Raw genomic sequence first — 70,151 nt, forward strand, 5'->3', positions numbered from 1 at the left:
CTCACCGAGCTACCAGACACAATGGAGTCGGCATTAGACACAAACTGTCTGCCCATGAGGGGCTTCAAGATCTTTTCGGGAATGATGGGCACGATTTTCTCAGCCAGGAGATCTTCAATGTTTCTTGTCATGGCGAAACTCTCATAACTGTTAAGGAAAAAAAGGGTGGTAATGGTCATCAGGTCATGTTTGGGTAATACACATGAAGACCTTGCAGAGGTGCAGGTGATGGAGTTGCGTGTGGCTCTCAGCACCCATACTATTGCACTATTCGGTTTATGTCTTCTGACAAACTCAGTGACACTAACAGTAATGAGCATTACTGCCCATTATTTGGAGCTACCTAGACTGAACCAACTTTTGTCTTTAATATTTGTCATATCATATCATAACCAAACAATTTCCTGTAGCAGCCCGTTCTAAATCAGCCTTCTTATATTTGTCTGAAGGAATGAGTTCTTCTCTGAGTGAAGGAGTAGAAGCCACAACCATAGGACTGGCGAATAGCTGGATTTTTTATGTGAGACAACATTTCTGTTGGTAGCTGCAATAAACACTGCACATGGTGCTATCTGGAGCCCAGCTATCTGGTCTGTTACACTCCTTCAAAGACTTCATTTTTGTTTAAAGTGCAAAGGTTTTCTTTACCGCACGGCTGCAAGATGTTCGGGAACAACCACGGGCAATGCCTGAATCCTGAAGTTGCCTTCAGTGATATCAAGGGTGGCTGCAATTTTGCCTGGCAGGACAGTGTTGACTTTGGCTCTGACGAGCACAGATGACTGGATGAGGTCAGTGTTTACGCCCATCACAGCGAATGACTGAACAGCGACACTAGAAGAAACAATGGATTTTATAGGTCATCATATTATCTTGGTTAAATATATATATAGGATTTTAGGACTAACAACCTGACTTACCTGGGCCTAATCTCAGTCTCCAGGTTAATGTTTGCCTTCAGCAGATGAGTCCAAAGGAAGTTCTGGGGCAGAGCAGGTGTGGTGCTTGCCTTGACTAACAAAACAAAGGGACAAATAATGCACATCCCACTTATTGGAAAGAATGTTTAAAATCCACATGGTGCAAGGCCTCTTCTCGCTCTTTCTTACCAACTAAAATAAATTCAAACGATTATCTAATTTATAGCATTAGAAAGTAGTGTTCATTATGTACCAATATCCTTACTACTTATTATGTTATTAAGAAACATGTTCTTCTGGGTGTCTTTACTTTAGACTGAAGTCACATACTTTGGATGGCGGCGTTAGCGACAGCAGCGGTGTACATGCTGAGCTCCATGGGGAAACCGGCGGCGGTGGGGAGGATGCGGCGAACCTCAGCAGCCAGCACTGGCTTGGTGAGGTGGGTGGTTATTCCGGACAGCAAACTCCTCAGAGCGTCCTTTCCCATTTCCTGAACTATGGGTCTACTGGCAAGCTAACAGGAGCGGCAAAGTGTTATTTAGCAGTGGTGGCTGGTAACGCAACCGTTGTGACTTAACATTAACACATTGTTTAAATGTTATAATTGTTATCAATGTTGACATTTGTTTCGCAGCTGAGGAATTGTAAGTTGAATCTTACTGCAATGGCCTGATCGATCAGAACTTTGTCGAGGTTGGCAAAGGCGATTTCCTGGCCCAGGAACTTGACGTACATAGAGGCCAGAGGCTGGCTGGTAGGCAGAGATCTCCAATGAGACAGCTATGGACAGAGCAAACAGTACATCGTCACATTGTGCATGGAGCACGTTTGTCCGTGTGTGATCTGGTCCATTTAATTGCTCACAGCCTTGATGACACGCCTCATCTTGGTGATCCTGTCAGCGTTCTCGTAATCGGGGTTCTTCAGAAGAGCCTCCTGGAGTCCCGCGGTCCTCACTCCAATCTAAGAAGAAGATGAGATAATTTAAAGTGTGCACCAGTGGCCTTTCTCAGTTTATTAAGTCAATAAGTAAGTTATTTTAGTAAGCTCAACCTGCTTTAGATAGCTAAAAGAAAGGGCTCGGTTAACACACCTCCAGAACATCAGCTGCGGCTCCGGCGAGGTAGCCACGGGTTCTGGCCATGAAAGCCCTGGGAAGGATGCTAGCAGCATCATTGATGTAGAAGGCACTGGCAGCAGCACCAAGCATCAAGGGCTCTGTCCAATAGTTCCAATAAAAACTTTTAGATAATCACCTGACAATGGTAACGATTCATAAATGTTCTTTCCCTTGTTGTCCTTACCGCTGTAGGCGTCCAATTGGATGGCTTTGCTGAAACGGTAGCTCAGACGTTCAAACTTGGGGCTCAGGATCCTGACAGCAACATTGCATGCGGCAGCACTGCAAGAAAAAGCAAACCATAAGTCTTGCACTATTGGTGCAAGGTGGTGGTCATGTGGACGTCATGAGATATCAAGAGGACTGCCTGCTCTTACACAGAGGCCTGGTGAGCGGCAGTGCTTCTGGTCAGGGACTTCATGTGGGAGTAGGTGAAGCTGGCCACCTGCAGGTTCTCTTCGGTCTTCAGAACGTTGGCGAGAGCAGTGACCAGACCAATGTGAGGCTTTGTCTCAAACAGCACAATGCACGCAAGCATTCGCAGCTCAGGCTGGAGGGCTTTGTCCATGAACAACTGCATGACCATGTCTTGGATCTGGGATAGAGAAACAAAGAAACTCAAACCTGGAATCTCCTGCAGATGTCGGCAGAGGTCTCACCAGTGACTTAGACTTATTACTGACCAATCTTGGCTCCTTCTTGGCGATGTTCCTCATGGCCAGAATGGCGTCAATGTGGACTATCGTGGGCAGGGTTGCAGCAGAAGAGCCAAACAAGGGCAGGACCTTTGTGATTGTCTTAAGACTGTGGGGGTTTCCGGCGTTACCCAGAACCTTCAGATACATAACGATGTCCTCAGTGTTTTCCTCGGCAACAGCTCTGGCAATTTTCTCGTTGATGGGCTGGCAAAGGGAAATTAAGAATCATTCACATGTCCTGACCGTTATTATGTTGAAAAGCGTGGTAAATTCCTATTTTCTACCTTGATGAGCTCGGAGGGGCAGGCGTTGTTTTCAGAGCAAAACTTTGCAACCATGGTACCATAGCCGAGCATGGTGATTTGACGCAGAGCAGGATTCTCCATAACCAAGTCGTTGTTGATCAGGGACTGGAAACATGGAATAAGTCAATTAAGTAGATAGTTTATGACAACTTCCATCCAATAAACTGCTTATTTAAAAAATGTTACCCACTTTCATAATCGTAATGGCCTCCTGATCAGCTGTCACCATATGTATAGAAGCTACAAGAGCCTGGGCTGCCTCATAAGTGCTGATATCTTTAGCCAGTAACTTCTCCTTGATGAATCTCAGAGTGGTCGAGGTTCCAATGGCGGGAAGGGTATCCAGGATCCACTGTCTAAGAGTCAAAAAGAAAGTGAAATGAGCTCAACTCAACAGTTTCGTGTCAATCTTTTCATTATTTATCATGATTGTATCATCTAAATCACCTGTAGACTGGTTTGCTCTTGAATTGATTCCAGATCTGGTCAATGTCCATGAAGTTGGATTTACGGAGCAACTGAATCAGTTCCAGGAACTTCATGGGGGCTTCTTCGTGGACCATATGCTTGTTGTTGATGACAAGATGGTTGAGGAGCTCCACGATCTAGTGATCAAGGGCAGAATAATTCAGGTTATAAAAACATATTCACATGAAAATGATCTATTTGATTGATACTTATATAACAACTTCAAGAAATACCTGAGCCTGGGCGTTTGTGACCTTAAAAAGCTGAATGGGTGTCTGCAGGAGCTCAGCGGCAAACTCATACTTGATGGATCCACGGTGGAGATACTGAGCGTTAACCGGTGCAATGGGGGTCTTCTGAATCTCAAGGAAAACCAAGGACTGCCTATAAAAAAACAACCACAGTTAACCACAGTTAAACAACAGTTAACTGTTTTTGTGTTCCTGATGTATGAAGCATCCTCATGTATGAGGATACATCCTCATGTATGAAGCATAACAGCCCCCACATTCTTTGGGGCTGTTAAACAGCCCCAAAGAATGTCAGTAATATTGACTTTGGTTGTGGTGGTTATTCCACGTACTTGGTGTTCATCTGGGCAGCGCCGTTCAGCTCGTTGAATGGAGAGAACTGGATGAGCTCATTGACAGTGGCCTGCAGGATCAGAACTCCAGTCGGGACTGGCTTCAGCACATAGTTGTACGCGGCAGCTCCCCTCAGGTGTTTGGCCCCCTGTAGCGATGAGGCATACATATACACATTCAGACATTGGCATTGTTGGCATTGTTTTTGGTATCTGTGGCACATTATTTTTTCTTTTAATTTAACTTGACAAATGTACATGAGATTGATGGTGGGCTTACTATCTCGTTATTATCGTTATTATTATTTTTTTTTTAGCTGTACCTCATGTATTACTGTTATTCATTGACATAGTGATTTTTTGTTTCCCTGCTTCTCTCGACTGTGTATACCATTGCAGATAACTCAAAAAGAGCTTAAGTTTACCTTCTGGCACTCTGTGCATTGCTCAGTGTAAGCCAGACCCAAATCCTTGACAACCTTCTCCTGGCAGTTATTGAGATCCCTGGACTTGGTCAACAGAATGCGATTGGCCTTCTCGTCTTCAGTGAGGGCGTAGAGCGTTTTGCACACGCCCTGAGTTCCAGCCTGCATGGTACAACACACGCACACATTCAGTACAACTCGGTACAGGGAATAAAAAAAAAAAAATCACCATGAATTTACATTTTGTAACAAACCTCCTGCAGCTCATAGACATTCTGTGTCTTCTTGATGTTGAGCTGCAAGATGTTCAGGACACCTCTGAAGATGTTCAGCACGGTGGTGGAGACGCCTTCTGGGGAGTGGACCTTCCCGACAACACCATTGGCGTACTCAAACTTGATGGGAGTCTCAAGCTGGGCGGCCAGGGCTTCCTTTAGCTTGTTGGCCGGGATGAATGGATCCTTGGGCAAGACGCCACTGTACTCAAAGAGCTCAGGATCGGCAAGCTAGGAGGGAGATCAAATCATCATTAAACGGGTCAATAGTCGATTGCTGTTTTGGTGCAATTGCATTTGGGTGGTTGCCTTAGTGGGATGCTTACCTTAAGCAGGTAAGTATTCTCAGCAATGTTACTGATGAGAACTTTACTGAGAACCTTCAACCCAGCGCTCGCCAGACCCTCCTCAGGAAGGCCCGCCATGAGCACCGCCTCATACTTGTACACATAGGCCTTGCTGCTGGCGAAGTCAGGAGCTGCAAGCACAGTTTCATTTAACATCCGAGTTATCATGGGACACCAATGGAGATACCCATGGAGTTATTCTCATGTAAAAGTTTCCCCCCTGAGTAGCACTGCACACTTACCAAAGTTGACGTGCTGTCCAGCTAAAATTAGAGAATAAAAAAACACAATTACAAATTTTCAAGAATTCAGAAATTCCGAATGGTAATGTTGTACTAGTAGTATAAACAATGGTTTATTATTTCAAGTCCATTTTCAAATAAAATGAATATAAGACATGGAGGTCTCCAAAATAAGACTTTATAATTATATTTCAAATAATAACAATGATCAAATAATAATAATAATTATTATTATATATATAAATATATAAAAATATATAAAAATAAGACTAGATGTTAAAAGCACATGAAAGACTCACCCACAACGGCCAGAGCCAGAGCAAACACAAACACCTTCATTGCTCATATGAATGTGGAATTCTGCAGTCCCAAGCAGCCTTATAAAGGGGGGCATTTTGCGGTTAACCTAAGGTCAAATCACAATGTCAGGCCAACCTGCACCCATGACATTGAATGGTGGCTATTTTGCAGCACATTTCAGTTTTATCTCATGAGCTTAAACAACCTCCCCTATTTGTTGGTTGTGGTAGCGTAGCGGCGTGAATCAATGAATGGGAGGTTAAGGCCACCTGACTTGCACTTGTTTGAATAGGCAGGGCTGCATTCATCAGAGATTCAAGGGTTACGAGACCAACCCATCATTATGACATTGAATCCAACTTGTATGGGTGGGGGTTAATTATTAGTTTATATTCAAATCGCCAGTCAACCATATCTAATGGCCATTAAAATCTGACTGAATTCCTTAATAAAAGTTCAAAGAATTCACACTTTGTGTGGCTCAGTGACCTGGGTTATTTACCTCCTTTATCTGTTTACTCATGCGTTCATATTTACTACCATGTTCTTTCACCATGCCTGCTGATGCTGGCCATCACACAAACATTCAGGGTCAAAAGCATTAACAAATGTAATAGGAATAATGAGATATTTATTGATAAGAATATAAGAATATGCACAGGTGTGATATGCAGTAAAAAAAAATCCACAATACTGTGAAATATTACTGTTACTATGTTACTCATCACTTGCAATTTTCACTTGATACGCCATCAAATTACAACATATTACATATCCAAATATTGTGGTTTGGAGAGTGAAGACAATAATGGTTGTCAAGTTAGACGTCAACCCAAAGAAACAAATGTGATTGGCCACCACCAAGTGACACCCAAATGACACCCAAACTAAATCTGTCAGTATTTCAAATATATAATGATAAGCAATATACATTTTCTATTCTATTGTCCTAGTTTGTGGACTGATTATCGGACACGATATTTGTCATATTGTGTTCTTGTTTTCTGAAATATTAAAGCTGTGATAGATTTGTATTATTCCCCACAGGTTCAGTGACATATTATGTCCCATAACTACTTTTAAACTGTTGTGGTTCATGTGTATGAATTTATGTATTTTTTCTCAAGCCCTTTCCTAAATACATACCCAACTGAATTACCAAAGTAAGAGCAACTATATGGTCTTAATTGTTGTTTTATTACTTGAATGATGGACATTAAAATAGGTTTGGACACAGGGGAAAGCTAGGATTCGTTTTGGTTTTAGAATTAGGGTCAAACTGTCAAGACATTGACCTTAATACATTTTCAACATGTCAGAACTGAATGGCATCAAGTGGAACAGACTTATCAGAAATGGAGTATGGTATTCATAAGTATGTTTTAATTAGGGCATAATCCAATGAAAATAAGAATTGTGTGTTGCCGTTGCCTGAGAATAAATCAATCAATCAAACTTTATTTGTATAGCACTTTTCATGCAAGCAAATGTAACACAAAGTGCTTATACAATGCAATACAACCCTTCCCACGACACACCCAGAGATATTCACACATGTAAAAACCATCCCCCCCTCCCCCTCCCACCCATCCACACCCAAAGCGATAACTTTGTGAAAGTAAATAAATAATTAAATAAATGGATAAACAAGTTGTTTAATTAAAAGTAGAATGAGCCCTTTAAATGTACATAGGGTGTGGGTCCTCCTCTTCCACAGAACCAGCCATGTTGCACTGCCATGTTTCTACAGGATCCCAGAATGGACAAACAGATCTAGAGAGAATGTGTTATGAATTTAATTAACTTTCTATTAAAATGCAAGTAAACCCCCTGATTCAGCATGAATTTGAACACTATGCCATCTTAAATGTTGGGTTTTGGGATAAGAGTTCTAGGAAGGAGGGGTGCGTGCTATACCCATGGCTGTGATCCATTTGTGAACGTGTTGTGAGTACTTAGTACTTTAGTACTGTTGTTGTGTTGTATATGTTGTATATGAATTAGGCAACAAACCGAGGGGTTACACTATGTCTGAGAAGCTTAACCCTCTCTCGGATGCAGACATCAAAATCAACCACTGGCCTGATGGAGCTCCACACAACCCTCTCACGGACATGGCAGGGGCTCAGGAGGTAGAGCGGCTTGGCTGGTAACCGCAAGGTTGCTTCATTTGATCCCTGGCTCCTCCTAGCTGTTCCTAGAGTGTTGGGGTGTGACCCTGAGCAAGGCACCTAATCCTAACCGCTCCCGACGAGCTAACTGTCGCCTTGCATAGTTGACTCCGCCATGAATGTGTGCACGACCGGGTGAATGTCAGGTAAAATTGTGAAGAGCTTTGGATAAAAGAGCTATATAAATGCAGTCCATTTACCATGTATGGCAGTAAACATCAACCGCTTCCCAGACGGAGCTCCCCTCACCCACACACACGTGGTGTTGTACTGTTGTCCGAGAAGCTCAACCCTCTCTGGATGTGGCTCATTTAGCCATGAAAAACAAGCTTATGCTACGTCCTTCCACCAAAATATCATATATTTAGAGGGTCTCAGTTGGTTGCAATCTGCAACTTCACCGCAAGTAGCTACTACATTCTACCCACTGTCCACACAAAAACCTTTTACCAAACTAAATAATTTGTTCTGTAATAAGTAAAGATGTTACAATTATTTGAAATTAGCTAAAAGTGATTGTTATTATTATTGAAAACAATTTATAAATATTGTGGAGTACTATGTGGCGAAAACGTGCACGTCACATAAAAAACTTCTAAACTAATAATGTACGGGCATATATGGGAATATCAATAACTTCATCATCAGCCTTGAAACCGTAATAGAGATATAGTGCATTATGTCATATTGAACAAGGACTTTGATTTGGACTTTTGAAAAATGTCAGGTTAACCTTACCTCTGTAATGAAATAAGTAATGTCATGCATTGGGACAACCTAGCATTGGGCAAATAAAGACCAGCGGTACTTGTGTATATTTTGAAATCCGCCCCAAAATGTTTTTCTTTAAAAGGGACCTCCCGACAACACCATTCACCATTCCAGCAGTCATGAAGGTACTGGTCGTGCTAGCTCTGTCACTGGTCCTTGTGGGTAGGTTGACCAAACATTACTAAACACAATTACTTATTGAGTTGATGGATTTTTATAATTGAGTAGGTGAATTTTAAATAATTGTTCAGAAAGCATGAATATTCTATAATTCTAACATTCAGATTTAAAAATGCTTTGTTTCATTGTGGCAGTATACAATAATAGAGTTGTTTTTGAATGGGTTGTTCCGTTGACATTGTAAGTAATGCCAAAGCAGTGTCTCCATTCCAATTTTGGAATAATAGGAATTTGTTTTGTTATGGTTGCATGCCTAATATACTCTTGATTTTTGTAATAATTATAGCAGGGGTTATAATAATGTTTTGTCATAATCATCCCCTTCCCCATGTTTTACATTTTCTGGCACATATTCCTTGTATCTTTTGGGTTTTCTTTGCTAACTATTCATTTTTACTATTTCATTTTGCAGCCAGCATAGAACTCAAATACGGTAAGCAGATGAGTCAATAACACATGCAGTTGCAACATTACATTGTTAAATATATTGTTTATTTTCTGGAAATGCGTCTGAAAAAGTGGGGTTGTCTTATATTCAGGGTCTAGACTGTAATAACACCTTTCATTTGACCAACTCCCTAATTCGGTAGTCTTATTTGGGTCAATATGGTATCTGCAAACATATTGCTAACACCTTCTTGGATGTTAAAAACATACGTACAAATAACTAAATGAGTACTATTTAAAAAAATTTAAAAAAGACAATCAATTGTTGCCCAGCTAACTAAACCTGACACACAATTTACTGTATGCTGATGACTGTTACTCCTGCTTCCAGCCCCAGAGTTTGCTGAAGGAAAGACCTACACGTACAAATATGAAGCAGTTATCCTGGGAGGTCTGCCTGAAGCTGATTTGGCCAGGGCTGGTGTCAAACTGAGCAGCAAAATCGTCATCAGTGCTGAGGCTCCTAACACCTTCTTACTGAAGGTAAATAGGCTACTTTAGCATTGTTAATATATCCGTCCACACAGAGCCGATTTTTTGGTGAAACCGCATAAGTCTTTGAGCGTTTTAAGCGTTCCGTCAAGATTGATCCGGCGCCCAAAAATGCACTTTTTGAAACCAGGTCCCAGGGTGGATAAAAGTGGTCGGATAAAAACTGACCTATGCGGTTTCGTGTTAACTGGCCATTTTACCGAGGATGCATCGGAGGTGACTTGTGTGGACTTGGGACCGTTAAATATCCCAGGATGCATTTTGCATTCCCATGTTTTAAAATATTAGTCTGTAAGCTATAATAATAAGCTATACAGGAACATTTTAAAAATCTAACAAAAATGTAGGCCTATTCATAAAAAATATTTACATACTATTTTAAAATGAAAGGCTTTTCTATATAATTTGTTTATATGTATAAGTCACTGATAGAGGAAACCCATCGCAACGGCAATTTCCAAACGGCTATATAGGCACGCGCATCTGTACCCTACATATAAAAAGTTGTGTGTATAGCTTATACACACGACACGCATATCTTTTCATTTATATTCATTCAAAATATTTACATACTATTTTAAAATGAAAGAGGCTGGGGTTTTGTTTTATATAATTTGTTTATATTGTTCAGTAGTATATGCCGCCTACATGAGGCCGTATAGAAGTTAACAGAGCTGAGGTGGTGACAACATTGAGTCCGCTGCTGTTCCAATTGCAAGTGCGTACTTCCGTCCTCGGAAGTTTGTACTTGGAAGTCCGGAAAAGCAGGAAGATGCAGGAAAAAGCCCGCTTTAAGCGGGGAGCGATTTGATTGGCGGCAGGCTGCGTCCACAAAGACTACTCCCCCATACATCAGACACACCCTCGCCCATCTGTCGACGGACGGAGGTAGTGTGCACGAGGCGTCAGGATTTGTGTGGACGCCTGAAACACAAACGATGACGTCATCGCCCCCACACCAGCTGGGGACGTTAGAGTTGCGTTGATATATATATTTTTGTATTATTTTTGTAGCTTTAAATACAGCCCCTTGGTAAATTGAATTACTAACTGTACATTAAAAAGTATTTCTGCTCAATCTAAAAGGTTTAACAACTGCTTTCTCCTCCTCGACTGTATGTTTATATACAGCGCACATGGGCTTGATGCGCCCAGGTTTGATGCTCTCCACTAATATGAATGAATATGTGCTACAGCGTTTCTACAGCTCGATGCGTTTTTCGCAATGAGTCTGTCTTTACAGAGATATTCCTGAAACGCATCAAAGGAAAACGGATCATTTTCGCCCATGTGGACTGGGCCTTAGTAACATAGAACCATACTGAGGATAGGATTAATAGGAATAAGAATAAAGAATGCTAATAACAAAATAGCGAATTGAAATGTGTGAATGTTAAGTTTCTAACTTAAGAAATGTTCCACTTGTCCTTGCAGCTTGACGACCCACAGCTCTATGAGTACAGTGGAATCTGGCCCACCGACCCCTTTGTTCCAGCAACTAAGCTTACCTCAGCGCTGGCAGCTCAGCTACTGACACCCATCAAGTTCGAGTATGCTAATGGGGTTGTGGGTACAATCTTTGCACCTACTGGTGTCTCTACCACAGTGCTGAATATCTTCAGGGGAGTCTTGAACCTCCTTGAGCTGAACATCAAGAAAACCCAGAATGTCTACGAGCTGCAAGAGGTTAGAGATTGTTGCATGTATTACAAATGTATGTTCTTTATTTTTCATCCATTAAATGCTTCAGTATTTCAGTGCCACAACTTTGTCATTGATTTGTGATCATTAGGCTGGAACTCAGGGCATCTGCAGGACCAACTATGTCATCAGAGAGGATGTTAAAACTGAACGTCTTCATCTGACCAAGACCAAGGATCTGAACCACTGCCAGGAGAGAATCTACAAGGACATCGGCTTGGCCTACACAGAGAAATGTGTTCAGTGTCAAGCTGTAAGTTTCCTTGCTTTTCTTTGAACCCATGCACCTTACCACTCACACGTGGGTGTCATAATTGTCTTGTGTCTTGTCTCAACAGCACGGTATGGCCCTGAAGGGAGCCGTTGCAGTCAATTACATCTTGAAGCCAGCAGCCACTGGTGCTCTGCTCTTGGAGGCAACTGCCACTGAACTCATCCAGTTCTCCCCCTTTAACATCCTGAATGGGGCTGCCCAGATGGAGGCCAAGTATGTATCAATGATCTTTAAAACAAAAGGTTGATTTGATTTCAATACTTGTGTTACGCCTGTACCAAAGGACCAGAGATTGATGTTGTTCTGTTATTTTCCACAGGCAACTTTTGACCTATGTTGGTATTTCAAAGACCCCAGTTCGACCCATTGCTGCAGCTTATATTCCCCGTGGATCCCTGCAGTATGAGTTTGCCACTGAGCTTCTCCAGACTCCCATCCAGCTCCTGAGAATCACAAACGCAGAGGCACAGGTGCGTAGCCGGCAAACAAAAATCACGCCCAACCAACACAACAATGCTCACTTGCGTAAAATAACCTTGGTCACATTGCCTGTCTTGACAGATCGTTGAAGTGCTGAACCACTTGGTGACTTACAATGTGGCCAAGGTCCATGAAGACGCTCCTCTCAAGTTTGTTGAGCTCATCCAGCTCCTGCGTGTGGTCAGCTACGAAAAGATCGATGCCCTCTGGTCTCAGTACAAGGTCAAGCCAGCCTACAGGTCGGTTGATAATAAGATCTTAGCCTGATATCATCATGAATTTCTACTTCCTTTTCCATCATTTAGTCTGAAGTTTCTTCCTTCAGAGCAGAATCCATAAAAAAATAACGCAAAGGCAGAATTCAAACCTTTTTGTGAGGGGAGTTTCTGTATTGCGTTCTGTTTCTCGCTATGGTCACACAGATTATGTCAGCATAGTCCTGCCTGCAAGACACTGATTGGCTATGGGAAAATTCATCAAGGGCAAATATCAACGTCCAAAAGGTCACAGAGAAATGTTGAACATTGTATGTTTGTGTTTTGCAGGCATTGGTTCCTGAACGCTGTACCTGGCATTGGAACTCACGTGTCTCTGAAGTTCATCAAGGAGAAGTTCCACAGCGATGACATCAGTGTCGTTGAGGCTGCTCAGGCTCTGATTGGCTCCATCCACATGGTGACAGCTGACCTGGAGTCCATAAAGTTGATCGAGGTAGGTCAACCTGCCAAATGGTCTCTGGGTTTGTTTGTTTTTACATTTTGGAAATGAAGAAACCTCAATGATACATTATTTTGATCACTCCACAGGCCATGATGTCCCACCACAAATTCCAGGCCAATCCTGTTCTTCGTGAAGTTGTTATGTTGGGCTTCGGCACCATGGTTAACAAATACTGCGTCGCAGCGCCAGTCTGCCCAGCTGACTTGGTGAAGGTACAAGTTTTATTCCTTCGATTTTGTGTGCTACATTAAGAGCAATGAAAGCCTTTCCAATCCCATCTCACCTTTCTTATGTCTTTAACAGCCCATCCACGACCTGCTTATCCAGTCTGTTGCCAAGGCTGATATTGACGAAGCTATTATCGCTCTCAAAGTTCTGGGTAATGCTGGCCACCCTGCCAGTCTTAAGCCAATCATGAAGATACTGCCTGGATTCTCCACTGCTGCTGCTGCCCTGCCCCTGAATGTTCACCTCGAGGCTATCCTTGCCCTGAGGAACATCGCAAAGAAGGAGCCCAAGCTGGTAGGACTTTATCACAATTCCTTACAGTTGTGCTTTGAACAAACTACTCTGCTTGTTTGATTCTAACCCTTCACCTCTGTTCATTAGATCCAGGATCTGGCCGTTCAGGTGTTTATGGACAAGGCTCTCAATGCTGAAGTCCGTATGGCTGCTGCTCTAGTGCTGTTTGAGACCAGACTCCCCATGGGTCTGGTGACTGCCATCGCCGACGCAACCCTGAAGGAAAGCAACCTGCAGGTTGCAAGCTTTGTCTACTCTTACATGAAGTCCATGACCAAGAACACCGCTCCTGATTATGCATCAGTGTAAGATGCAACCCCTATAATGATGATTCTATTCTCTAGTTTGGGCTGATATAAATGAAACCTAACAACGGATGACGTTGTTCTTCTAGTGCCACAGCATGTGCCGTTGCCGTGAGGATGCTGAGCCCCAAGTTCGACCGGCTCAGCCTTCGCTTCAGCAGGGCTCTCTACTTGGATGCCTACCATAGTGAGTGGATTATAATGACAAGGGTTTTCCTTTAGACATATAATCTTGATCACACTGGCAGCTTGACATGTGTCCTGTGTTGTCTGTAGACCCCATGATGCTTGGTGCTGCTGCCAGTGCTTTCTATATCAATGATGCTGCCACAGTGATGCCCAAGGCTGTTGTGGCAAAGGCCCGTACCTACTTCGCTGGAGCTTATGCTGATGTTCTTGAGGTCAGATTTCTTTATAAAAGTTGATGCATAATATCTAACAGTAGCTTGAACCTTCTGCATAACTTCATAGTGGTGATGAAAGAAGAAATATGTTCTGAATATGTTCATTAAAAAAATGATTTTTTTTAAAATTGTATTTTATTTCAGCTTGGTGTGAGAACCGAGGGAATCCAGGAAGCCATCATGAAGTTGCCCCAGGCTCCTGCGGACGCTGATAGGATCACAAAGATTAAGCACTTCATCCGGGCAGTAGGTTTCTGCCATCACTTCAACACCAGACTATTAGTCCCACATGTCAAGCACCACAGTTGAGTTGACAATGATCTCTTTTCCTCAGATTTCCAACTGGAGGGCCTCCGCTGTGAACCAGCCACTGGCCTCACTTTACGTGAAGTTCTTTGGACAGGAAATTGGTTTCGCCAACATAGACAAAGCCGTCGTTGATCAGCTTATCCAGGTAATGTGTAAAGTTACATAAACTATCATAAGTAAATGAATAAACACATTAAATTCGAAGCACCATTTAAAGCAAGGCTTGTTTTCCATACAGGTGGCCACCGGACCTAGCGTTGCCACTTACGGAAGAAAGGCCCTGGAGGCCCTTCTCTCCGGCTTCTCCTTCCACTATGCCAAACCCATGCTGGTTGCTGAGGTGCGTCGCATCATGCCCACCAATATTGGTCTGCCCATGGAGCTCAGCTTCTACACCGCTGCTGTGGCGGCTGCCACTGTTGAGTGTAAGTTCCAGAAACTAAACCTAACACAAGCAGAAAATAGTATTGAAAAAAATGTATGACCTCCTTTTTTCACTTTTTCACTGTTCTCTCTGTGAATTACAGTCGAGACCACCGTGTCTCCTCCTCTCCCTCTGAACTTTGCTGCTGCTCAACTTCTTAAGTCCGACATTGAGATCAGAACCGCGGTTACTCCAAGGTACAACAAAAATAACAACAAAAAAAGAGAGACATTGCGTTTCATTCCAGTTTGATGACATGCTGCTTGTGCCAGAAAGTGTTTTTTGATTGCATACGTGATCATATGATGCATTTCATTTAATAATTATGAATATAATCCTTACTGCTACTTCATCCATGTTCCATCCCTTTCTGACCCTCAGTGTTTCCATGCATACTTATGCTGTCATGGGCGTAAACACCGCCTTGATCCAGGCTGCCGTCATGTCAATTGCCAAAATTCACACAATTGTTCCTGCAAAGGTGGAAGCAAGAGTTGACTTTATTAAGGGCAACTTCAAGATTCAAGCTTTGCCTGTCCAGGCTTTAGATAAGATCACAGCTGCAACGTATGTCATTTTTCTCTCTGCTGATCATTTACATAATCATCTTGATAATTTATTTTTCAAAAGCCTAATGTCCTCTCTTCTCTTGCAGTGTGGAGACCTTTGCCATTGCAAGAAATGTTGAAGATCTTGAAGCTGCAAAACTTACTCCAATGATTCCAGTAAAGTCCAACAAACTGTCACGTGAAACATTTACTTCTAAAATCGCTTCCAGGTTGGCTTCTTTGACATCCTCTCTGGATAGTGGATTGGTGAGTTTGGGACCTGCTATTTGGAAAACACAAACAAATGCAATAATTACAGTTTCATAGTTTTAGAAACATTGTCCGAATTAAATTTTGTGCTATTTTGTTTTTACAGTCCAAATCATCAGAAATCATTCCTGTAGATTTGCCTGAGAACCTCATCAGGAAGATCAACCTCAATGCTGCCTTTGAGAGGAAAATGTGCGGTGAACTTAAAACATTCGGAATCAAGGTATGCGCTGAGATTGAATCCCGGAACGCCGCCGCCATCAAGGACTGCCCACTATATGCCTTCATTGGAAAACATTCCCTCCTTGTCGAGATTGCACCAGGCAAGTACAAATATTTTAAATTATTAAAATTACAGACAATGGATTGCATATAAATATTTAAGTCTAATAACTATTATCAACAATTTGCCTCCAGCCGCTGGACCTGTGATTGAGAAGATCGAGGTTGAGGTTCAAGTTGGTGAGAAGGCAGTGGAGAAGATCATCAAGGTGATCAACAAGAGCCAGGAGGAAGAAACCGCAGAGGAGAAGAACGTCTTGCTGAAACTCAAGAAGATCCTGGTTCCCGTTCTGAAGAACGCCACCAGATCTTCCTCCTCCTCCAGCAGCTCTAGTTCCCTCAAATCCAGCTCAAGCAGCAGTTCCAGCAGCCGCTCCTCCAGCTCTTCTTCTCGCCGTACAAGCAAGATTGTGGACCTCAATGCCCCTCTCATCAAGAGATCCAGCAGCTCCAGCAGTAGCTCTTCCAGCTCCTCTAGCTCCAGTGCCCGCATATCAAAGGTGCTGCCTGTTTTTTGTCTAAATGCCTTTGCTTGAAAAAAACAACATCAACACATGGAATAGATGTCCTTGTTCGAAGTGTGTTAAATGGTCTTCTTGTTTTGTTTCATTTCAGCAACAGTCATTTGACCTGGAGTTTTCCAAGACTCACATCCACCAGGTGTGTTATTTGTCCTCTCTTATATATATATAATTATCTAATTAGATAATTAGATAATTATACCAGTAGCTATGTATAATGGTTGTTGCGTTATTCATTTAAATCACCTATTTTCTTTTATGTTTTCAGCATTCCGTTTCCGCAGCCAGAACATCAAGCAGAAGTAGCGCCTCCAGCTTCGAGGCCATCTACAACAAGGTGCGGTCATCAGAAAGAACCAATGCATGTGATGGGTAACATTGCTCAATCATTGCTGGTGCTAAGCCTATCCCTTCTGTATGAATCATCAGGCCAAATACCTTGCGAACGCCATCAATCCCGCTGTGACAATCCTTGTCCGTGCTGTGAGAGCTGACCACAAGGCCCAGGGATACCAGGCCACAGCCTACTGGGACAAGCCAGCTTCCAGAGTCCAGCTGATCCTCGCTGACCTGTTGGAGGAAAACCACTGGAGGATCTGCGCTGACGCTGTGCTGCTCAGCTACGAGAAAATCATGGTAAGACCTTCTTCAGCAACAACCCCAAACTCAACTTTGGGAACAGCTATCATTGTTTTCTGTGTTTTGTATGCTTGAAATTCATATTCATCATTTACAATTAGGCCAAGGTTGCGTGGGGAATTGATTGCAAGGAATTCGAGACCAAGATCTTAGCTGAAACCGGACTTGTTGGAAAAAGCTCTGCGATGCGCCTGAAGTTCACCTGGGACAAGCTTCCAACTTCCGCGAAGCGCTATGCCAAGATGTAAAGCCACAAATCATACCAACTTAATCATAACATTTGACACTGACTGAATAGCTGAATGTATAATATATGATTTTCTTCCTGATTAAGGCTGTCAGACTACCTCGGAGATGCTGCAGAGTTGGCAGGCGTGGAAATGTCAAAGGCTAAGAATTCTCTGAAAGAATTGAAACTGACTTTGGCTTTGACATCTGACAAAACCCTGAATGTTGTGATGAAGACACCAAAGGTAGGTTTCTCCTAAATATAATAGTCTAAAAAAATACTAAAAAGATCATTGTTATGCTGTTCCTTTAATTCGGTGATCAATATCAAAACATTGCTGTTGCTATACAGAGGACATTCTACAAACTGGATGTGATGCTTCCAGTCTACATCCCTATTGGAAATACAGCTGATGAGCTGGTGGCCTATCAGGACAGTCTATCTGATAAGATTATGTATTTGCTCACCAAAGCAACTGCAGGTCAGCCTCGATTTAAAATAAATTACTTTCCATATTATTTACTTCCTACAAAATAATGAAAACAAAATCTGCGTCCTTTGATTAATCTGCCTCATTTTGCAACAGCTGAGTGCACCATCGTCGATGACAAGGTGACCACATTCAACAAGCGCATCTTCAAGAACCAGATGCCCGAGTCTTGCTCTCAAGTTTTGGCACAGGACTGCACCGAAGATATGAAATTCATTGTTCTGCTAAAGAAGGATCTGGCATCAAACAACAAACAAATCAATATGCAAATTGCTGACATGTGAGAATATCCCTTCCAGGAGTTAATTTGCATTCCTTTTGGATATGTGTATCATCTACACATGTATCTATCAAGACCCCTCACTATTTATTTTCCCCAACAGTGAGGTTGACCTTATTCCCCTGAACGACGACATCATGGTGAAGATCAATGGAATCATTTTGCCCACTGCCAACCTGCCGTACCAGCACCCTACAAGTACATATGTAACACTGTGAACTGGAACTACAGTCCAATACTTGATAAACTGGTTATATTGTACCAATTAAATTTATGCCTGTGATTATCTCAGACAAAATCCAGATCAAGAAGCTGGCTGAGGGCATTGCTCTCCATGCACCAAGCCATGGTCTTCAAGAGGTGTTTTTGGATGCCAACACATTGAAGGTATCAAGAAAATACTATGCAATGCACCATTTTCCTATGACTTAAAGGAGGTTCCTTAACAGTGTCTGTTCACAGGTCAAGGTGGCCGACTGGATGAAGGGACAGACCTGTGGACTCTGTGGAAAGGCCGACGGAGAGGTCAGACAGGAGTACCAGACCCCCAACGGACGTCTCGCCTCAAACTCAGTCAGCTACGCCCAATCCTGGGTGGTCCCTGCCGAGAGCTGCCGCGACATCTCACGTAAGACCAGTGGATGATATGGCCTAGGCTTGGTTGAGTTCATTAGCTTGGACAGCTACAAAATATGCGTTTTTTAAACATTACTTTGGATCTATTTTTTCTTCTCCTTTAGAGTGTTACATGAAGCTTGAATCTGTGAAGCTGGAGAAGCAGATGGTCCTCCATGGAGAAGAGTCCAAATGCTTCTCTGTTGAGCCTGTGTTGCGCTGCCTGTCTGGTTGCACCCCACTGAAGACCATCCCTGTCACTGTTGGTTTCCACTGTCTGCCCGCCGGTAAGACAAAACTCCTTAAAGACAACAGCGCTTTGTTGTGGGGGACGGGGAGGCTAGTTAGTCTTTTGGCAGGATAGTCTATTGGTTGGGGTGTTTGCCTCCCCAGCCTGAAGGCGCTGGGTTCAAACCCCAATATCCACAGACTACTTGTAGTAGTCTGTAGTAGTAGTAGTAGTAGTCTTACCGCCTCCTTTCTAAATAACATCTGAAATTCACTGGAGGTTGCTTTCAATGTAAGGGTCTGCTAAGTGATCAGATAATGTAGTCTTAACTGCTTTGTTCTCCATCGTCCCTGTAGAATCCAACATGAGTTCCACGCGTCTGCACAAAATCTATGAGAAGAGCGAGGACCTGAAGGAGACCACCGAATCCCACCTGGCCTGCCGCTGCTCAGCACAGTGTGCTTAAGAAAACATGACACACTTTATGTTCCCTATTCTATTGTACGTATGTTAGTATGGAGGATTAGTTTATATTCCTGTCCCTACTGCATGTATTAATAATTTGATTTGTTCTAATAAAACCTGCATTCATTACCATGGCAGACTTTGGACATTAATTCATTTGCATTTGCACTCATCTTTGGAAAATGGACCCATCTCTTGACACATGACTATGAATATTGGGATATTCTTAAAAAAAGGACCAGCAAGAAAAATTGCTACACATGCTAAAGTCTGTTTCCTGAACTACATCTACAACTACATAGGTCTACATATGTCACACAAAATACCATAATTGCATTCAAAAGGCCAAAAGGCAAAAAAAAGGCCACTGAGCATACACACCTATGTTTTAACACAAATTAAACATAGGCCCCATTATGAAGTCCAAGTAGGGCTAATATTGTTTTATTACTTTCTCAGTTATACACAACGACGTGGCAGATGGAAGGTGGCTCACAACTGGAAACGATTCAGTGACATTGGCAACCCATTTAATGTCCCAGCCTGTTAGTAAAATGTCATAGGGTCCGAACCAGGCCTGGGGTTTCCCGTCGGGCCGGTCCAAATGTATTTTGGGCCGCTTGGGTGGGAAAAAAAAATACATTGACCATTATTTTAACTTCTGCTAAAGTAGACGTTCTTCAATCATCTGACATTTCAGCCCCAGCATTGCAGTTTATATAATATGGATCATACAATGTACAGTAGCAGTGGCGTAGCTTAGTTGTACTGGGCCCCGGTGCAAGTCTTGCGCTGGGCGCCCCGCCATCCGCCCCCACCCATCCTCCGTGCACGATGAACATGCATCCGCTCCCCATAGGGCCTAGAGCCTACAGCCGCACAATCATTATTAGAACCATGGACAGTGACTTAGCATCCCTACATCCACAACACATTCAAATTCTAGCAGAGAGGGAAAAGGACGCACAAACAATCATTAGAACCACGGACAGTGACTATTTGCATCACTGACACACTAGCCTACGCAAATAATCCATTCAGCTGAACACGCAACCATATTTCCCTAACAGCACAACGATGGCCTAATCAAAAGCAAACATAGCCAATGGACACAATGTTTTATTTCAAATTCAGTCTTAAAACAAGCTCTGAAGGCATGGAGTTGGCTCGGGAAACATGGGCTTATGTCCCTGCTGTAGTGGTCAGCAAGGCGCTGTGCATGCTCATTCAGGGCATCATCAGTGGCACTATTCACTTCTGAGGGTTGGATAGCCTGGAAAAGTTCAGTGGTTTCACGCAGAGCAACGAATCTCTGCAGTAGCTGATTGATAATAATGCCCAGACTGGCATTAAAAACATTTACCCTGAAGTGGCTCTCAGGGTCACTGAGCCTCTCATCCTCGCACAGCTCATTGTAATGTTGTTTCACTCTCCTTGCGTGAACACACAGCGCTTCTCCACACAAAAAAATTCTCTAGGGCCCCCGGGGGCCTGGTGGGCCCCGGTGCGTTGCACCGGAAGCACCACCCATAGCTACCCCTCTGTACGGTAGTTCACCCCTCCCAATTATTTGAGTTGGTTTGGCCCATGTTGCGTCTTTTCTTGAGCAGCAGCGTTAACAGAAGAGAAATAGAGAGAAGAGACAGAAGCGACAAGCATCGTTGATTGTGGAGGGCAGGAAAAAGCCAGGAGGAGCCGTAAAAGCCAGATTTAAAAAAAAAAGGGCACTGAAGGAATATGTGTATGTAATGTATGTACTGTACTATGTAATGTACATTGTATGTTTTATATATAATTGATAGTTAAAGTAAGTTTTTTCTTATAAACTGATCCTTCAGCTGGATTTTTCATTTGCCAAACGTTGATCCAATATACAATAAAAGGGGAAAGTAAGAGTTTTGCACTGTTCATTTATTCAAATTCTTCCACCCCTGAAAAAAGTGTATAAAAGATATGGGCCTGAAACTCCCGGGCTGAAAATGGGTCCCACTCCGGCCCTGGTCCGAACTTGTGTACTCTCTAATGTCGTGGCCATCTAAAATATATGTTATCTGAGGGCAAAGATAAGACCGTCAAACACAGATAGTGGTTTCATTTGATCCGGGTGGTTGATTGATACGTCTCAAGCTTCTCACTCACACAAATTGCGGTCGTTCTAGTTTGCTCTTAATCAATGTTGCCAGATTGGATTGGCAATTTCCAGCCCAACTACAATCTTAAAACCAATTAACCAAAAACCTGCCCAAAATGTATATTGCCAGAAAACCGATTAATCATATACTTGCAATGGCAAATAGGCGAATACACACCTAAACGCAACCTAATTATTAACCAGTTATTCCAGTCCATGCATCGACCTGGTATTGCATTACCTGCAGGAACGGTGTACCCCTCTCTCAATTAAAAACAAAATGCATCTCCTGAGAATATACCCGTCTGTCTGTTGACAATAACATATAATGTTATTGTTGACAATATACATCTATAATATACATCATGTTATACACATCTATTGTGTATAACATGTTGACAATATACATCTATAAATTACAATTTATAGATGTATATGAAAATGCATTATTTACAATTATTCCAATGAGATCCAGAATTGTTTGCGTTTTGCTTCCATGGTGAATTCAGATTTGCGTTTCAACGTGTGATCTGTGGTCTAAAGCAGTCTTTCCCAAAGACTGGGAGATAAAATATCCCAGTCTTTCTGGATCTCATTGGAATAATTGTAAATAGTGCATTTCATATACATGTATAAATTGTAAATGTTATTGTCAAGGGTCAGGGTCGCAAAATATCAGGTCAGGCCATTACGCTGGACGCAAGGAGGGTCCGCAAAGACTTTTTCATCTAGTTTCGACTTGGTTTTTGGATTTTCGGTGCCGTCAAAATACCATTTATAATCGTTAACTAGTTTAACGGCACAGACAATCCAAAAACCCAGTGGAAACTACATGGAAAAAGTGTGTCGTTCAAAACGTGACGCAGCTTTTACTTCTTCACCACCTACAGTTACAGAGTTTATTATGTACGATCATTCAAAAAACCCATGTTATTTCCCATAGATATTTGACCGAGGGAACCAGAACCTCGGAGGCGGGACTTATTCTTCAGAGGTTTATTGCAGTGCAATATTTAGAAAAGAGAGTGTTGGGAGGGTTGTTGGAGGCCTTCACCACAGACGGACTCAGGAGCCAGCTTTTCCCCTTTTCTCTGAGGCTCCTTGAGTCTCAGAGGACAACTCTGACACTGTCTTACCAGGCTGGGCCCCTGGGAGGGAGGCTTCACTGGACTCCTCCCCCTGGCTGACTGTTACAAGTCTCCTGGTTTCATCAAAGTCTGAAGTGGAGTTTAGCTCAGCCCTGCCTGCTGCCTGGGCTCCCCTACTTGGGTCCACTTGGGTCCAATCCCATTTCTTCCAAACCCTTAACCCTACCCCTTAAGGAAGCCGGCCCCCTTAACTCTACCCCCCGCAAACTCTTCCCCTACGAAATGGGACAACCCTTCAAGACCCAGTTACGTCATTAGTAGTTGTTGAGTGAGAAGCTTGAGATGAGAGCAGGTATCAACCAACCACCCGGATCAAATGAAACCACTATCTGTGTTTGACAGTCTTATCTTTGCCCTTAGATAACACATATTTCAGGTGGCCACGACATTAGAGAGTACACAAGTTTGGATCCAATGACATTTTACGAACAGGCTGGGACATTGAATGGGTTGCCAATGTCACTGAATCGTTTCCAGTTGTGAGCCACCTGCCACGTCCTTGTGTACAAGAAAATAATAAAACAATATTAGCCCTACTTGGACTTCATAATGGGGCCTATGGTTTAATTTCTTATATTGAAATACAAACATGTGTGTATGCTCAGTGGCCTTGAATGCAATTAAGGTATTTTGTTTGACATATGTAGGCCGATGTAGTTGTACACTGTAAGACTTGTAAGACTGTAAGCAAAATTATATATAGCAAAAACAGTAATCTACTGTATTTAGGTTTTACAGTACAATGCTGTGGAAAAACAGTGCATTGTGGAAGTCTCAATGATTGTCCAAGCATTTCATCAGTCAATGCGTACATTTACAGCCATACAATGCAAATAGCACCGAATCCAAATCTTGGGAAAATAACGTTTGCCGTGGTGGAGTTGGGGGAAACCGGGCACGGCCACAGAGGTTCTTGGGTGGTGGGATAATCCCTGTGTTGGTTGTGTGTTCTGGGGGATGAAATAAAAGGCTGCTCTCGTAGTCAACGGCGTTAGATTCAAATAATTGATAGGAATTTTCTGAATGGGGACCCCTGTTTAAATGGCTAGAGGCTAGACATTGGCGGCGCCAGGATATTTTTGTTGGTGTAGCTAAGCTGTTGCTATGTTGTTGCTATGTTGAAGTCAGGTGATGCTGGTCATTCCCCTCCCCCCCCCCCCCCCAAAAAAAAAAAACGGGGCCTAAAAATGACTGAAAAAATGATGAGAAATTATGATGGAAAGATAGGCCACGCCAATACAACTGCCAGAGGGGACATGCGATACATTGACTATTTTGCAATGTTTTTTTTAATCCACTTACTTACACTTTGTCTCGTTACTTTTCATCATGCATATCTTACACCGACTGACTGTCAAATAACACACTGAAGAGTTTATAATAATAGTATATATATATATATATATATATATATATATATATATATATATATATATACTACTATTATTATTGTTGTATATAATAATAATATAATAATAATAGTTTCATTATTATTATAATGCAGAGGCATTGTGTGTGTGTAGTGACTGCATGGCTCTCACAGACGTATTAAATCAATTAAGGATCTACGTTTTCTCCTGGTCGAATCCTCCCTGGCGGCTAAAGTGCCAGCAAGCGAAAGTGAGTCCCTGCAGATCTAGTATTCCAGCCAGTTGTACTGCTCAAACCAGCGACCACTGAATGACCACATCTGCTGCCCAAACCTATTGGCAGGGTATTTCCCAAGCAGAGGACGTCTTGGTTCTTCACTGGGCAACTGGCTGATGTCGGGTATGGTGGTATAGGCCTACTTGTACACGGGATGGGAGCAAGCTCACTGGGAGAAGCGCTATCACTATGTTCGTCGGCTTCGTCCTGCTGCTGACAGGATGGCTCGGTGGGAGACAGCGGGAGAGGAGACTCTCCCTCAAAAAAATCCAAATCGTCTCTATCCTCGCTGTTAGGGTCCACGTTTTCAGGCATGGGCGTCCAACTATCTGTCGTCGGCACCTTGTTATGACCCAGGGTCATATGTTGAATTTTTCCAGTGTTGTATGGAATTCGTCTGTGCTATGCTTCCTCCCGGCCTGAGGGTGGTGTTACCACCCTTAGGCTCTCTTCCTCTCCAGGTGCTGCTCCTCCCGGCCTGAGGGTGGTGCTACCACCATTGGTGTTTCTCCAGGTGCTGGCTGTCGATTGGTGCAGAGGCTGGAGGAGCTACTATAAATCGCCGCCGCTAGAGACAATCCTTCTCCTTCTCTTGACCCTGCTCCCAACTGCACCAGGCTTTATCATGTGGCATTGTATTCTATTGTGGTGTGTTAAAACTTTAAGCAGTCCAGGTAATCATAGGGGTGAGTAGCTTGTTTGGTTTATCTTTGTTTTTCTCCTGTTTATCAACTAGGGAGTCAGTGAGAATCCTGTAAACTTTGTTTTCTTTGGTTTTTTGGTTAGGCAAGTTAGTTTTGGGTTAGATTGTTTTTGTTTGTTGTTTTGGCTATGCTCACCCCGAGGCTCCATCATCAATTGAATAAATTACCTTATGCTAGACTGCAGCCCTGTGTGCCTGGTCGTCCTTGGGAGTGGGGAAAAGAGGGGAGCACCATTTGTTATGTCCGGTTCCCCTAGGCCGGTGTCGTGCCAGAAGTTGATTTTTGCCAGAAACTGATTTCCGGTCCGCGGGAGCGCGCACGGTCTGTTAAAGTTGTGTTTCTGCCTCAAAATGGCTTGATATCACTCAGCAAAGTAATACTGACAAGATTTGATGTCAACCAGTGCTTGAATAATGTGTAAAGGGCCATTACAGGGCCATTACAATGTAAAAATCAGCGGACCGGAAATCAGTTTCTGGCAAAAATCAACTTCTGGCACGTCGTGCCAGAAGTTGATTTTTGCCAGAAACTGATTTCCGGTCCGCGGGAGCGCGCACTGTCTGTTAAAGTTGTGTTTCTGCCTCAAAATGGCTTGATATCACTCAGCAAAGTAATACTGACAAGATTTGATGTCAACCAGTGCTTGAATAATGTGTAAAGGGCCATTACAATGTAAAAATCAGCGGACCGGAAATCAGTTTCTGGCAAAAATCAACTTCTGGCACGACACCGGTCATAACACCTTGTATCTGACGAGAAACTTCTCCATTTTAATTTGTATTTTATTTTTGAACTTGAAACTCTAGACTACTAACAGACTTTCATACAGGTGTTTTTGAGCTAGAAGCGACGTTACACTCTCGTTTGCAATCTCGCGAGTGCCGGCGCTGGCACTGGCAGGAGCAAGACATTGACACTATCATCATATTCAAACATAAATAAAATTAAAACTGCGCGCAGTGATGAACGGGACCTCGTAACATGTGCGCTTTTTTAAAACTGCGCGCAGTGATGAACGGGACCTCGTAACATGTGCGCTTTTTTAAAACTGCGCGCAGTGATGAACGGGACCTCGTAACATGTGCGCTTTTTTAAAACTGCGCGCAGTGATGAACGGGACCTCGTAACATGTGCGCTTTTTTAAAACTGCGCGCAGTGATGAACGGGACCTCGTAACATGTGCGCTTTTTTAAAACTGCGCGCAGTGATGAACGGGACCTCGTAACATGTGCGCTGCCACGAGGTCCCGTTCATCACTGCGCGCAGTTTTAATTTGAATTTTTAGCGAATTCATATAATCTGTAGAAGCAGATGAGATACATTCCCTAGGAGGAGTTTGTTGAAATACAAGGCGAAAAAGTGAAAAAATTCCATTCAAAATGGCCAACTTTGACGGCACGCCACGGACACGCCCTTCAACGTAGAGTCACAAATAACACGGCGTTGGTTCAGCTCCATTTCATGACTGTACTGACCAATTGTGAAGCAGGTCCGATAAATTCCCTAGGAGGAGTTCGTTCAAATACAAGGCGAAAAAGTGAAATTTGCCGGTAAAAAAGTGAAATTTGCCGGTAAAAGTGCAAATTAAAAAAGAAAACAGCCGACTTCCGGTGGGTTTTGGGGCATGGGTCCAAGAGGCTTTTCTGTAGGTATTGGCATGTTGTACGTGCCTACCGAGTTTCATACATATTGGTGAAACGTGGCGCAGGGGCTGCTTTTTAAAGATCCTGTAGGGGGCGCTACAAACATGACAAACACGAATTTTGGTATGTGAGCTACAGGCACCAGTCTACACGTGTCCTGTGAATTTCATATTCATAACTATTACGGTCTCCGCAGTGTGATTTACCCTCCTCTGGCGGCCATGTTGTTTTTCCAATCAACGTCATTTGATTTCAGCAGTTAGAACTTAGGTCCCCAAAGGCCACTGAGTTGGTCCCGCTCAAATCAAACATTGCGTCTATGAACTGTGGCGATTTTAGTGTCAGGCCACGCCCATTTTGAAGCCACGCCCCATAATTATTATTTTTTACTCTATCTTGTTCAGAATTTGATTCTGAACAACTTTTGTATCTGGGTCAACATCATAGGAGTGAAAGTTGATGTTGATATGAGCAATTAACTTTTGAGTAATTTTTAACCACACCCATTTTAGAACTCAAAGGCTCATGGGAGCTTTAAACTTTATTGTACAGACTAATCCTTATGTCAGATTGAAGATAATGGGCCATAGATAATATGTGCCAAAGGATTTTTGTCAATGTCGAAAAACCTGGGATCCTTGGGGAATTTGCTGTTTTTAACATAATTCAAAATGGCGGAAGATCTGGCAACCCGGAAATTTTCAGTTCAAGAGACTTTTTTGTTCATCATGAGGATTTGCATGTGTGTGCAAAGTTTCATGAGTGTAGGTCAAACCAGTGACGCGTGCTGCTAGTGCGAAGTTTTCACTTTTGAACAGTTGGTATAGCGCCACCTTGGGGCGAATGTGAATTTGACGCATAGAATATCTAATTTACAGCAGTCCCCACAAATGCACCAAGTAAAATGGAGTTTTTGTATATGTTCAGGGGGGGAAAAATGCAGTCGAAGACGAAGGAAAAGAATAATAATTAAAACTGCGCGCAGTGATGAACGGGACCTCGTAACATGTGCGCTTTTTTAAAACTGCGCGCAGTGATGAACGGGACCTCGTAACATGTGCGCTGCCACGAGGTCCCGTTCATCACTGCGCGCAGTTTTAATTTTAATTTTTAGCGAATTCATGTAATCTGTAGAAGCAGATGAGATACATTCCCTAGGAGGAGTTTGTTGAAATACAAGGCGAAAAAGTGAAAAAATTCCAAGAAAAACGGCCAACTTTGAAGGCACGCCACGGACACACCCTTCAACGTACAGTCACAAATAACACGGCGTTGGTTGACCCCCATTTTTTGACTGTACTGACCAATTGTGAAGCAGATCCGATAAATTCCCTAGGAGGAGTTCGTTAAAGTACAAGGCGAAAAAAGCGCAAATAAGAGCACGGAATTCAAAACGGCCAATTTGAAGGCACGCCACGGACACGCCCATCAACGTACAGTCACAAATAACACGGCGTTGGTTGAGCCCCATTTTCTGACTGTACTGACCAATTGTGAAGCAGATCCGATAAATTCCCTAGGAGGAGTTCGTTGAAATACAAGGCGAAAAAGCGAAATTTGCCGGTAAAAGTGCAAATTAAAAAAGAGAACAGCCGACTTCCGGTGGGTTTTGGGGCATGGTTCCAAGAGGCTTTTCTGTAGGTATTGTCATGTTGTACGGGCCTACCGAGTTTCATACATATTGGTGAAACGTGACGCAGGGGCTGGTTTTTAAAGTTCCTGTAGGGGGCGCTACAAACATGACAACCACGATTTTTGGTATGTGAGCTACAGGCAACAGTCTACACGTGTCCTGTGAATTTCATATTCATAACTATGACGGTCTCCGCAGTGTGATTTACCCTCCTCTGGCGGCCATGTTGTTTTTCCAATCGACGTAATTTTACTTGAGCAGTTAGAACTTTGGTCCCCAAAGGCCACTGAGTTGGTCCCGCTCAAATCAAACATAGCGTCTATGAACTGTGGCTATTTTAGTAACAGGCCACGCCCATTTTGAAGCCACGCCCCATAATTTTTTTTTTTTACTCTATCTTGTTCAGAATTTGATTCGGAACAACTTTTGTATCTGGGTCAACATCATAGGAGTGAAAGTTGATGTTGATATGAGCAATTAACTTTTGAGTAATTTTTAACCACACCCATTTTAGAACTCAAAGGCTCATGGGAGCTTTAAACTTTATTGTACAGACTAATCCTTATGTCAGATTGAAGATAATGGGCCATAGATGATATGTGGCAAAGGATTTTTGTCAAAGTCGAAAAACCTGGGATCCTTAGGCAATTTGCTGTTTTTAACATAATTCAAAATGGCGGAAAATCTGGCAACCCGGAAATGTTCAGTTGAAGAGACTTTTTTGTTCATCATGAGGATTTTCATGTGTGTGCAAAGTTTCATGAGTGTAGGTCAAACCGGTGACGCGTGCTGCTAGTGCGAATTTTGCACTTTTGAACAGTTGGTATAGCGCCACCTTGGGGCAAATGTGAATTTGACGGCTAGAATATCAAATTTTTCACCAGTCCCCACAAATGCACCAAGTAAAATTGGCTTTTCGTATATGTTCAGGGGGGGAAAAATGCAGTCAAAGTGGCTAAAAAGAATAAGAATAATTAAAACTGCGCGCAGTGATGAACGGGACCTCGCGCCGGCTTGCAGCCGCCACTACGAGGTCCCGTTCATCACTGCGCGCAGTTTTAAAAAAAAATCGCGCCGGCTTGCGGCCGCGTCACGTGCCGTCGTAACATGTGTGCTGGCAAGATGTGCACATGTTAGGACCGCACGTGACGCAGCCGCAAGCCGGCACGAGGTCCCGTTCATCACTGCGCTCAGTTTTAAAAAAGCGCAGTTTTAAAAAAAATTCGCAAATTTATGTAATCTGTAGAAGCAGAGGTGCCCTGTGGTGTCCTACTGATTGTTTTGACATTAACATGTAAGACCACATTTAACTGAATTACATGTTGTAACAACTTTAACTAACATTATTAACCCTACATCAATGATCCGATAAATTCCCTAGGAGGAGTTAGTTGAAATACAAGGCGAAAAAGTGAAAGAATTCCATTCAAAATGGCCAACTTTGACGGCACGCCACGGACACGCCCTTCAACGTACAGTCACAAATAGCAGGATTTTTGTTCAGCACCACTTCATGACTGTACTGACCAATTTTGAAGCAGATCCGATAAATTCCCTAGGAGGAGTTCATTCAAATACAAGGCAAAAAAGTGAAAAAAATTCAAAATGGCCGCCAAAAGTGAAAATTAGAAATGCAAATAGCCGACTTCCTGTGGGGTTTGGGGCATGGGTCCAAGAGGCTTTTCTGTAGGTATGGGCACATTGTACGTGAATACTGAGTTTCATACATATTGGTGAAACGTGGCGCAGGGGCTGCTTTTTAAAGTTCCTGTAGGGGGCGCTACAAAAAATAGAAACACGAATTTTGGTATGTGAGCTATCGGCACCAGTTTACACGTGTCCTGTGAATTTCATATTCAGAACTATTACGGTCTCCGCACAGTGATTTTGAGCCTCTGGCGGCCATGTTGTATTTTAAATCGACTTAATTTTTGGTGAGCAGTTAGAACTTTGGTACCTAATGGCCATTGAGTTGGTCCCGCTCAAATCAAACATTGCGTCTATGAACTGTGGCGATTTTAGTGTCAGGCCACGCCCATTTCGATGCCACGCCCCATTTGAAAATATGTTGACTTTATCTTGTTCAGAATTTGATTCTGAACAACTTTTGTATTGGGGCCAACATCATAGGCGTCCAACTTGACGTTGATATGAGCAATTAACTATTTTCGAGGTTTCAACCACACCACTTTTAGAACTCATTGGTGCTCTAAACTTTATTGTACAGACTAATCCTTAAGTCAGATTGAAGATAATGGGCCATAGATGATATGTGCCAAAGGAATTTTGTCAAAGTCGAAAAACCTGGGATCCTTGGGGAATTTACTGTTTTTAACTAAATTCAAAATGGCGGAAAATATGGCTACCGGAAGTGTTCAGTTCAAGAGACTTTTTTGTTCATCATGAGGATATGCATGTTTGTGCAAAGTTTCATGAGTGTAGGTCAAACCGGTGGCGAGATATGCTTGTGCAAAGTTTGCACTTTTGAACAGTTGCTATAGCGCCACCTAGGGGCGAATGTGAATTTGAGGGCTAGAATATCAAATTTTTCACCAGTCCCCACAATTGCACCAAAAAATTTTGAGTTTTAGAATATGTGCAGGGGGGGAAAAATGCAGTCGAAGTCGTGGAAAATAATAATAATAATAATAATAATAATAATCACGAGGGTTTCAATAGGGTCCTTGCCAAGTTTGGCTCGGTCCCTAATAATCAGACCAAAAACAATAGGGACCTTGCAGGTTCTGCTCGGTCCCTAATAATAATAATCGGATCAAAAACAATAGGGACCTTGCAGGTTCTGCTCGGTCCCTAATTATCCCAAATCTTGAATTACATTCATTATGACATTATCACTCATTGTTTTATTCTTTCATTACATTTTTTTCTTTCATTCTTAAAAAAACATCTAGCGAACTTGGTGGTGCTTTGGTGTTGCTAAGCCAAATCTTGGTGTTTTTATAGCTACAGCAAGCAACACCCTGGCGCCACCACTGAGGCTAGGTGCTTCCTACATATCCGTTTTACTTCCGGTAGAAGCTAAATGCTGTCGTGCTTGAAAACGATCTTATCACATTATGGTATCTACACAAACTAAGGCATATCTAAGCTAAGAATCCAAGGATTCCAATGGTACAAGCCTTATCATTTTGATGCTAGTAGATACAGTAATAATGTGGTACATGAACAGTGCCTTACTGGCAAACCTGCTGCCATTACTTTACTGTAGTCTCAAGTGTGATGCAGTTCAGGAAACAGACTTTAGCATGTGTAGCAATTTCTCTTGTAGGTCCTGTTTTTTTAAGAATATCCCAATATTCATAGTCATGTGTCAAGAGATGGGTCCATTTTCCAAAGATGAGCGCAAACCTTTGCAAATGAATTCATGTCCAAAGTCTGCCATGGTAGTGAATGCAGGTTTTATTAGAACAAATCAAATTATTAATACATGCAGTAGGGACAGGAATATAAACGAATCCTCCATACTAACATACGTACAATAGAATAGGGAACAAAGTGTGTCATTTTTTCTTAAGCGCACTGTGCTGAGCAGCGGCAGGCCAGGTGGGATTCGGTGGTCTCCTTCAGGTCCTCGCTCTTCTCATAGATTTTGTGCAGACGCGTGGAACTCATGTTGGATTCTACAGGGACGATGGAGAACAAAGCAGTTAAGACTACATTATCGGATCACTTAGCAGACCCTTACATTGAAAGCAACCTCCAGTGAATTTCAGATGTTATTTAGAAAGGAGAAGGTAAGGCGTTAGGAATCTGGCTCTAGGAATGCCTACAAGTAGTCTGTGGATATTGGGGTTTGAACCCAGCGCCTTCAGGCTGGGGAGGCAAACACCCCAACCAATAGACTATCCTGCCAAAAGACTAACTAGCCTCCCCGTCCCCCACAACAAAGCGCTGTTGTCTTTAAGGGGTTTTGTCTTACCGGCGGGCAGACAGTGGAAACCAACAGTGACAGGGATGGTCTTCAGTGGGGTGCAACCAGACAGGCAGCGCAACACAGGCTCAACAGAGAAGCATTTGGACTCTTCTCCATGGAGGACCATCTGCTTCTCCAGCTTCACAGATTCAAGCTTCATGTAACACTCTAAAGGAGAAGAAAACATTTATCCAAAGTAATGTGTTGCATTTTGCAGTCAACCGAATGATCAACATCAAAACCAAGTTTTAAGCTAAAACGCACAAGCTAATGAACTCAACCAAGCCTAGGCCATATCATCCACTGGTCTTACGTGAGATGTCGCGGCAGCTCTCGGCAGGGACCACCCAGGATTGGGCGTAGCTGACTGAGTTTGAGGCGAGACGTCCGTTGGGGGTCTGGTACTCCTGTCTGACCTCTCCGTCGGCCTTTCCACAGAGTCCACAGGTCTGTCCCTTCATCCAGTCGGCCACCTTGACCTGTGAACAGACACTGTTAAGGAACCTCCTTTACGTCATATAGCATAGGAAAATGGTGCATTGCATAGAATTTTCTTGATACCTTCAATGTGTTGGCATCCAAAAACACCTCTTGAAGACCATGGCTTGGCGCATGAAGAGCAATGCCCTCAGCCAGCTTCTTGATCTGGATTTTGTCTGAAATAATCACAGGCATAAATGTAATTGGTGCAATATAACCAGTTTATCAAGTATTGGACTGTAGTTCCAGTTCACAGTGTTACTTATGTACTTGTAGGGTGCTGGTACGGCAGGTTGGCAGTGGGCAAAATGATTCCATTGATCTTCACCATGATGTCGTCGTTCAGGGGAATAAGGTCAACCTCCCTGTTGGGGAAAATAAATAGTGAGGGGTCTTGATAGATACATGTGTAGATGATACACATATCCAAAAGGAATGCAAATACGATGCACATATCCAAAAGGAATGCAAATTTACTCACATGTCAGCAATATGCACATTGATTAGTTTGGTGTTGGATGCCAAATCCTTCTTTAGCAGAACAATGAATTTCATATCTTCGGTGCAGTCCTGTGCCAAAACTTGAGAACAAGACTCGGGCATCTGGTTCTTGAAGATGCGCTTGTTGAATGTGGTCACCTTGTCATCGACGATGGTGCACTCAGCTGTTGCAAAATGAGACAGATTAATCAAAGAACACAGATTTTGTTTTCATTATTTTGTAGAAAGTAAATAATATGGAAAGTAATTTATTTTAAATCGAGGCTGACCTGCATTTGATTTGGTGAGCACATACATAATCTTATCAGATAGACTGTCCTGATAGGCCACCAGCTCATCAGCTGTATTTCCAATAGGGATGTAGACTGGAAGCATCACAGCCAGTTTGTAGAAGGTCCACTGTATAGCAACAGCAATGTTTTGATATTGATCACCAGGAATTAAATGAACAGCATAACAATGATCTTTTTAGTCTTTTTTTTGACTACTATATTTAGGAGAAACCTACCTTTGGTGTCTTCAGCACAACATTCAGGGTTTTGTCAGATGTCAAAGCCAAAGTCAGTTTCAATTCTTTCAGAGAATTCTTAGCCTTTGACATTTCCACGCCTGCCAACTCTGCAGCATCTCCGAGGTAGTCTGACAGCCTTAATCAGGAAGAAAATCATATATTATACATTCAGCTGTTCAGTCAGTGTCAAATGTTATGATTAAGTTGGTATGATTTGTGGCTTTACATCTTGGCATAGCGCTTCGCGGAAGTTGGAAGCTTGTCCCAGGTGAACTTCAGGCGCATCGCAGAGCTTTTTCCAACAAGTCCGGTTTCAGCTAAGATCTTGGTCTCGAATTCCTTGCAATCAATTCCCCACGCAACCTTGGCCTAATTGCAAATGATGAATATGAATTTCAAGCATACAAAACACAGAAAACAATGATAGCTGTTCCCAAAGTTGAGTTTGGGGTTGTTGCTGAAGAAGGTCTTACCATGATTTTCTCGTAGCTGAGCAGCACAGCGTCAGCGCAGATCCTCCAGTGGTTTTCCTCCAACAGGTCAGCGAGGATCAGCTGGACTCTGGAAGCTGGCTTGTCCCAGTAGGCTGTGGCCTGGTATCCCTGGGCCTTGTGGTCAGCTCTCACAGCACGGACAAGGATTGTCACAGCGGGATTGATGGCGTTCGCAAGGTATTTGGCCTGATGATTCATACAGAAGGGATAGGCTTAGCACCAGCAATGATTGAGTGTTCAATGTTACCCATCACATGCATTGGTTCTTTCTGATGACCGCACCTTGTTGTAGATGGCCTCGAAGCTGGAGGCGCTACTTCTGCTTGATGTTCTGGCTGCGGAAACGGAATGCTGGAAACATAAAAGAAAATAGGTGATTTAAATGAATAACGCAACAACCATTATACATAGCTACTGGTATAATTATATTTCTTCAAAGAGAAAGGACAATATAACACACCTGGTGGATGTGAGTCTTGGAAAACTCCAGGTCAAATGACTGTTGCTGAAATGAAACAAAACAAGAAGACCATTCAACACACTTTGACTTCGAACAAAGACATCTATCATCTTTCATATGTTGATGTTTCAAGCCAAGGAATTTAGACCAAAAACAGGCAGCACCTTTGACATGCGGGAGCTGCTTGAACGGCGAGAAGAAGAGCTGGAGGAGCGGCTGCTGGAACTGCTGCTTGAGCTGGATTTGAGGGAACTAGAGCTGCTGGAGGAGGAGGAAGATCTGGTGGCGTTCTTCAGAACGGGAACCAGGATCTTCTTGAGTTTCAGCAAGACGTTCTTCTCCTCTGCGGTTTCTTCCTCCTGGCTCTTGTTGATCACCTTGATGATCTTCTCCACTGCCTTCTCACCAACTTGAACCTCAACCTCGATCTTCTCAATCACAGGTCCAGCGGCTGGAGGCAAATTGTTGATAATAGTTATAAGACTTAAACATTTATATGCAATCCATTGTCTGTAATTTTAATCATTTAAAATATTTGTACTTGCCTGGTGCAATCTCGACAAGGAGGGCATGTTTTCCAATGAAGGCATATAGTGGGCAGTCCTTGATGGCGGCGGCGTTCCGGGATTCAATCTCAGCGCATACCTTGATTCCGAATGTTTTAAGTTCACCGCACATTTTCTTCTCAAAGGCAGCATTGAGGTTGATCTTCCTGATGAGGTTCTCAGGCAAATCAACGGGAATGATTTCTGATGATTTGGACTATAAAAACAAAATAGCACAAAATGAAATTGAATGTTTCTAAAACTATGAAACTGTAATTATTGCATTTGTTTGTGTTTTCCAAATAGCAGGTCCCAAACTCACCAATCCACTATCCAGAGAGGATGTCAAAGAAGCCAACCTGGAAGCGATCTTAGAAGTAAATGTTTCACGTGACAGTTTGTTGGACTTTACTGGAATCATTGGAGTAAGCTTTGCAGCTGCAAGATCTTCAACATTTCTTGCAATGGCAAAGGTCTCCACACTGCAAGAGAAGAGAGGACATTAGGCTTTTGAAAAATAAATGATCAAGATGATTATGTAAATGATCAGCAGAGAGAAAAATTACATACGTTGCAGCTGTGATCTTATTTAAACCGTGGACAGGCAAAGCTTGAATCTTGAAGTTGCCCTTGATAAAGTCAACTCTTGCTTCCACCTTTGCAGGAACAATTGTGTGAATTTTGGCAACTGACATGACGGCAGCCTGGATCAAGGCGGTGTTCACACCCATGACAGCATAAGTATACATGGAAACACTGAGGGTCAGAAAGGGATGGAACATGGATGAAGTAACAGTAAGGATTATATTCATAATTATTAAATGAAATGCATCATATGATCACATATGCAATCAAAAAACACTTTCTGGCACAAGCAGCATGTCATCAAACTGGAATGAAACGCAATATCTCTCTTTTTTTGTTGTACCTTGGAGTAACCGCGGTTCTGATCTCAATGTCGGACTTAAGAAGCTGAGCAGCAGCAAAGTTCAGAGGGAGAGGAGGAGACACGGTGGTCTCGACTGTAATTCACAGAGAGAACATTGTCAGTGAAAAAAAGAGGTCATACATTTTTTTCAATACTATTTTCTGCTTGTGTTAGGTTTAGTTTCTGGAGCTTACACTCAACAGTGGCAGCCGCCACAGCAGCGGTGTAGAAGCTGAGCTCCATGGGCAGACCAATATTGGTGGGCATGATGCGACGCACCTCAGCAACCAGCATGGGTTTGGCATAGTGGAAGGAGAAGCCGGAGAGAAGGGCCTCCAGGGCCTTTCTTCCGTAAGTGGCAACGCTAGGTCCGGTGGCCACCTGTATGGAAAACAAGCCTTGCTTTAAATTATGCTTTGAATTTAATATGTTTATTCATTTACTTATGATAGTTGATGTAACTTTACACATTACCTGGATAAGCTGATCAACGATGGCTTTGTCTATGCTGGCGAAACCAATTTCCTGTCCAAAGAACTTCACGTAGACTGAAGCCAGTGGCTGGTTCACAGCGGAGGCCCTCCAGTCAGAAACCTGAGGAAAAGAGATCATTGTCAACGTCGTGTTTGGAACTAATAGTCTGGTGTTGAAGTGATGGCAGAAACCTACCGCCCGGATGAAGTGCTTAATCTTTGTGATCCTATCAGCGTCCGCAGGAGCCTGGGGCAACTTCATGATGGCTTCCTGGATTCCCTCGGTTCTCACACCAAGCTGAAATAAAATTAAAAAAAATTGTAAAATTTTTTAATGAACATAATTCAGAATATATTTGTTCTCTGATCACCAATATGAAGTTCTGCAGAAGGTTCAAGCTACAGTTTAATATTTGGTGCTATAATATTATAGATCAACTTATAAAGAAATCTGACCTCAAGAACATCAGCATAAGCTCCAGCCAAGTAGGTACGGGCCTTTGCCACAACAGCCTTGGGCATCACTGTGGCAGCATCATTGATATAGAAAGCACTGGCAGCAGCACCAACCATCCAGGGGTCTACAGACAACACAGGACACATGTCAAGCTGCCAGTGTGATCAAGAGGACATGTCTAAAGGAAAACCCTTGTCATTATAATCCACTCACTATGGTAGGCATCCAAGTAGAGAGCCCTGCTGAAGCGAAGGCTGAGCCGGTCGAACTTGGGGCTCAGCATCCTCACGGCAACGGCACATGCTGTGGCACTAGAAGAACAACGTCATCCGTTGTTAGGTTTCATTCATATCAGCCCAAAATAGAGAATAGATGAATCATCATTATAGGGGTTGCATCTTACACTGATGCGTAATCAGGAGCGGTGTTCTTGGTCATGGACTTCATGTAAGAGTAGACAAAGCTTGCAACCTGCAGATTGCTTTCCTTCAGGGTTGCGTCGGCGATGGCAGTTACCAGACCCATGGGGAGTCTGGTCTCAAACAGCACTAGAGCAGCAGCCATACGGACTTCAGCATTGAGAGCCTTGTCCATAAACACCTGAACGGCCAGATCCTGGATCTAATGAAGAGAGGTGAAGGGTTAGAATCAAACATAGTTTGTTCAAAGTACAACTGTAAGGAATTGTGATAAAGTCCTACCAGCTTGGGCTCCTTCTTTGCGATGTTCCTCAGGGCAAGGATAGCCTCGAGGTGAACATTCAGGGGCAGGGCAGCAGCAGCAGTGGAGAATCCAGGCAGTATCTTCATGATTGGCTTAAGACTGGCAGGGTGGCCAGCATTACCCAGAACTTTGAGAGCGATAATAGCTCCATCAATATCAGCCTTGGCAACAGACTGGATAAGCAGGTCGTGGATGGGCTGTTAAAGACATAAAAAAGGTGAGATGGGATTAGAAAGGCTTTCATTGCTCTTAATGTAGCACACAAAATCGAAGGAATAAAACTTGTACCTTCACCAAGTCAGCTGGGCAGACTGGCGCTGCGACGCAGTATTTGTTAACCATGGTGCCGAAGCCCAACATAACAACTTCACGAAGAACAGGATTGGCCTGGAATTTGTGGTGGGACATCATGGCCTGTGGAGTGATCAAAATAATGTATCATTGAGGTTTCTTCATTTCCAAAATGTAAAAACAAACAAATCCAGAGACCATTTGGCAGGTTGACCTACCTCGATCAACTTTATGGACTCCAGGTCAGCTGTCACCATGTGGATGGAGCCAATCAGAGCCTGAGCAGCCTCAACGACACTGATGTCATCGCTGTGGAACTTCTCCTTGATGAACTTCAGAGACACGTGAGTTCCAATGGCAGGTACAGCGTTCAGGAACCAATGCCTGCAAAACACAAACATACAATGTTCAACATTTCTCTTCTCTTTGGTGTTTATGAAGCAGTTTTCATGATCCATGGATTGAAACGAGTTGCCTGGTTCCAGCCTCTGAATCCACACGCACTTTTAAAAATGTTTCTGTGATTCAGGGTGTGTTGTTGGTAGAGTGGCTTAGCATGAATTTTCCTTAGCCAATCAGTGTCTTGCAGACAGGACTATGCTGACGTAATCCCTGTGACCAAAGCGAGAAACAGAAGGCAATACGGAAACGGTTTTTGTATGGATTCTGCTCTGAAGGAAGAAACTTCTGACTAAATGATGGAAAAGGAAGTAGAAATTCATGATGATATCAGGCTAAGATCTTATTATCAACCGACCTGTAGGCTGGCTTGACCTTGTACTGAGACCAGAGGGCATCGATCTTTTCGTAGCTGACCACACGCAGGAGCTGGATGAGCTCAACAAACTTGAGAGGAGCGTCTTCATGGACCTTGGCCACATTGTAAGTCACCAAGTGGTTCAGCACTTCAACGATCTGTCAAGACAGGCAATGTGACCAAGGTTATTTTACGCAAGTGAGCATTGTTGTGTTGGTTGGGCGTGATTTTTGTTTGCCGGCTACGCACCTGTGCCTCTGCGTTTGTGATTCTCAGGAGCTGGATGGGAGTCTGGAGAAGCTCAGTGGCAAACTCATACTGCAGGGATCCACGGGGAATATAAGCTGCAGCAATGGGTAGAACTGGGGTCTTTGAAATACCAACATAGGTCAAAAGTTGCCTGTGGAAAATAACAGAACAACATCAATCTCTGGTCCTTTGGTACAGGCGTAACACAAGTATTGAAATCAAATCAACCTTTTGTTTTAAAGATCATTGATACATACTTGGCCTCCATCTGGGCAGCCCCATTCAGGATGTTAAAGGGGGAGAACTGGATGAGTTCAGTGGCAGTTGCCTCCAAGAGCAGAGCACCAGTGGCTGCTGGCTTCAAGATGTAATTGACTGCAACGGCTCCCTTCAGGGCCATACCGTGCTGTTGAGACAAGACACAAGACAATTATGACACCCACGTGTGAGTGGTAAGGTGCATGGGTTCAAAGAAAAGCAAGGAAACTTACAGCTTGACACTGAACACATTTCTCTGTGTAGGCCAAGCCAATGTCCTTGTAGATTCTCTCCTGGCAGTGGTTCAGATCCTTGGTCTTGGTCAGATGAAGACGTTCAGTCTTTATGTCTTCACTGATGACATAGTGGGTCCTGCAGATGCCCTGAGTTCCAGCCTAACGATCACAAATCAATGACAAAGTTGTGGCTGAAATACCGAAGCACTTAATGGATGAGGTCATCAAAGGAAAAAATAAAGAAAATAAATGTATAATAAATGCAACAATCTCTAACCTCTTGCAGCTCGTAGACATTCTGTGTTTTCTTGATGTTCAGCTCAAGGAGGTTCAAGACTCCCCTGAAGACATTCAGCACTGTGGTAGAGACACCTGCAGGTGCAAAGATTGTACCCACAACCCCATTAGCATACTCGAACTTGATGGGTGTCAGTAGCTGAGCTGCCAGCGCTGAGGTAAGCTTAGTTGCTGGAACAAAGGGGTCGGTGGGCCAGATTCCACTGTACTCATAGAGCTGTGGGTCGTCAAGCTGCAAGGACAAGTGGAACATTTCTTAAGTTAGAAACTTTCACACATTTCAATTTTGTTATTTTGTAATTATCATTCTTTATTCTTATTCCTATTAATCCTTTCCTCTGTATGGTTCTATAGTACTATGCACTATCATATTAACAATGATAAAGTATTTACCTTCAGTAAGAAGGTGTTAGGAGCCTCAGCACTGATGACAATCTTGCTGCTCAGTTTGACACCAGCCCTGGCCAGACCAGCTTCAGGCAGACCTCCCAGGATAACTGCTTCATAGTTGTAAGTGTAGGTCTTTCCTTCAGCAAACTCTGGGGCTGGAAGCAGGAGTAACAGTCATCAGCATACAGTAAATTGTGTGTCAGGCTTAGTTAGCTGTTCAACAATTTATTGTCTTTTTTTAATTTATTTTTTTATAACTCATGTAGTTATTTTGTACATGTTTTCACATCCAAGAAGGTACAAGCAATATATTTGCAGATACCATATTGACCTAATAAGACGACCGGACGATGGAGTTGGTCAAATGAAAGGTGTTATTACCAGGAAGTTCTGAATGTCTATTTCCATTTAAAGTCTAGACCCCGAATATAAGACAACCCCACTTTTTCAGACACATTTCCAGGAAATAAAACGTATAATAGTATTAAATAATATCTTCAACGATGTAATGTTGCAACTGCATGTGTGATTGACTGATCTTCTTACCGTATTTGAGTTCTATGCCAGCTGCAAAATACAAATAAATAGTTAGCAAAGAAAACCAAAAAAGTACAAGGACATATGTGCCAGAAAATGTGAAATATGGGGAAGGGGATGGGACATGATTATGACAAGACATTATTAACACCCCAGCTATAATTATTACAAAAATCAAGAGTTATATTAGGCATACAACCATAACAAAACAAATTTATATTATTCAAAAATGTAAAATGACACACTGCTTTGGCATTACTTACAATGTCAACGGAACAACCAATTTTTAAAAAACACTATTATTGTATACTGCCACAATGCAACAAAACATTTTTTTATCTGGATGTTAGAATTATAGAATATTCTTGCTTTCTGAAAAATTAATTTAAAATGCACCTACTCAATTATGAAAATCCATCAACTATCCATCAAATAAGTAATTGTGTTTAGTAATGTTTGGTCAACTTACCCACAAGGACCAGCGACAGAGCTAGCACGACCAGTACCTTCATGACTGCTGGAATGGTGAATGGTGTTGTCGGGAGGTTCCTTTTAAAGGGAAACATTTTGGGGCGGATTTCGCAATATAAAAGTGACATGACTTATATCAGTACAGGTTAGGTTAACCTGACTTTTTTCAAAGGTCCCACTTTTAGTATGTAACTGTATTTTGTACTTCTTCCGTCGCATTCAAGTATACTAACGTGTACTCACGTAGTCCTTAAGTACAACTTTACTTGTACTTAATTATACTTTAAGTGTAAATAGTATACTAGATTGGCACAAATTTTTGCAAACTTTGTCACACTTTTCATACACGAAGCAGACTCAAAGTGCTTGAAATACAATGAAATTAAATAATTAAAAAAAATAGATAAGTAAAGAAAACAAAGGCAAAGTTAAAAAATGCATACTATAAAATGAAATAATCTGTTCAGTTCAGTTTTGTATTTGTCATTGTTACAGAATAACAACAAAATGTTGTTGGAGGAAAACACAGGCATGTAGTTTTAGTTGTCCACCAATTCATACATTCATACATAATTTAATCCCCATGAATAAATTAATTAATCACCCAGTACTTTACACATAATAACTACTTATAAATCTCATAAATACCCCATAGACTCCCCATAACCAGTAAAGTGCTTAGTGCAATAAATAAATAGATAGATACATCTGCTGGGGGTGGGGTTGTTGAGTGTTTTGCAGCAATGCAAAGTCCAGGTCACAGTTATGGAGGTGTATGGGAGGCAATTATGTCACAGAGGGGTGTCCAATGGGAAGTGGGGGGGGCAGACTGTCCATTTAGCAGCCTGACTGCATGGGGGTATAGACTGTTGGCCAGCCTGCTAGTTTTGGCCCTGATGGACCTATATCTTCTCCCAGAGGGCATTGGTTGAAAAAGGTGGTGTGCTGGATGTAGATTTGTCCTGGAGGATGTTTTTCACTCTGCGCATGCAGCGGGAGTTGTACACAGTCGCGATGTCTGGAAGGATGACCCCAATGATCTTCACTGCGGCTCTCACCACTCTGTGTATGGCCTCTTTCTCTGCGCTGGTGCAGCCAGAAAACCACACTAGTAACCCATAGGTCAACACACTCTCCACTGCACAGTGGTAGAAGTTGACCATGAGTCTCTGGGGCAGTCTCGACCATCTCAGCTTCCTGAGGAAGTAGAGGCGTTGTTGGGCCTTTGCTGTGGCAGAGGCGATGTTTCTCCCCCATGACAGGTCCTCCGACACAGTCACACCTAAAAACTTAAAACTAGAGGCCCTCTCCACCACCTCATTCCCAATGAGGAGTGGGGAGTGGCTCAGTTGTCTGGTCTTACAGAAATCCACAATTACTTTGTTGTTTTTTTTTGTGTTGAGGGCCAGGTTGTTGCTGCTGCACCATGCTGCCAGCAGTTGGACTTCTTGCCTATATGCAGTCTCATCATTCCCGGTGATGAGGCCGAGCACTGTTGTGTCGTCTGCAAATTTTATTACATGGGTGGATGGGGAGGAAGAGCTGCAGTCGTATGTGAAAAGTGTGTAGAGAAGTGGGCTAAGCACACAACCCTTGGGGGCCCCGGTGTTGATGGTCAAAGTGGAGGACGTGTGCTTGCCTACCCTTACATATTGTGTGCGGTTTATTAGAAAGTCCAGTATCCAGTTGCATAATGTGGTGCTGAGTCCAAGACCATGTAGTTTGTTACAGAGTTTGTTTGGCAATATTGTGTTGAATGCTGAGCTAAAATCAACAAAGTCACAAACAAATGCACAAACCTCCTCCGGTCTTGCTGTCCAACCATGTTTCTGTCTAATGTCGTGGCCATGACATTAGAGAGAAGTTCGGACCCACATTTTACTAACAGGCTGGGACATTAAATGGGTTGCCAATGTCACTGAATCGTTTCCAGTTGTGAGCCACCTGCCACGTCCTTGTGTATAAGAAAATAATAAAACAATATTAGCCCTACTTGGACTTCATAGTGGGGCCTATGGTTTAATTCATTATATTGAAATACAAACATGTGTGTATGCTCAGTGGCCTTGAATGCAATTAAGGTATTTTGTTTGACATATGCAGGCCTATGTAGTTGTACACTGTAAGACTTTGAAATTATATAGCAAAAACAGTAATCTACTGTAGGTTTTACAGTACAATGCTGTGGAAAAACTGTGCATTGTGGGAGTCTCAATGATTGTCCAAGCATTTCATCAGTCAATGCGTACATTTACAGCCATACAATGCAAATAGCACCGAATCCGAATCTTGGGAAAATAACGTTTGCCGTGGTGGAGTTGGGGGAAACCGGGCACGGCCACAGAGGTTCTTGGGTGGTGGGATAATCCCTGTGTTGGTTGTGTGTTCTGGGGGATGAAATAAAAGGCTGCTCTCGTAGTCAACGGCGTTCGATTCAAATGATTAATCGATAGGAATTATACCTGCTTGTACACGGGATGGGAGCAAGCTCACTGGGAGAAGCGCTATCACTATGTTCGTCGGCTTCGTCCTGCTGCTGACAGGATGGCTCGGTGGGAGACAGCGGGAGAGGAGACTGTTCTCCCTCAAAAAAATCCAAATCGTCTCTATCCTCGCTGTTAGGGTCCACGTTTTCAGGCATGGGCGTCCAACTATCTGTCGTCGGCACCTTGTATCTGACGAGAAACTTCTCCATTTTAATTTGTATTATTTTATTTTTGAACTTGAAACTCTAGACTACTAACAGACTTTCATACAGGTGTTTTTGAGCTAGAAGCGACGTTACACTCTCGTTTGCAATCTCGCGAGTGCCGGCGCTGGCACTGGCAGGAGCAAGACATTGACACTATCATCATATTCAAACATAAATAAAATTATCCCAAATCTTGAATTACATTCATTATAACATTGTATCACTCATTGTTTTATTCTTTCATTACATTTTTTTCTTTCATTCTTAAAAAAACATCTAGCGAACTTGGTGGTGCTTTGGTGTTGCTAAGACAAATCTTGGTGTTTTTATAGCTACAGCAAGCAACACCCTGGCGCCACCACTGAGGCTAGGTGCTTCCTACATATCCGTTTTACTTCCGGTAGAAGCTAAATGCTATCATGCTTGAAAATGATCTTTTCACATTATGGTATCTACACAAACTAAGGCATATGTAAGCTAAGAATCCAAGGATTCCAATGGTACAAGCCTTATCATTTTGATGCTAGTAGATACAGTAATAATGTGGTACATGAACAGTGCCTTACTGGCAAAACTGCTGCCATTACTTTACTGTAGTTTTAAGTGTGTTGATGCAGTTCAGGAAACAGACTTTAGCATGTGTAGCAATTTCTCTTGCAGGTCCTGTTTTTTTAAGAATATCCCAATATTCATAGTCATGTGTCAAGAGATGGGTCCATTTTCCAAAGATGAGCGCAAACCTTTGCAAATGAATTCATGTCCAAAGTCTGCCATGGTAGTGAATGCAGGTTTTATTAGAACAAATCAAATTATTAATACATGCAGTAGGGACAGGAATATAAACTAATCCTACATACTACCATACGTACAATAGAATAGGGAACATGAAATGTGTCATGTTTTCTTAAGCACACTGTGCTGAGCAGCGGCAGGCCAGGTGGGATTCGGTGGTCTCCTTCAGGTCCTCGCTCTTCTCATAGATTTTGTGCAGACGCGTGGAACTCATGTTGGATTCTACAGGGACGATGGAGAACAAAGCAGTTAAGACTACATTATCTGATCACTTAGCAGACCCTTACATTGAAAGCAACCTCCAGTGAATTTCAGATGTTATTTAGAAAGGAGAAGGTAAGGCGTTAGGAATCTGGCTCTAGGAATGCCTACAAGTAGTCTGTGGATATTGGGGTTTGAACCCAGCGCCTTCAGGCTGGGGAGGCAAACACCCCAACCAATAGACTATCCTGCCAAAAGACTAACTAGCCTCCCCGTCCCCCACAACAAAGCGCTGTTGTCTTTAAGGGGTTTTGTCTTACCGGCGGGCAGACAGTGGAAACCAACAGTGACAGGGATGGTCTTCAGTGGGGTGCAACCAGACAGGCAGCGCAACACAGGCTCAACAGAGAAGCATTTGGACTCTTCTCCATGGAGGACCATCTGCTTCTCCAGCTTCACAGATTCAAGCTTCATGTAACACTCTAAAGGAGAAGAAAACATTTATCCAAAGTAATGTGTTGCATTTTGCAGTCAACCGAATGATCAACATCAAAACCAAGTTTTAAGCTAAAACGCACAAGCTAATGAACTCAACCAAGCCTAGGCCATATCATCCACTGGTCTTACGTGAGATGTCGCGGCAGCTCTCGGCAGGGACCACCCAGGATTGGGCGTAGCTGACTGAGTTTGAGGCGAGACGTCCGTTGGGGGTCTGGTACTCCTGTCTGACCTCTCCGTCGGCCTTTCCACAGAGTCCACAGGTCTGTCCCTTCATCCAGTCGGCCACCTTGACCTGTGAACAGACACTGTTAAGGAACCTCCTTTACGTCATATAGCATAGGAAAATGGTGCATTGCATAGAATTTTCTTGATACCTTCAATGTGTTGGCATCCAAAAACACCTCTTGAAGACCATGGCTTGGCGCATGAAGAGCAATGCCCTCAGCCAGCTTCTTGATCTGGATTTTGTCTGAAATAATCACAGGCATAAATGTAATTGGTGCAATATAACCAGTTTATCAAGTATTGGACTGTAGTTCCAGTTCACAGTGTTACTTATGTACTTGTAGGGTGCTGGTACGGCAGGTTGGCAGTGGGCAAAACTATTCCATTGATCTTCACCATGATGTCGTCGTTCAGGGGAATAAGGTCAACCTCACTGTTGGGGAAAATAAATAGTGAGGGGTCTTGATAGATACATGTGTAGATGATACACATATCCAAAAGGAATGCAAATACGATGCACATATCCAAAAGGAATGCAAATTTACTCACATGTCAGCAATATGCACATTGATTAGTTTGGTGTTGGATGCCAAATCCTTCTTTAGCAGAACAATGAATTTCATATCTTCGGTGCAGTCCTGTGCCAAAACTTGAGAACAAGACTCGGGCATCTGGTTCTTGAAGATGCGCTTGTTGAATGTGGTCACCTTGTCATCGACGATGGTACACTCAGCTGTTGCAAAATGAGACAGATTAATCAAAGAACACAGATTTTGTTTTCATTATTTTGTAGAAAGTAAATAATATGGAAAGTAATTTATTTTAAATCGAGGCTGACCTGCATTTGATTTGGTGAGCACATACATAATCTTATCAGATAGACTGTCCTGATAGGCCACCAGCTCATCAGCTGTATTTCCAATAGGGATATAGACTGGAAGCATCACAGCCAGTTTGTAGAAGGTCCACTGTATAGCAACAGCAATGTTTTGATGTTGATCACCAGGAATTAAAGGAACAGCATAACAATGATCTTTTTAGTATTTTTTTTGACTACTATATTTAGGAGAAACCTACCTTTGGTGTCTTCAGCACAACATTCAGGGTTTTGTCAGATGTCAAAGCCAAAGTCAGTTTCAATTCTTTCAGAGAATTCTTAGCCTTTGACATTTCCACGCCTGCCAACTCTGCAGCATCTCCGAGGTAGTCTGACAGCCTTAATCAGGAAGAAAATCATATATTATACATTCAGCTATTCAGTCAGTGTCAAATGTTATGATTAAGTTGGTATGATTTGTGGCTTTACATCTTGGCATAGCGCTTCGCGGAAGTTGGAAGCTTGTCCCAGGTGAACTTCAGGCGCATCGCAGAGCTTTTTCCAACAAGTCCGGTTTCAGCTAAGATCTTGGTCTCGAATTCCTTGCAATCAATTCCCCACGCAACCTTGGCCTAATTGCAAATGATGAATATGAATTTCAAGCATACAAAACACAGAAAACAATGATAGCTGTTCCCAAAGTTGAGTTTGGGGTTGTTGCTGAAGAAGGTCTTACCATGATTTTCTCGTAGCTGAGCAGCACAGCGTCAGCGCAGATCCTCCAGTGGTTTTCCTCCAACAGGTCAGCGAGGATCAGCTGGACTCTGGAAGCTGGCTTGTCCCAGTAGGCTGTGGCCTGGTATCCCTGGGCCTTGTGGTCAGCTCTCACAGCACGGACAAGGATTGTCACAGCGGGATTGATTGCGTTCGCAAGGTATTTGGCCTGATGATTCATATAGAAGGGATAGGCTTAGCACCAGCAATGATTGAGTGTTCAATGTTACCCATCACATGCATTGGTTCTTTCTGATGACCGCACCTTGTTGTAGATGGCCTCGAAGCTGGAGGCGCTACTTCTGCTTGATGTTCTGGCTGCGGAAACGGAATGCTGGAAACATAAAAGAAAATAGGTGATTTAAATGAATAACGCAACAACCATTATACATAGCTACTGGTATAATTATATTTCTTCAAAGAGAAAGGACAACAGCCACAGACTTCTCCCCCCAAGGACTAAGAGCCGCACACTGGGAGACCGAGCCTTCTGCTCCTCTGCTCCACGACTGTGGAACACCCTCCCTGAACACCTGAGGGTTCCACAGTCGATCGATTGCTTTAAAAAGGGCCTAAAAACGTACCTTTTTAAAAAATCTTTTAATCTGTAACTGCTCGCTCAAAACAACTGTTTTTAACTCTTGTTTTTAACCTATTTTTTCTTTTTTTGGTTGCTGTTGTAGCACTTTGAGATTTTTTAGTAAATATAAAGTGCGTTACAAATAAAATTTATTATTATTATTATTATTATATAACACACCTGGTGGATGTGAGTCTTGGAAAACTCCAGGTCAAATGACTGTTGCTGAAATGAAACAAAACAAGAAGACCATTCAACACACTTTGACTTCGAACAAAGACATCTATCATCTTTCATATGTTGATGTTTCAAGCCAAGGAATTTAGACCAAAAACAGGCAGCACCTTTGACATGCGGGAGCTGCTTGAACGGCGAGAAGAAGAGCTGGAGGAGCGGCTGCTGGAACTGCTGCTTGAGCTGGATTTGAGGGAACTAGAGCTGCTGGAGGAGGAGGAAGATCTGGTGGCGTTCTTCAGAACGGGAACCAGGATCTTCTTGAGTTTCAGCAAGACGTTCTTCTCCTCTGCGGTTTCTTCCTCCTGGCTCTTGTTGATCACCTTGATGATCTTCTCCACTGCCTTCTCACCAACTTGAACCTCAACCTCGATCTTCTCAATCACAGGTCCAGCGGCTGGAGGCAAATTGTTGATAATAGTTATTAGACTTAAACATTTATATGCAATCCATTGTCTGTAATTTTAATCATTTAAAATATTTGTACTTGCCTGGTGCAATCTCGACAAGGAGGGAATGTTTTCCAATGAAGGCATATAGTGGGCAGTCCTTGATGGCGGCGGCGTTCCGGGATTCAATCTCAGCGCATACCTTGATTCCGAATGTTTTAAGTTCACCGCACATTTTCTTCTCAAAGGCAGCATTGAGGTTGATCTTCCTGATGAGGTTCTCAGGCAAATCAACGGGAATGATTTCTGATGATTTGGACTGTAAAAACAAAATAGCACAAAATGAAATTGAATGTTTCTAAAACTATGAAACTGTAATTATTGCATTTGTTTGTGTTTTCCAAATAGCAGGTCCCAAACTCACCAATCCACTACCCAGAGAGGATGTCAAAGAAGCCAACCTGGAAGCGATCTTAGAAGTAAATGTTTCACGTGAAAGTTTGTTGGACTTTACTGGAATCATTGGAGTAAGCTTTGCAGCTGCAAGATCTTCAACATTTCTTGCAATGGCAAAGGTCTCCACACTGCAAGAGAAGAGAGGACATTAGGCTTTTGAAAAATAAATGATCAAGATGATTATGTAAATGATCAGCAGAGAGAAAAATTACATACGTTGCAGCTGTGATCTTATTTAAACCGTGGACAGGCAAAGCTTGAATCTTGAAGTTGCCCTTGATAAAGTCAACTCTTGCTTCCACCTTTGCAGGAACAATTGTGTGAATTTTGGCAACTGACATGACGGCAGCCTGGATTAAGGCGGTGTTCACACCCATGACAGCATAAGTATACATGGAAACACTGAGGGTCAGAAAGGGATGGAACATGGATGAAGTAACAGTAAGGATTATATTCATAATTATTAAATGAAATGCATCATATGATCACATATGCAATCAAAAAACACTTTCTGGCACAAGCAGCATGTCATCAAACTGGAATGAAACGCAATATCTCTCTTTTTTTGTTGTACCTTGGAGTAACCGCGGTTCTGATCTCAATGTCGGACTTAAGAAGCTGAGCAGCAGCAAAGTTCAGAGGGAGAGGAGGAGACACGGTGGTCTCGACTGTAATTCACAGAGAGAACATTGTCAGTGAAAAAAAGAGGTCATACATTTTTTTCAATACTATTTTCTGCTTGTGTTAGGTTTAGTTTCTGGAGCTTACACTCAACAGTGGCAGCCGCCACAGCAGCGGTGTAGAAGCTGAGCTCCATGGGCAGACCAATATTGGTGGGCATGATGCGACGCACCTCAGCAACCAGCATGGGTTTGGCATAGTGGAAGGAGAAGCCGGAGAGAAGGGCCTCCAGGGCCTTTCTTCCGTAAGTGGCAACGCTAGGTCCGGTGGCCACCTGTATAGAAAACAAGCCTTGCTTTAAATTATGCTTTGAATTTAATATGTTTATTCATTTACTTATGATAGTTGATGTAACTTTACACATTACCTGGATAAGCTGATCAACGATGGCTTTGTCTATGCTGGCGAAACCAATTTCCTGTCCAAAGAACTTCACGTAGACTGAAGCCAGTGGCTGGTTCACAGCGGAGGCCCTCCAGTCAGAAACCTGAGGAAAAGAGATCATTGTCAACGTCGTGTTTGGAACTAATAGTCTGGTGTTGAAGTGATGGCAGAAACCTACCGCCCGGATGAAGTGCTTAATCTTTGTGATCCTATCAGCGTCCGCAGGAGCCTGGGGCAACTTCATGATGGCTTCCTGGATTCCCTCGGTTCTCACACCAAGCTGAAATAAAATAAAAAAAATTTAAAAAAAAATTTAATGAACATAATTCAGAATATATTTGTTCTCTGATCACCAATATGAAGTTCTGCAGAAGGTTCAAGCTACAGTTTAATATTTGGTGCTATAATATTATAGATCAACTTATAAAGAAATCTGACCTCAAGAACATCAGCATAAGCTCCAGCGAAGTAGGTACGGGCCTTTGCCACAACAGCCTTGGGCATCACTGTGGCAGCATCATTGATATAGAAAGCACTGGCAGCAGCACCAACCATCCAGGGGTCTACAGACAACACAGGACACATGTCAAGCTGCCAGTGTGATCAAGAGGACATGTCTAAAGGAAAACCCTTGTCATTATAATCCACTCACTATGGTAGGCATCCAAGTAGAGAGCCCTGCTGAAGCGAAGGCTGAGCCGGTCGAACTTGGGGCTCAGCATCCTCACGGCAACGGCACATGCTGTGGCACTAGAAGAACAACGTCATCCGTTGTTAGGTTTCATTCATATCAGCCCAAAATAGAGAATAGATGAATCATCATTATAGGGGTTGCATCTTACACTGATGCGTAATCAGGAGCGGTGTTCTTGGTCATGGACTTCATGTAAGAGTAGACAAAGCTTGCAACCTGCAGATTGCTTTCCTTCAGGGTTGCGTCGGCGATGGCAGTTACCAGACCCATGGGGAGTCTGGTCTCAAACAGCACTAGAGCAGCAGCCATACGGACTTCAGCATTGAGAGCCTTGTCCATAAACACCTGAACGGCCAGATCCTGGATCTAATGAAGAGAGGTGAAGGGTTAGAATCAAACATAGTTTGTTCAAAGTACAACTGTAAGGAATTGTGATAAAGTCCTACCAGCTTGGGCTCCTTCTTTGCGATGTTCCTCAGGGCAAGGATAGCCTCGAGGTGAACATTCAGGGGCAGGGCAGCAGCAGCAGTGGAGAATCCAGGCAGTATCTTCATGATTGGCTTAAGACTGGCAGGGTGGCCAGCATTACCCAGAACTTTGAGAGCGATAATAGCTCCATCAATATCAGCCTTGGCAACAGACTGGATAAGCAGGTCGTGGATGGGCTGTTAAAGACATAAAAAAGGTGAGATGGGATTAGAAAGGCTTTCATTGCTCTTAATGTAGCACACAAAATCAAAGGAATAAAACTTGTACCTTCACCAAGTCAGCTGGGCAGACTGGCGCTGCGACGCAGTATTTGTTAACCATGGTGCCGAAGCCCAACATAACAACTTCACGAAGAACAGGATTGGCCTGGAATTTGTGGTGGGACATCATGGCCTGTGGAGTGATCAAAGTAATGTATCATTGAGGTTTCTTCATTTCCAAAATGTAAAAACAAACAAATCCAGAGACCATTTGGCAGGTTGACCTACCTCGATCAACTTTATGGACTCCAGGTCAGCTGTCACCATGTGGATGGAGCCAATCAGAGCCTGAGCAGCCTCAACGACACTGATGTCATCGCTGTGGAACTTCTCCTTGATGAACTTCAGAGACACGTGAGTTCCAATGGCAGGTACAGCGTTCAGGAACCAATGCCTGCAAAACACAAACATACAATGTTCAACATTTCTCTTCTCTTTGGTGTTTATGAAGCAGTTTTCATGATCCATGGATTGAAACGAGTTGCCTGGTTCCAGCCTCTGAATCCACACGCACTTTTAAAAATGTTTCTGTGATTCAGGGTGTGTTGTTGGTAGAGTGGCTTAGCATGAATTTTCCTTAGCCAATCAGTGTCTTGCAGACAGGACTATGCTGACGTAATCCGTGTGACCAAAGCGAGAAACAGAAGGCAATACGGAAACGGTTTTTGTATGGATTCTGCTCTGAAGGAAGAAACTTCTGACTAAATGATGGAAAAGGAAGTAGAAATTCATGATGATATCAGGCTAAGATCTTATTATCAACCGACCTGTAGGCTGGCTTGACCTTGTACTGAGACCAGAGGGCATCGATCTTTTCGTAGCTGACCACACGCAGGAGCTGGATGAGCTCAACAAACTTGAGAGGAGCGTCTTCATGGACCTTGGCCACATTGTAAGTCACCAAGTGGTTCAGCACTTCAACGATCTGTCAAGACAGGCAATGTGACCAAGGTTATTTTACGCAAGTGAGCATTGTTGTGTTGGTTGGGCGTGATTTTTGTTTGCCGGCTACGCACCTGTGCCTCTGCGTTTGTGATTCTCAGGAGCTGGATGGGAGTCTGGAGAAGCTCAGTGGCAAACTCATACTGCAGGGATCCACGGGGAATATAAGCTGCAGCAATGGGTAGAACTGGGGTCTTTGAAATACCAACATAGGTCAAAAGTTGCCTGTGGAAAATAACAGAACAACATCAATCTCTGGTCCTTTGGTACAGGCGTAACACAAGTATTGAAATCAAATCAACCTTTTGTTTTAAAGATCATTGATACATACTTGGCCTCCATCTGGGCAGCCCCATTCAGGATGTTAAAGGGGGAGAACTGGATGAGTTCAGTGGCAGTTGCCTCCAAGAGCAGAGCACCAGTGGCTGCTGGCTTCAAGATGTAATTGACTGCAACGGCTCCCTTCAGGGCCATACCGTGCTGTTGAGACAAGACACAAGACAATTATGACACCCACGTGTGAGTGGTAAGGTGCATGGGTTCAAAGAAAAGCAAGGAAACTTACAGCTTGACACTGAACACATTTCTCTGTGTAGGCCAAGCCAATGTCCTTGTAGATTCTCTCCTGGCAGTGGTTCAGATCCTTGGTCTTGGTCAGATGAAGACGTTCAGTCTTTATGTCTTCACTGATGACATAGTGGGTCCTGCAGATGCCCTGAGTTCCAGCCTAATGATCACAAATCAATGACAAAGTTGTGGCTGAAATACCGAAGCACTTAATGGATGAGGTCATCAAAGGAAAAAATAAAGAAAATAAATGTATAATAAATGCAACAATCTCTAACCTCTTGCAGCTCGTAGACATTCTGTGTTTTCTTGATGTTCAGCTCAAGGAGGTTCAAGACTCCCCTGAAGACATTCAGCACTGTGGTAGAGACACCTGCAGGTGCAAAGATTGTACCCACAACCCCATTAGCATACTCGAACTTGATGGGTGTCAGTAGCTGAGCTGCCAGCGCTGAGGTAAGCTTAGTTGCTGGAACAAAGGGGTCGGTGGGCCAGATTCCACTGTACTCATAGAGCTGTGGGTCGTCAAGCTGCAAGGACAAGTGGAACATTTCTTAAGTTAGAAACTTTCACACATTTCAATTTTGTTATTTTGTAATTATCATTCTTTATTCTTATTCCTATTAATCCTTTCCTCTGTATGGTTCTATAGTACTATGCACTATCATATTAACAATGATAAAGTATTTACCTTCAGTAAGAAGGTGTTAGGAGCCTCAGCACTGATGACAATCTTGCTGCTCAGTTTGACACCAGCCCTGGCCAGACCAGCTTCAGGCAGACCTCCCAGGATAACTGCTTCATAGTTGTAAGTGTAGGTCTTTCCTTCAGCAAACTCTGGGGCTGGAAGCAGGAGTAACAGTCATCAGCATACAGTAAATTGTGTGTCAGGCTTAGTTAGCTGTTCAACAATTTATTGTCTTTTTTTAATTTATTTTTTTATAACTCATGTAGTTATTTTGTACATGTTTTCACATCCAAGAAGGTACAAGCAATATATTTGCAGATACCATATTGACCTAATAAGACGACCGGACGATGGAGTTGGTCAAATGAAAGGTGTTATTACCAGGAAGTTCTGAATGTCTATTTCCATTTAAAGTCTAGACCCCGAATATAAGACAACCCCACTTTTTCAGACACATTTCCAGGAAATAAAACGTATAATAGTATTAAATAATATCTTCAACGATGTAATGTTGCAACTGCATGTGTGATTGACTGATCTTCTTACCGTATTTGAGTTCTATGCCAGCTGCAAAATACAAATAAATAGTTAGCAAAGAAAACCAAATAAGTACAAGGACATATGTGCCAGAAAATGTGAAATATGGGGAAGGGGATGGGAGATGATTATGACAAGACATTATTAACACCCCAGCTATAATTATTACAAAAATCAAGAGTTATATTAGGCATACAACCATAACAAAACAAATTTATATTATTCAAAAATGTAAAATGACACACTGCTTTGGCATTACTTACAATGTCAATGGAACAACCAATTTTTAAAAAACACTATTATTGTATACTGCCACAATGCAACAAAACATTTTTTAATCTGGATGTTAGAATTATAGAATATTCTTGCTTTCTGAAAAATTAATTTAAAATGCACCTACTCAATTATGAAAATCCATCAACTATCCATCAAATAAGTAATTGTGTTTAGTAATGTTTGGTCAACTTACCCACAAGGACCAGCGACAGAGCTAGCACGACCAGTACCTTCATGACTGCTGGAATGGTGAATGGTGTTGTCGGGAGGTTCCTTTTAAAGGGAAACATTTTGGGGCGGATTTCGCAATATAAAAGTGACATGACTTGTATCAGTACAGGTTAGGTTAACCTGACTTTTTTCAAAGGTCCCACTTTTAGTATGTAACTGTATTTTGTACTTCTTCCGTCGCATTCAAGTATACTAACGTGTACTCACGTAGTCCTTAAGTACAACTTTACTTGTACTTAATTATACTTTAAGTGTAAATAGTATACTAGATTGGCACAAATTTTTGCAAACTTTGTCACACTTTTCATACACGAGGCAGACTCAAAGTGCTTGAAATACAATGAAATTAAATAATTAAAGAAAATAGATAAGTAAAGAAAACAAAGGCAAAGTTAAAAAATGCATACTATAAAATGAAATTATCTGTTCAGTTCAGTTTTTTATTTGTCATTGTTACAGAATAACAACAAAATGTTGTTGGAGGAAAACACAGGCATGTAGTTTTAGTTGTCCACCAATTCATACATTCATACATAATTTAATCTCCATGAATAAATTAATTAATCACCCAGTACTTTACACATAATAACTACTTATAAATCTCATAAATACCCCATAGACTCCCCATAACCAGTAAAGTGCTTAGTGCAATAAATAAATAGATAGATACATCTGCTGGGGGTGGGGTTGTTGAGTGTTTTGCAGCAATGCAAAGTCCAGGTCACAGTTATGGAGGTGTATGGGAGGCAATTATGTCACAGAGGGGTGTCCAATGGGAAGTGGGGGGGGCAGACTGTCCATTTAGCAGCCTGACTGCATGGGGGTATAGACTGTTGGCCAGCCTGCTAGTTTTGGCCCTGATGGACCTATATCTTCTCCCAGAGGGCATTGGTTGAAAAAGGTGGTGTGCTGGATGTAGATTTGTCCTGAAGGATGTTTTTCACTCTGCGCATGCAGCGGGAGTTGTACACAGTCGCGATGTCTGGAAGGATGACCCCAATGATCTTCACTGCGGCTCTCACCACTCTGTGTATGGCCTCTTTCTCTGCGCTGGTGCAGCAAGAAAACTACACTAGTAACCCATAGGTCAACACACTCTCCACTGCACAGTGGTAGAAGTTGACCATGAGTCTCTGGGGCAGTCTCGACCATCTCAGCTTCCTGAGGAAGTAGAGGCGTTGTTGGGCCTTTGCTGTGGCAGAGGCGATGTTTCTCCCCCATGACAGGTCCTCCGACACAGTCACACCTAAAAACTTAAAACTAGAGGCCCTCTCCACCACCTCATTCCCAATGAGGAGTGGGGAGTGGCTCAGTTGTCTGGTCTTACAGAAATCCGCCATTTTTTATGTTGTGTAGGTATTTACTTTTCCACAAGGGTGCAGTATTGTTTCTGTTCCTTTCTTTTACCCCAGAATCTGCCCCAGCTGTTAGAGATCAGGAGAGCTGATTAGTTTGAGTTGAGTGGTGGTGGGAGAGACACAGTTTTTACACGACAGCCAGAGAATCAATAGAAGCTTTTTGTTTGTCAACTTGCCTTATCCTTTTTGTTGAAATAAACGGGAACCTCACCCAAAGACATCATAACCTTCGCAACCTTTCTTTTTTATTCACTCTGGAATCGAGTTAAGAACCATCCCAAACCACCATCAGGTGACAAGTTTTGTTTTTTGAATAGTCACCACACAAGTAAAAACTGTTTGCCCTGGATGGAGGACAAGTAAGGAGCTTTGCCTTGGATGGAAAGAGGCTGCTGTGTGGATCAAGAGGAGGCCATGGAGCTTGCAACCCCTTCCCCCTCTTCACCAGACAGAGCCAGATGAGAAAGGTAAAGGAAACAGCAGACAATAAAACTGCACGAACAAAGAAACTGAGCCTGTTTGAGTGATTTAATGGAACTGGACTGTGTTGATGCATTGGATTTTGGAACTGGATGTCATGAATGTTGATGAATGGAAAAGGTAATGAAAATGGAAAGCTAATTGGAAAATGGAGGAAAATGATCATCACCTGTGAATGACTGCTATTGTCTGCTGACGTCACATGTTGACATATTGACAGTGTGGAAGTGGAGAAAAATGCTGATGTTGAAAATGTTATTCTTGAGGAGCGTGTTGCAAAAAGTGATGTTGCAACTGCAAACAGTGATGTTGCAAAACTTGAAGAACGTGCTGTAAAAAGTGATGTTGCAAAAAGAGAGAGAAAATTAACTGCAAAAGGTGTTTCATTTCTAATCGAAAACCTACAAAAGAACCGGAAGTTAACCTTGAATCAAGCATCCAAAATCAAGTTGCAGATCGATGATCTGTTATCTGTCAAAATAACAACTGATTCTTTGAGCAATGTTGAAAATCTTATAAAGGAGTTTAATAAACTGTGTGATGCTGCTGCTGAAACTCATGATGCATTGATGGAAATGCCACTGCCTGAAGAAGAATGGAAAAGGCAGCAAACATGGTTTGAACAGAAATTTAAAGCAAATGAAAAGTTCATGTGTGATGTGTATAAATGGTTGAAGGATGCTCAAACACATTGTGACAAAGAGTCTGTACTTCAGGAGGATGAGATTCAACCAAATGTTGACCAGGAGGATGAGATTCAACCCAATGATAGTATTTCAAATGTTTCCCCCCTTGGAAAAACACGGGTCTCATCTAAGTCTAAATCTTCGTCTAAATCTTCCATCACAAGCTCTGCATGCTTACGAGCAAAAGCTGAAAAGGCAGCACTAATCCAACACATGGCTGCTCTGGAGAGGAAACATGCACTGGAGGCTCAAGAGGAAAAACTGCATGCAGAACAGGAAAGATTGAAAAGACAAAAGGAACAACTGGAAATGGAAACCCAACTAGCTGCTGCTACAGCTAAAATAGCCATACTGGAAAGCAGTGTGGTGGGAAGTGGTTCTACACCATCCGATGGAATGGACTCATATTTCAATAAAGCCACAAAATCAAAAATGGAAATGTCACAAAGGTCAAAGTCAGAACCAGTGCAACAACCACCCTCACAGCAACCACCCTCACACCTGCATGATGCACGCCCTAAGGAAAGAAAATCTGCCCAAACACAACCATGGGAAACCCTCACTTCAATACAACCCATGCAATCCCTACAAAGACCACCAGGAGGCCATACAACTGTCTTCAATTCACTGCAAGGTCACAGGTCAAGCAATGTTTGTACCACACCACAAATGAACACAAATGAAAATAAAATACAGGACATTGGCAACATTATGCAGCGACAAACAGAAATCACTGCTCAGCTGGTTCAACAACAACACTCAGCATCTCTTCCACCTCGAGCAATACCCATATTTGATGGTGACCCTCTACAGTATGGATCTTTTATCATGGCCTTTGAGCAGGGGGTTGAAAGAAAAGTCAATAATCTCCAGGACTGCTTGTACTACCTAGAACAGCACACCAGGGGGCAGCCTAGAGAACTGGTCAGAAGCTGCTATCACATGCCAAATGATCAAGGCTATCACAGAGCCAAGTATTTGTTAAAGGAACACTTCGGCAATGAAATGAAGATTGGGGCAGCTTACATGGAAAAAGCTTTAAGTTGGCCACCAATAAAAGCTGAAGATGTTGCCGCTCTTCAAACATACATGTTGTTCTTGAGAGGATGTTGCAACATGATGGAAAGTCTACAATATATGGCAGAAATGAATGTACCATCAAACCTGAAACAGCTTGTGATGAAACTGCCCTACAAATTAAAAGAAAGATGGAGAGCAGCTGTTTGTGACCTACAGGAGAGACGAGGAAGTAGAGTTTTGTTCTCTGATTTGGTCAACTTTCTGGAACATCAGATCAAAATTCTCTCTGATCCTGTTTTTGGTAACCTACAAGACACACAAACTGCTACACTTAAAGGAAAAGCTCCCCCAAGATTTCCACCCAGGAATAAAAATCCAGCAACTGTGGCAGCTGTAAACACTTCAGCAGGTATAAGGTCTGCACCGCTCTACCATGCCTTTTCTTTATCAAAAAGCAAGACTACATCATGTTGCATATGTAAAGAGGATCACGCAATAAAAGATTGTGTACATCTTAAGAACAAAGTGCATCGTGAGAAACTTGATCTTTTAAGGCAAAGTAGTGTTTGTTTTGGTTGTCTAAAACCAGGTCATATCAGCAAGAGCTGCAAAAAACGTCTAACATGTGATGTATGTAACTTCAGACATCCTACAATGCTTCACAATCCAGCTAAATTCAGAACATTTGAACAGTCAAACAACACTGTTGTCCCTCAGCAGACCTGTGCTCACACTGGGGCCGGTACACAGAAATGTGTTCTCTCAATTGTACCTGTACAAGTAAAGGTTAAGAATGGAAACAAAATTTTGACCACTTACGCTTTCCTTGATCCAGGAAGCTCAGCTACCTTTTGTACAGAACGCCTGATGAGACAGCTGAACATGGACAGTATCCAAACACACATCTTCCTGCGAACTATGGGACAAGCACACACTGTAAAGACTCATGTTCTGACTGGACTGGAAGTAGCTGGTTATGATGACAACAGGTTTCTAGACCTACCTGAGGTTTACACTCAACAAACCATGCCAGTTACAAGAAACAATATTGCGACAGAAAAGGATCTCAGAAGATGGCCTTACCTGCGAAAGATTAAAGTTCCCGAGCTTGAAGTTGGAGTGGATTTGTTGATTGGCACAAATGCCTCAAAGCTTTTGGAGCCTTGGGAAATCATTAACAGCTGTAATGATGGACCCTATGCTGTTCGGACCCTATTGGGGTGGGTGGTGAACGGCCCACTTAAAGGAAGTGGAAGTGATACAGGGAAGAATGGCTGCCCTACTGTCACTGTCAATAGGATCTCCATTGATAAAGTGGAACAGTTGTTAATCACACAATACAACCAAGACTTCAATGAAAGGTCATGTGATGACACTTTAATGTCAAGAGAAGATATGAGGTTTCACCACATTATGGAAAAAACAATTCGTCTTGAAAACAACCATTATTGTGTTGATTTACCTTTTAAGGATGATGATGTCATAATGCCAAACAATCGATGCATTGCTGAACAACGAGTCATGAGTTTGAAAAGAAAGTTTCAGAGGAACAAAGAGTATCATCAGGAGTATGTGCACTTCCTTAATGATGTTATTAAAAGTGGCTATGCGGAGCAGGTGCCTCAACAGCAACTGAACGGAACTGAAGGTAAAATCTGGTACATACCACATCATGGGGTGTATCATCCCAAGAAGAAAACCCTGAGAGTTGTATTCGACTGTGGAGCAAGTTTCAAAGGCACATCTTTGAACAGCCAGCTGTTACAAGGTCCTGACCTCACAAATTCCCTCTTTGGTGTTCTTCTGAGATTTAGGCAAGAAGCAGTTGCCATCATGACTGATGTTCAAGCTATGTTTCACCAAGTCCAAGTTTCTCAGAAACATGTTGATTTTCTCCGATTTTTGTGGTGGCATAATGGAAATGTAATGCAACCGTTGGTGGACTTCAGAATGAAAGTTCATATATTTGGAGCAACTTCATCACCGAGCTGCGCCAATTATGCGTTAAAGAGAGTTGCTGATGACAACACGGCTCATTACAGTGACAAAGTGTTACAGACCATCAAACAAAATTTTTACGTGGACGATTGTTTAAAGTCTGTGTCTTCAGAAGAGGAAGCTTTGCAAATGGTACAAGATCTCACTGCTGCATGTGCCAAAGGAGGCTTTCGGCTCTCAAAGTGGATGAGCAACAGTCGAGCAGTTCTTGCCAGCATCCCTGAAGAAAATCGTTCCAAAGCAACCAAAGAGCTCAATTTGGATAAAGACAACTTACCTGTTGAAAGAGCTCTTGGATTGCACTGGTGTGCAGAAACAGACATGTTCATGTTCAAGATTGCACTGGAAAATCGTCCATGTACCCGCCGTGGAATCTTGTCAGTGGTTAATTCTATCTATGACCCTCTTGGTTTCTTGTCACCATTCACACTGCCTCCTAAGCTGATGCTACAAGAGCTGTGCAAAAGAAAAATTGGTTGGGATGACACAATACCACAAACCTTTCTGCAGAAGTGGACACAGTGGCTGACAAATCTGCATAAATTGTCACTGTTAAAGGTGGAACGGTGTATCAAGCCGAAGAACTTTGGAAAGGTAAGCAATGCACAGCTGCATCACTTCTCAGATGCTAGTGAGTGTGGATACGGCGCTGTTTCTTATCTGAGATTGAAAGGCATCTCTGATGAAGTTAACATTGCTTTCATGGTTGGAAAGTCCAGAGTCGCCCCCATGAAACAAACCACAATACCAAGGCTTGAACTCACAGCTGCTGTATTAGCTGTCAGACTAGACAAGATGATTACAAAGGAGCTTCAACTGGAATTGGACCAGTCAGTGTTCTGGACCGACAGCACGACGGTGCTTAATTACATTTCAAGTGAAACAAAGAGATTCCACACATTTGTAGCGAACAGAGTGGCTGTCATAAGAGAAGCTACAGAGGTGGCCCAGTGGAGGTACATAGGCTCTAAACAGAACCCCGCTGATGAGGCTTCAAGAGGACTGTCAGCTGATGATTTTCTGAAACGTGAACGTTGGCTCAAAGGACCAGAGTTTCTGCTGACTGAGGAAAGGACCTGGCCAAAACAGGAGCTAAACAAACCTGGCGTCAGCTTGGATGACCCCGAGGTCAAACAAGACCTCACAGTTAGTGCTTGTGTTGTTGATGATGCATCCAATACTATGAACAAGCTTCTAACCTATTTTTCAGACTGGGAAAAACTCAAAACTTCAGTCGCCTGGTTTTTGAAGTTTAAAGACCTGCTTCAACAGCTAAGGAAAAAAGGTAAAACATGCAACAAAGGACATCAACACAAAGCAAAGATAAATGTTCAACCATTGACACGGGATGACTTACATAATGCAGAACTGGAAATTGCACGCCTCTGCCAACAGCAAAGATTTCACAGGGAAATCTCCCTCTTGGAGAAAGGAGCGTCATCTGTGCCAACCAACAGTGACATCTACAGGTTGGATCCCACACTCCAAGATGGGCTGTTGAGAGTAGGAGGCCGCCTGAGAAAAGCATCCATGCCTGAAACAGTAAAACATCCAATAATTCTGTCTAAAGATCAATACATATCCAAACTTATCTTACAACATATTCACAAGCAAGTGCACGCTGGACGTAATCATATGATATCTACACTTCGAAAAACCTACTGGATAACAAATGCAAACTCAGCCTGCAGGAAAATCATTGCTGATTGTGTTACCTGTCGTCGTCTTCAAGGGAGAGTTGGAGAACAGAAAATGTCTGACCTTCCAGCTGAAAGACTCCTGCCAGACTTGCCACCGTTTACTAATACAGGCGTGGATTATTTCGGCCCTATTGACATCAAAAGAGGTCGCAGCATGGTCAAAAGGTATGGCGTAATCTTCACATGCATGACCAGCCGGGCAGTACACCTTGAAGCAGCCCACTCACTGACAACAGATTCATGCATAAATGCCATCCGACGGTTCATGTGTCGACGTGGGCAAATCTCCAACCTCAGGTCAGACAACGGCACCAATTTTGTTGGAGCTGAAAGAGAGCTAAGGGAAGCTCTTAGAGCCCTGGATCACAACAAAATTCAAAGTGCTTTGGCAAAAAGAGGAATAGCATGGACATTCAACCCTCCTGCTGGATCTCACTACGGCGGAACATGGGAGCGGATCATTCGCCTCATAAGAAAGGTGCTGTATTCCATTGTCAAACAGCAAACCATGGATGATGAGAGCTTTTGCACTATTCTTTGTGAAATTGAAGCCATTCTCAACAGTCGCCCAATAACCAAACTATCCGATGACCCTAATGACCTGGAAACACTTACACCCAACCACATTCTTCTGTTGAAGGCCAAACCCCTTCTTCCTCCTGGACTTTTTGATGATAGTGATATATACATCAAACGAAGATGGAGACAGGTACAGTATCTGTCAGATTTATTTTGGAAGCGGTGGGTAAGGGAGTATCTTCCACTGCTCCAAGAAAGACAAAAGTGGACAAAGCCACGAAGGAATTTTTCTGTGGACGACGTTGTTGTTATCATGGACCCTTCTGCTCCAAGAAGTTCATGGCTGATGGGTAAAGTGACCAAAACCTTTCCAGACAGGAGAGGTGTTGTCCGGTCAGTTCAGCTGAAGACCAAGACAGGCTTTCTGGAGAGGCCTGTCACCAAGCTCTGCATGCTATTGGAGACATAAAGATTGTTATTAAAGACTGATTTATGGATTGACTTATGAAAGAAAGAAGATTTGATTTATGGACACCGACTTCTGAAAGAAGAAGACGAAGATTTGCACACACACACACTCTTTTTGGCTCCTTTTTGAAATATGTTTATATAATTGTAGTGCACACCAACACAATTATGGGGCCGGTGTGTAGGAGCCATTTTTTATGTTGTGTAGGTATTTACTTTTCCACAAGGGTGCAGTATTGTTTCTGTTCCTTTCTTTTACCCCAGAATCTGCCCCAGCTGTTAGAGATCAGGAGAGCTGATTAGTTTGAGTTGAGTGGTGGTGGGAGAGACACAGTTTTTACACGACAGCCAGAGAATCAATAGAAGCTTTTTGTTTGTCAACTTGCCTTATCCTTTTTGTTGAAATAAACGGGAACCTCACCCAAAGACATCATAACCTTCGCAACCTTTCTTTTTTATTCACTCTGGAATCGAGTTAAGAACCATCCCAAACCACCATCAGGTGACAAGTTTTGTTTTTTGAATAGTCACCACAATTACTTTGTTGTTTTTTTTGTGTTGAGGGCCAGGTTGTTGCTGCTGCACCATGCTGCCAGCAGTTGGACTTCTTGCCTATGTGCAGTCTCATCATTCCCGGTGATGAGGCCGAGCACTGTTGTGTCGTCTGCAAATTTTATTACATGGGTATGGGGAATGATGAGGGATGGGGAGGAAGAGCTGCAGTCGTATGTGAAAAGTGTGTAGAGAAGTGGGCTAAGCACACAACCCTGGGGGGCCCCGGTGTTGATGGTCAAAGTGGAGGACGTGTGCTTGCCTACCCTTACATATTGTGTGCGGTTTATTAGAAAGTCCAGTATCCAGTTGCATAATGTGGTGCTGAGTCCAAGACCATGTAGTTTGTTACAGAGTTTGTTTGGCAATATTGTGTTGAATGCTGAGCTAAAATCAACAAAGTCACAAACAAATGCACAAACCTCCTCCGGTCTTGCTGTCCAACCATGTTTCTGTCTAATGTCGTGGCCATGACATTAGAGAGAAGTTCGGACCCACATTTTACTAACAGGCTGGGACATTAAATGGGTTGCCAATGTCACTGAATCGTTTCCAGTTGTGAGCCACCTGCCACGTCCTTGTGTATAAGAAAATAATAAAACAATATTAGCCCTACTTGGACTTCATAATGGGGCCTATGGTTTAATTTATTATATTGAAATACAAACATGTGTGTATGCTCAGTGGCCTTGAATGCAATTAAGGTATTTTGTTTGACATATGCAGGCCTATGTAGTTGTACACTGTAAGACTTTGAAATTATATAGCAAAAACAGTAATCTACTGTAGGTTTTACAGTACAATGCTGTGGAAAAACTGTGCATTGTGGGAGTCTCAACGATTGTCCAAGCATTTCATCAGTCAATGCGTACATTTACAGCCATACAATGCAAATAGCACCGAATCCGAATCTTGGGAAAATAACGTTTGCCGTGGTGGAGTTGGGGGAAACCGGGCACGGCCACAGAGGTTCTTGGGTGGTGGGATAATCCCTGTGTTGGTTGTGTGTTCTGGGGGATGAAATAAAAGGCTGCTCTCGTAGTCAACGGCGTTCGATTCAAATGATTAATCGATAGGAATTATACCTACTTGTACACGGGATGGGAGCAAGCTCACTGGGAGAAGCGCTATCACTATGTTCGTCGGCTTCGTCCTGCTGCTGACAGGATGGCTCGGTGGGAGACAGCGGGAGAGGAGACTGTTCTCTCAAAAAAAAAATCCAAATCGTCTCTATCCTCGCTGTTAGGGTCCACGTTTTCAGGCATGGGCGTCCAACTATCTGTCGTCGGCACCTTGTTTCTGACGAGAAACTTCTCCATTTTAATTTGTATTATTTTATTTTTTAACTTGAAACTCTAGACTACTAACAGACTTTCATACAGGTGTTTTTGAGCTAGAAGCGACGTTACACTCTCGTTTGCAATCTCGCGAGTGCCGGCGCTGGCACTGGCAGGAGCAAGACATTGACACTATCATCATATTCAAACATAAATAAAATTATCCCAAATCTTGAATTACATTCATTATAACATTGTATCACTCATTGTTTTATTCTTTCAATACATTTTTTCTTTCATTCTTAAAAAAACATCTAGCGAACTTGGTGGTGCTTTGGTGTTGCTAAGACAAATCTTGGTGTTTTTATAGCTACAGCAAGCAACACCCTGGCGCCACCACTGAGGCTAGGTGCTTCCTACATATCCGTTTTACTTCCGGTAGAAGCTAAATGCTATCATGCTTGAAAACGATCTTATCACATTATGGTATCTACACTAGGGTGACCATACGTCCGTATTTCCCGGGACATGTCCGTATTTCACGTCCTGTCCCGGGTGTCCCGGGTTATTTTTAGAAAGTGAGGAAATGTCCTGGTTTTAAAAATTACCTTCTTTGGACCATTACATTTACATACACGGCGCTGCGTGCGACGTAGCCTAATCCCCGCCCCTATGCTGTCAGCCCTATTAATCAGAACGTAGACAACGTGACTGTCAGTCATACGCAAGCAACATGCCGAAGCGCAAGTGCTCGTTTACCGACGAATTGCTAAAGAGTTTCCCGGCTTTCAGATCGGGTCGAGACAAATGGGAAGCCTTGTGCACAGTGTGCAAAGCAGGCACATATGTCTCGGTGTCCAATGGAGGTGCAAGAGATCTGAAAATCCACCTGGACACAGAGAAGCACAAAACAGCTGTCCGAGGCGAGGGTAGTGCTAGCTCGATCACACAGTACTTTCTCAGACCAGGGAACGAGGATGCAGTGAATGCAGCGGAGGCTGCATGGTCATTTCACACAGTGAAACACCACAGGATGAAGGATGTTAAGATGCGACATTATTTCTTTCATTGTGCTGTTCATTCATTACAGGAATTGTTGACTCAAGCATTTTGAATAAATACAATTTGAATAAAATTATCATTTGTTATTGGAGTTATTGTTATTGACTTTTACTGAAAAGCATTTTTAATAAACCAACTAAATATCTTGTTCTATCTATATAATATAATATACCGGTATAATTGAATAATAATAAAATACTATTAAAGCAGCAGCATCCTCCACATGACCGCCCACCCCCCAGCCCCAGCCCCCCCCCCTCCCCCCCGCCCCACCTTCAACCCCCCCCCCCCCGACAAGGTGTCCTGGTTTTCCCAAATGAAAATATGGTCACCCTAATCTACACAAACTAAGGCATATGTAAGCTAAGAATCCAAGGATTCCAATGGTACAAGCCTTATCATTTTGATGCCAATAGATACAGTAATAATATGGTGGTCATCCCTATGTTCCCCGGGTCCTATGTTCCCCGCTTTGTATGTGACCGGGGAACAAATGTGTTTTTCGTAGGTGGAATCTGGAAGAATCATGAATATTAGGGTTACGGTTACGGTTAGGGTGAGGGTTACGGTTATGGTTAGGTTTAGGGTTAGGAGTCAGCATGTGAGTTTGCCTGACAGGCTGCCTGTCCAATCGTAGCGCTTGAGGTGGAACTTTTTCCGGATTCCGCCTACGAGAAACACAGTCGCGACCGGGGAACATAGGTACGCTCCCATAATATGGTACATGAACAGTGCCTTACTGGCAAAACTGCTGCCATTACTTTACTGTAGTTTTAAGTGTGTTGATGCTGTTCAGGAAACAGACTTTAGCATGTGTAGCAATTTCTCTTGCAGGTCCTTTTTTTTAAAGAATATCCCAATATTCATAGTCATGTGTCAAGAGATGGGTCCATTTACCAAAGATGAGCGCAAATGCAAATGAAAATGCAAATGAATTCATGTCCAAAGTCTGCCATGGTAATGAATGCAGGTTTTATTAGAACAAATCAAATTATTAATACATGCAGTAGGGACAGGAATATAAACTAATCCTACATACTACCATACGTACAATAGAATAGGGAACATAAAATGTGTCATGTTTTCTTAAGCGCACTGTGCTGAGCAGCGGCAGGCCAGGTGGGATTCGGTGGTCTCCTTCAGGTCCTCGCTCTTCTCAAAGATTTTGTTCAGGCTGGTCAAACTCATGTTGGATTCTACAGGGACGATGGAGAACAAAGCAGTTAAGACTACATTATCGGATCACTTAGCAAACCCTTACATTGAAAGCAACCTCCAGTGAATTTCAGATGTAATTTAGAAAGGCGAAGGTAAGGCGTTAGGAATCTGGCTCTAGGAATGCCTACAAGTAGTCTGTGGATATTGGGGTTTGAACCCAGCGCCTTCAGGCTGGGGAGGCAAACACCCCAACCAATAGACTATCCTGCCAAAAGACTAACTAGCCTCCCCGTCCCCCACAACAGAGCGCTGTTGTCTTTAAGGGGTTTTGTCTTACCGGCGGGCAGACAGTGGAAACCAACAGTGACAGGGATGGTCTTCAGTGGGGTGCAACCAGACAGGCAGCGCAACACAGGCTCAACAGAGAAGCATTTGGACTCTTCTCCATGGAGGACCATCTGCTTCTCCAGCTTCACAGATTCAAGCTTCATGTAACACTCTAAAGGAGAAGAAAAAATTAATCCAAAGTAATGTTTTGCATTTTGCAGTCAACTGAATGATCAACATCAAAACCAAGTTTGAAGCTAAAACGCATATTTTGTAGCTGTCCAAGCTAATGAATTCAACCAAGCCTAGGCCATATCATCCACTGGTCTTACTTGAGATGTCGCGGCAGCTCTCGGCAGGGACCACCCAGGATTGGGCGTAGCTGACTGAGTTTGAGGCGAGACGTCCGTTGGGGGTCTGGTACTCCTGTCTGACCTCTCCGTCGGCCTTTCCACAGAGTCCACAGGTCTGTCCCTTCATCCAGTCGGCCACCTTGACCTGTGAACAGACACTGTTAAGGAACCTCCTTTACGTCATATAGCATAGGAAAATGGTGCATTGCATAGTATTTTCTTGATACCTTCAATGTGTTGGCATCCAAAAACACCTCTTGAAGACCATGGCTTGGCGCATGAAGAGCAATGCCCTCAGCCAGCTTCTTGATCTGGATTTTGTCTGAAATAATCACAGGCATAAATGTAATTGGTGCAATATAACCAGTTTATCAAGTATTGGACTGTAGTTCCAGTTCACAGTGTTACTTATGTACTTGTAGGGTGCTGGTACGGCAGGTTGGCAGTGGGCAAAATGATTCCATTGATCTTCACCATGATGTCGTCGTTCAGGGGAATAAGGTCAACCTCCCTGTTGGGGAAAATAAATAGTGAGGGGTCTTGATAGATACATGTGTAGATGATACACATATCCAAAAGGAATGCAAATACGATGCACATATCCAAAAGGAATGCAAATTTACTCACATGTCAGCAATATGCACATTGATTAGTTTGGTGTTGGATGCCAAATCCTTCTTTAGCAGAACAATGAATTTCATATCTTCAGTGCAGTCCTGTGCCAAAACTTGAGAACAAGACTCGGGCATCTGGTTCTTGAAGATGCGCTTGTTGAATGTGGTCACCTTTTCATCGACGATGGTACACTCAGCTGTTGCAAAATGAGACAGATTAATCAAAGAACACGGATTTTGTTTTCATTATTTTGTAGAAAGTAAATAATATGGAAAGTAATTTATTTTAAATCGAGGCTGACCTGCATTTGATTTGGTGAGCACATACATAATCTTATCAGATAGACTGTCCTGATAGGCCACCAGCTCATCAGCTGTATTTCCAATAGGGATGTAGACTGGAAGCATCACAGCCAGTTTGTAGAAGGTCCACTGTATAGCAACAGCAATGTTTTGATATTGATCACCAGGAATTAAATGAACAGCATAACAATGATCTTTTTAGTCTTTTTTTTGACTACTATATTTAGGAGAAACCTACCTTTGGTGTCTTCAGCACAACATTCAGGGTTTTGTCAGATGTCAAAGCCAAAGTCAGTTTCAATTCTTTCAGAGAATTCTTAGCCTTTGACATTTCCACGCCTGCCAACTCTGCAGCATCTCCGAGGTAGTCTGACAGCCTTAATCAGGAAGAAAATCATATATTATACATTCAGCTATTCAGTCAGTGTCAAATGTTATGATTAAGTTGGTATGATTTGTGGCTTTACATCTTGGCATAGCGCTTTGCGGAAGTTGGAAGCTTGTCCCAGGTGAACTTCAGGCGCATCGCAGAGCTTTTTCCAACAAGTCCGGTTTCAGCTAAGATCTTGGTCTCGAATTCCTTGCAATCAATTCCCCACGCAACCTTGGCCTAATTGCAAATGATGAATATGAATTTCAAGCATACAAAACACAGAAAACAATGATAGCTGTTCCCAAAGTTGAGTTTGGGGTTGTTGCTGAAGAAGGTCTTACCATGATTTTCTCGTAGCTGAGCAGCACAGCGTCAGCGCAGATCCTCCAGTGGTTTTCCTCCAACAGGTCAGCGAGGATCAGCTGGACTCTGGAAGCTGGCTTGTCCCAGTAGGCTGTGGCCTGGTATCCCTGAGCCTTGTGGTCAGCTCTCACAGCACGGACAAGGATTGTCACAGCGGGATTGATGGCGTTCGCAAGGTATTTGGCCTGATGATTCATATAGAAGGGATAGGCTTAGCACCAGCAATGATTGAGTGTTCAATGTTACCCATCACATGCATTGGTTCTTTCTGATGACCGCACCTTGTTGTAGATGGCCTCGAAGCTGGAGGCGCTACTTCTGCTTGATGTTCTGGCTGCGGAAGCGGAATGCTGGAAACATAAAAGAAAATAGGTGATTTAAATGAATAACGCAACAACCATTATACATAGCTACTGGTATAATTATATTTCTTCAAAGAGAAAGGACAATATAACACACCTGGTGGATGTGAGTCTTGGAAAACTCCAGGTCAAATGACTGTTGCTGAAATGAAACAAAACAAGAAGACCATTCAACACACTTTGACTTCGAACAAAGACATCTATCATCTTTCATATGTTGATGTTTCAAGCCAAGGAATTTAGACCAAAAACAGGCAGCACCTTTGACATGCGGGAGCTGCTTGAACGGCGAGAAGAAGAGCTGGAGGAGCGGCTGCTGGAACTGCTGCTTGAGCTGGATTTGAGGGAACTAGAGCTGCTGGAGGAGGAGGAAGATCTGGTGGCGTTCTTCAGAACGGGAACCAGGATCTTCTTGA

General features: G+C 42.8%; 5 protein-coding genes across 5 annotated transcripts in view; 1 reads left to right on the forward strand and 4 right to left on the reverse strand.

The window, feature by feature from the left end:
* LOC311353167 (vitellogenin-like) overlaps window positions 1-5,725 on the reverse strand; it is a gene marked incomplete at both ends in the record, with an annotated part of 10,033 nt that extends 4,308 nt beyond the window's left edge. The window contains 20 exons of the mRNA XM_084472986.1: window positions 6-147; window positions 649-834; window positions 921-1,014; window positions 1,251-1,437; window positions 1,584-1,703; window positions 1,788-1,886; window positions 2,017-2,141; window positions 2,228-2,325; window positions 2,421-2,638; window positions 2,727-2,945; window positions 3,026-3,151; window positions 3,237-3,402; window positions 3,494-3,651; window positions 3,748-3,898; window positions 4,098-4,246; window positions 4,523-4,684; window positions 4,777-5,028; window positions 5,124-5,275; window positions 5,387-5,407; window positions 5,686-5,725. Of these exons, the coding sequence (XP_084329112.1) occupies window positions 6-147; window positions 649-834; window positions 921-1,014; window positions 1,251-1,437; window positions 1,584-1,703; window positions 1,788-1,886; window positions 2,017-2,141; window positions 2,228-2,325; window positions 2,421-2,638; window positions 2,727-2,945; window positions 3,026-3,151; window positions 3,237-3,402; window positions 3,494-3,651; window positions 3,748-3,898; window positions 4,098-4,246; window positions 4,523-4,684; window positions 4,777-5,028; window positions 5,124-5,275; window positions 5,387-5,407; window positions 5,686-5,725 (2,865 nt within the window). The remainder of the gene's footprint in view (window positions 1-5; window positions 148-648; window positions 835-920; window positions 1,015-1,250; window positions 1,438-1,583; window positions 1,704-1,787; window positions 1,887-2,016; window positions 2,142-2,227; window positions 2,326-2,420; window positions 2,639-2,726; window positions 2,946-3,025; window positions 3,152-3,236; window positions 3,403-3,493; window positions 3,652-3,747; window positions 3,899-4,097; window positions 4,247-4,522; window positions 4,685-4,776; window positions 5,029-5,123; window positions 5,276-5,386; window positions 5,408-5,685) is intronic.
* A 3,022-nt stretch (window positions 5,726-8,747) lies between these two features.
* On the forward strand, window positions 8,748-19,468 carry LOC311353117 (vitellogenin-2-like; the record flags this gene model as incomplete). Its single annotated transcript, XM_084472944.1, has 33 exons — window positions 8,748-8,790; window positions 9,587-9,738; window positions 11,182-11,433; window positions 11,540-11,701; window positions 11,787-11,935; window positions 12,042-12,192; window positions 12,284-12,441; window positions 12,748-12,913; window positions 13,009-13,134; window positions 13,226-13,444; window positions 13,532-13,749; window positions 13,839-13,936; window positions 14,026-14,150; window positions 14,298-14,399; window positions 14,488-14,607; window positions 14,701-14,887; window positions 14,990-15,083; window positions 15,268-15,453; window positions 15,542-15,701; window positions 15,811-16,027; window positions 16,122-16,486; window positions 16,602-16,646; window positions 16,776-16,844; window positions 16,937-17,143; window positions 17,248-17,390; window positions 17,481-17,619; window positions 17,727-17,856; window positions 17,962-18,145; window positions 18,249-18,343; window positions 18,438-18,532; window positions 18,608-18,773; window positions 18,886-19,047; window positions 19,346-19,468. 33 exons carry the CDS (start codon window positions 8,748-8,750, stop codon window positions 19,453-19,455), a joined length of 4,995 nt encoding a protein of 1,664 aa, XP_084329070.1. The 3' UTR covers window positions 19,456-19,468.
* A 12,410-nt stretch (window positions 19,469-31,878) lies between these two features.
* LOC311353165 (vitellogenin-2-like) lies at window positions 31,879-41,393 on the reverse strand (the record flags this gene model as incomplete). Its single annotated transcript, XM_084472984.1, has 34 exons — window positions 31,879-32,001; window positions 32,301-32,462; window positions 32,608-32,773; window positions 32,856-32,950; window positions 33,045-33,139; window positions 33,256-33,439; window positions 33,545-33,674; window positions 33,784-33,922; window positions 34,013-34,155; window positions 34,260-34,466; window positions 34,563-34,631; window positions 34,741-34,785; window positions 34,905-35,191; window positions 35,286-35,502; window positions 35,608-35,767; window positions 35,856-36,041; window positions 36,214-36,307; window positions 36,408-36,594; window positions 36,688-36,807; window positions 36,883-36,984; window positions 37,143-37,267; window positions 37,357-37,454; window positions 37,547-37,764; window positions 37,845-38,063; window positions 38,155-38,280; window positions 38,376-38,541; window positions 38,915-39,072; window positions 39,164-39,314; window positions 39,421-39,569; window positions 39,655-39,816; window positions 39,935-40,186; window positions 40,348-40,499; window positions 40,891-40,911; window positions 41,351-41,393. The coding sequence occupies 34 exons, from the start codon at window positions 41,391-41,393 to the stop codon at window positions 31,892-31,894; spliced, it is 4,938 nt and encodes a 1,645-aa protein (XP_084329110.1). The 3' UTR covers window positions 31,879-31,891.
* A 3,498-nt stretch (window positions 41,394-44,891) lies between these two features.
* LOC311353164 (vitellogenin-2-like) lies at window positions 44,892-54,767 on the reverse strand (the record flags this gene model as incomplete). Its single annotated transcript, XM_084472983.1, has 34 exons — window positions 44,892-45,058; window positions 45,358-45,519; window positions 45,665-45,830; window positions 45,913-46,007; window positions 46,102-46,196; window positions 46,313-46,496; window positions 46,602-46,731; window positions 46,841-46,979; window positions 47,070-47,212; window positions 47,317-47,523; window positions 47,620-47,688; window positions 48,115-48,159; window positions 48,279-48,565; window positions 48,660-48,876; window positions 48,982-49,141; window positions 49,230-49,415; window positions 49,588-49,681; window positions 49,782-49,968; window positions 50,062-50,181; window positions 50,257-50,358; window positions 50,517-50,641; window positions 50,731-50,828; window positions 50,921-51,138; window positions 51,219-51,437; window positions 51,529-51,654; window positions 51,750-51,915; window positions 52,289-52,446; window positions 52,538-52,688; window positions 52,795-52,943; window positions 53,029-53,190; window positions 53,309-53,560; window positions 53,722-53,873; window positions 54,265-54,285; window positions 54,725-54,767. The coding sequence occupies 34 exons, from the start codon at window positions 54,765-54,767 to the stop codon at window positions 44,949-44,951; spliced, it is 4,938 nt and encodes a 1,645-aa protein (XP_084329109.1). The 3' UTR covers window positions 44,892-44,948.
* Window positions 54,768-66,868: 12,101 nt separating this feature from the next.
* The window catches only part of LOC311353166 (vitellogenin-2-like), a gene marked incomplete at its 5' end in the record, with an annotated part of 9,618 nt that continues 6,335 nt past the window's right edge, over window positions 66,869-70,151 (reverse strand). The window contains 13 exons of the mRNA XM_084472985.1: window positions 66,869-67,078; window positions 67,378-67,539; window positions 67,700-67,865; window positions 67,948-68,042; window positions 68,137-68,231; window positions 68,348-68,531; window positions 68,637-68,766; window positions 68,876-69,014; window positions 69,105-69,247; window positions 69,352-69,558; window positions 69,655-69,723; window positions 69,833-69,877; window positions 69,997-70,151. The exon at window positions 69,997-70,151 is cut by the window's right edge and continues 132 nt beyond it. Coding sequence (XP_084329111.1) covers window positions 66,969-67,078; window positions 67,378-67,539; window positions 67,700-67,865; window positions 67,948-68,042; window positions 68,137-68,231; window positions 68,348-68,531; window positions 68,637-68,766; window positions 68,876-69,014; window positions 69,105-69,247; window positions 69,352-69,558; window positions 69,655-69,723; window positions 69,833-69,877; window positions 69,997-70,151 — 1,700 coding nt within the window. The 3' untranslated portion in view covers window positions 66,869-66,968. The remainder of the gene's footprint in view (window positions 67,079-67,377; window positions 67,540-67,699; window positions 67,866-67,947; window positions 68,043-68,136; window positions 68,232-68,347; window positions 68,532-68,636; window positions 68,767-68,875; window positions 69,015-69,104; window positions 69,248-69,351; window positions 69,559-69,654; window positions 69,724-69,832; window positions 69,878-69,996) is intronic.

The sequence above is a fragment of the Micromesistius poutassou genome (genome assembly GCF_964030765.1).
Source record: "Micromesistius poutassou genome assembly, chromosome: 9".
Lineage (NCBI taxonomy): Eukaryota > Metazoa > Chordata > Actinopteri > Gadiformes > Gadidae > Micromesistius > Micromesistius poutassou.